General features: G+C 40.3%; 1 protein-coding gene across 5 annotated transcripts; it reads right to left on the bottom strand.

Annotated features, from left to right (window-relative positions):
* Window positions 1-6,439: 6,439 nt before the first annotated feature.
* ccdc68.L (coiled-coil domain containing 68 L homeolog) lies at window positions 6,440-46,659 on the bottom strand. Of its 5 annotated transcripts, none has more exons than XR_005962684.1 (12): window positions 46,360-46,659; window positions 33,348-33,494; window positions 30,533-30,616; window positions 20,981-21,124; window positions 19,069-19,194; window positions 16,191-16,319; window positions 15,268-15,350; window positions 14,395-14,500; window positions 13,264-13,347; window positions 9,388-9,461; window positions 9,047-9,141; window positions 6,440-8,823 (listed from the first exon to the last, which is right to left on the bottom strand). XR_005962684.1 is itself a non-coding variant. In XM_018266870.2 (12 exons), exons 3-12 carry the CDS (start codon window positions 33,477-33,479, stop codon window positions 8,745-8,747), a joined length of 1,041 nt encoding a protein of 346 aa, XP_018122359.1. In that variant the 5' UTR covers window positions 33,480-33,494; window positions 42,931-43,154; window positions 46,360-46,659; the 3' UTR covers window positions 6,440-8,744. The 5 variants fall into 5 exon arrangements, 4 of the variants coding, with proteins under 4 accessions (XP_018122359.1, XP_018122348.1, XP_041426030.1 ...); XM_018266870.2 differs by lacking the exon at window positions 9,047-9,141 and adding an exon at window positions 42,931-43,154; XM_018266859.2 differs by lacking the exon at window positions 9,047-9,141 and having other exon boundaries at window positions 46,360-46,541.
* Window positions 46,660-67,009: the final 20,350 nt, after the last annotated feature.

Below are 67,009 nucleotides of genomic sequence, written 5' to 3'. Positions count from 1 at the left end.
TTATATATGGAATGTACGCTTGTATGAACTTTTCGAATCACTATGTGTAACTTCTAATATTTTGTCATGATAAAAGTGAGATAAAATGTAAATGGATTCAGTGGCTTTTATTTATTACTCCTTGTTGAGCTGAGCTATTAACCTGTATTTATAAAATGCCAAAATATTCAGCAGTGTTGTACAATAAATAAGTCCAGCGCAAAGGTTTTAGTGGGAGCACTTACCGGACATCGACCGGCTTCAGCGTGGTACACGTCCACAGCCATCCCATGCTGAGAGTCCATTTCCTTTGTAGATTCAATTAGTGGAGCACCAAGGAAAATGGTAAAAAAAATGAAAATTTATTTGAAGCACATTAAAATATCCAAAATTACAGCAGTATACCAAAAAACTTAAAAATTAAACATTTTTTACCATTCCGCTAATTGAATCTGCAATAATGAGTGTATACATACATAAACAACCAATAACCAACACAAGAGGGCCCTGCCCAAAAGATAGCGCTGCCTTCAATGTACTTGGTTATGGTGCTGCTCTAGGGCAGGGACACACGCGAAGATTCAGGGAGATTTAGTCGCCCAGCGACAAAACGCTTGTTCTTTAGCCGATTAATCTCTCCAAACTGCCTTCCCACCAGCTAGAATCGAAATTGCGACTTCGGAAAACAAAGCATTCTGAGTGCAATCCTGCTGGCGATTTAGATTGTAGCCAGTGGGAAGGCTTTTCAGTGAGATTAGTCGCTCGAAGGAGAGGCGATTTGTTGCCGGGCGACTAAATCTCTCCGAATCTTCACGTATGTCTCTGCCCTTAGACATTGGACCTCTGACCACCCCCTCTACTCACGATTGGTCAAGGGCCTAGAGCAGCATCTGCCTAAATACAGCACTGCCTCCAATGGAACTGTTACATTGGCTGTTATGCAAAGGAGCAGTCGGGTCCAACATGTTCCAACGTGTGGTGTCCTTGCCTGACCCCTCAGTTATGCCAACTTTATTGACCTATGATCTTGATGAGGGACACATTACCATTCCCAGACTAATTTGCCATTCCAGTAGTATAGCCCCTCTTCTTCTCCTCTGACATCCAACTCTGAGGACCAACTTTGGTAAAGGCCATCCTTAGTTCCCCCATTTTTCCTCCATTATTAGCAACAAGGTTGCAGCCGTTGTTTCGTCCATAAAGAAAAGCTGTACTATCAATTTCACATAAAAGTTTCCACCTGATTAACCATCAAGCTGGATTTCTTTGAGAATTAAGAATCCTTCCCAAAAATCACCTAGTTGACCTTCAATCAAGGTCACCCAGCTTCTATTAACAATGAATTTCTGTATGACGTTTGGGTGCCGCTTGCCCATAGCTTTACTGAAAAGGAATTCTTATGTCAATGTTAGTACAGGTATGGGATCCGCTATCCGGAAACCCGTTATCCAAAAAGTTCTGAATTACGGAATGACCATCTCCCATAGACTCCATTTTATCCAAATAATCCAAATTTTTTAAAATGATTTCCTTTTTCCGTGTAATAATAAAACAGTAGCTTGTACTTGATCCCAACTAAGATATAATTAATCCTTATTGGAAGCAAAACCAGCCTATTGGGTTTGTTTCATGTTTACATGATTTTCTAGTAGACTTAAGGTATGAAGATCCAAATCACAGAAATATGCCTTATCCGGAAAGCCCAAGGTCACAAGCATTCTGGATAATAGGTACCATACCTGTAATAGGAAAGAAAGATAAAAAAGGTTGGAAGCCCAGAAAGGCTTAGTCTGACCATAGCACTCGCCACTGTAAATGGGAAAATTAAGTAAGGAAAAATCAATTGTTTAATTCTATTTAAAGGAAAGTGCTTTAAATTAATGAAAATATAATAGTGTTACACTACACTGGTAAAACTGATCTGTTTGCTTCAGAAACACTACTATAGTTCATATAAACAAGCTGCTGTGCAGCAATGGCGGAAATTGAAAAAAAGTCTACATGGCACAGGTTAAATAGAGGATAACAGATAACACCATTATGTTCTACAGAGCTTATCTGCTGTGTAACCTGAGCCTTTTCTCCTTTGAACGACTGCCCCAATGGCTACACAGCAGCTTGTTTATATAAACTATAGTAGTACTTATCTGTTATCTACTGTGTATCCTGTGCTTGAATGGCTGCCCCCATGGCTACACAGCAGTTTGTTTATATAAACTATAGTAGTACTTATCTGTTATCTACTGTGTATCCTGTGCTTCAATGGCTGCCCCTATGGCTACACAGCAGCTTGTTTATATAAACTATAGTAGTACTTATCTGTTATCTACTGTGTATCCTGTGCTTGAATGGCTGCCCCCATGGCTACACAGCAGTTTGTTTATATAAACTATAGTAGTACTTATCTGTTATCTACTGTGTATCCTGTGCTTGAATGGCTGCCCCTATGGCTACACAGCAGCTTGTTTATATAAACTATAGTAGTACTTATCTGTTATCTACTGTGTATCCTGTGCTTGAATGGCTGCCCCCATGGCTACACAAGAGCTTGTTTATATAAACTATAGTAGTACTTATCTGTTATCTACTGTGTATCATGTGCTTGAATGGCTGCCCCTATGGCTACACAGCAGCTTGTTTATATAAACTATAGTAGTACTTATCTGTTATCTACTGTGTATCATGTGCTTGAATGGCTGTCCCCATGGCTACACAGCAGCTTGTTTATATAAACTATAGTAGTACTTATCTTATCTACTGTGTGTCCTGTGCTTGAATGGCTGCCCCCATGGCTACACAGCAGCTTGTTTATATAAACTATAGTAGTACTTATCTGTTATCTACTGTGTATCCTGTGCTTGAATGGCTGCCCCATGGCTACACAGCAGCTTGTTTATATAAACTATAGTAGTACTTATCTGTTATCTACTGTGTGTCCTGTGCTTGAATGGCTGTCCCCATGGCTACACAGCAGCTTGTTTATATAAACTATAGTAGTACTTATCTGTTATCTACTGTGTATCCTGTGCTTGAATGGCTGCCCCCATGGCTACACAGCAGCTTGTTTATATAAACTATAGTAGTACTTATCTGTTATCTACTGTGTATCCGGTGCTTGAATGGCTGCCCCATGGCTACACAGCAGCTTGTTTATATAAACTATAGTAGTGTTTCTGAAGCAAACAAAGCAGTTTTACGAGTGCAGGGCAACAATGCATTATATTTTTATTACTTTAAAACACTTTTTTTCATGTTATTGTTCCTTTAAATGCCCATTTATTGAGACATAGGCAGCCTTTCTCAGGCCTCCCATAGACAAACATTGCGGTAGTGTTATCAGTTGTGTTTGTAGCTGCTGTACAACAAATAGGCTACACTAAGCAAAGGATTATTATAGAGGAAACATGGGAGGAAATGTATAGAACAAGCTGTTGGAATAAATGAATCTTAACGAGCAGCTTTGTTAAAACTAATCAAAGTAATTTAGACCAATTGTGAAGTGACAATGAAACACACAGGGTTGTGGGCCAAGCTCCTGGACTTGCCTTTTAGTAGAAGAATTTTATTTCTGTTGCAACTTAAACCTGGTGATGATGGTGGTGGCACCAATAAAACTGAAATGAGAACTCGGCTTTAATGCTTAGCGAATACAAACCAATTTGATCTCCATGTACAGAATTCACATGAGTAATAGACTTTGTACATCACACAACAAGAGCAAAACACCTTCCTTTCGATGTAAGCATAAATATAGGTTTTGGATCACGGCCTTGTCTTTCCTCACGAGGAATCTTTGGCAATACCAGGGGGCTTATTGCAGTCGTGTAGCTTTGCATTGAACCTCCGTAGAGCCTTTTTGGACCTTTCTGTTGAAATGCCAAGGGCTATATTTTCAATCTCAATCCAGGTTTGGACACACTCTTGAAAGAAAAACACTGCCCTTGGAAAAGTTTTTAAAGGGCACTTGTTGGGCGAAAATATTTTCACCCAACAGGTTCCCTTTAAAGGATAAGTAAAAATAAGTGAATGTAAAATTAATGAGGGTGCTATTCTAAGCACTTTTGCAATGTACATTCATTATTTATTTTTCTTTAATTCCAAGATATTAAGGGATACATGTACTGTTAATATGAATGAATTTTGTTACAACAGCGCCACCTGCTGGTCATTTTCCCACCAGTCTGACCACCAAGTAGTCAAGGAAGTTGTCAGGAGAAAGAAAGAGGCTGCTCTGATGTTCTTCTGCTTAGGAATAAAATTAGAAACCTTTCTCAAATCTTTCCTAAGCAGAAGAACATCAGAGCAGCCTCTTTCTTTCTCCTGACAACTTCCTTGACTACTTGGTGGTCAGACTGGTGGGAAAATGACCAGCAGGTGGCGCTGTTGTAACAAAAATTCATATTAACGGTACGGGGCAGATTTATCAAGGGTTGAATTTCAAAGTGGTGAATACTTCAAAATTCGACCATCGAATTGAAATACTTCAACTTTGAATATAGAAGTCGAAGGATTTTTCATCGAATTTGGCTATCCTGCGGTTGAAGTAAATTCGAACGATTTAAAGGATTTCAGCGATCGATCCAACGATTTTACTTCGACTTAAAAAAAAAATGCTCTAGAAGGTCCCCATAGGCTAACATAGCAATTCGTCAGGTTTGAAGTCGAAGTTTTTTTTAAAGAGACAGTGCTTAGATTATCGAATGGTCGAATAGTCAAACGATTTTGTCGTAGTAGCCTATTTGATGGTCAAAGTATCCAAAAAATTACTTTGAATTTTGTCCCTTAAAAAAATTCCCTCGAATTCACTTCGACCCTTGATAGATCTGCCCCTACATGTATCCTTTAATATCTTGGAATAAAAACAAAATAAATAATGAATGTACGTGGCAAAAGTGCTTAGAATAGCCCCCTCGTTAATTTAACATTCACTTATTTTTAAGGTTTACTTATCCTTTAAGTGAAGAAAAAATTTCGACATGAGCATTTGCCAACAACCCAGAAAAGCTGGATTTGGGTCAAACTGAATTTAGAAGCAGAGAAACAGTTTGGACATCATTGATGCATATGCCTCTTCTCCGATGGGGCACCAGGAGTTTCTGGGTTCTGAAATAGCCTTTAGCAATCATAAAGGGAAATGTAGATTTGCATGGACCAATTCTGTAGGTATTCGACCAATTTACCCATGAGATGAACAGTCTGATACTATAGAAGGTAAGATTTCCACTTGTTTAAAGGGGTCGTTCACCTTCCAAACACTTTTTTCTGTTCCCCAGAAATAAAGACTTTTTTCAATTATTTCCCATTATTTATTTTTTTACAGTTTTTTCCAAAATCTAAGTTTAAAGTTGAATGTCCCTGTCTCAGGTGTTTGAGTCTGGCAGCTCAGTAATTCAGGTGCAGATTCTGAACTGTTACAATTTTGCTCCATTAGTTCATCCATTTCTCAGCAGCATCTCTGGAGTATTAGCAACTATTGTATCAAGTCTAACAGCTGCCTGTAATGAAACTCAGGGATTCTGCTCACAAAGATAAGGAATGGATCAACTAAATGTATCAATTTAGAACAGTTTACAGGGTCGGCGACCCCCCCTCCCAGAGCTGCTTCAGAAGGTGAAAAATGAAACTTTACACTTCAATATTAGAAAAACACTGACACATAGAAAATAGAAAGTATTTGGAAAAAGTCGTTATTTCTGGTGATCTAGAAACTAGTTGTTTGAAGGTGAACAACCTCTTTAATAGAGCAAACTAAATAAAAAGCAGAAAACATCGGAAAAAAATATATATAAGGAAGCTTACCGCTTACCATATGGGGTCCGGGTGCTCATGCTCCAAACCCTTAGCAGGGGGGGAAAGTACATACAAAACACGAAAAATAGAGCTGGCACTACTCCGGTACCCCAAAAAAATATGATCAAATCAAATAGAATCCAGGAGTCACGAAGTATTAATAAAGTAGTACAAAAATTTTTATTACATCATGTATAAAAAATAAAAGCCTGACGCGTTTCGTGTCCACACAGGACACTTAAGCCTATGATTAAGTGCCCTGTGTGGACACGAAACGCGTCAGGCTTTTATTTTTTAGACATGATGTAATAAAATTTTTTGTACTACTTTATTAATACTTCGTGACTCCTGGATTCTATTTGATTTGATCATATTTTTTTGGGGTACCGGAGTAGTGCCAGCTCTATTTTTCGTGTTTTGTATGAACAACCTCTTTAAGCCAAGAGCCCAAACAAACAGAACAGCTGTGGCTCCTCTTCCTAAACTGCCCCTGAACCTACACTGGTGCATCTGCAAATGATAAATACAAACTTGCCCGACTTATATCCATAGTACATAGATATCGGTTGGGACCACACTTTGTTTCATGTGATTTTATTGGAACCTGTATAGTAAACTTCACTCTGTCATTGATGAAACACCTAATTAAAAAAAAAAAAACCACAGCAGACCCATTGTTAATATTTATTTCCATAATGTAATAAGTTAGGTGCATATTAACAGCTCAATTATTAACACATTTCTGCAATGTGTCTTTTATGCCATTTACATTTTAAATTACAAACAGTTCATGGCATTCACACTTATCAGTCAAACGTTCCCATCTTTTCTGGTTACAGTGTAATGTTCTTATATATAGAGGAAGTGCGTAGCCACGAAACGCGTCAGACCTCAGACGCTATGTTTGTAAATGATATATCGAAATAAAGATTATCTGCTTTTACCGGTGATCTGAAGTAGTTCCGGAGTGCGCTGCTCAACTAATTGATGTAATGTTCTTATACCCATAAGGGCAATGACAGAGAGGGGCCCATTTATTAAACCTTGAAATGATCTGGTCGAGGATTTTAATGGGAAAACTCGAAGTTTCCATGACATTTTTTTTAATTTTTAGAGATATTATTATTCCCCAAAGAAAAAATCCGAAAATACTGCATCTCAAAACCTGTTGAAGTCAATAGCAGATGTTCCTGAAGTTCTTTCTTGACATCGTGATCTGCGCTGGATAATCCGGTAAAGTCGGAGTTTTCATCCGTTAATAAGTTGAGTTTTCGCAGCTAAAATTTCAATAAAACCGAGCTTTCGGATCATTCATCGTACGCTACAAATTGGTTTTGTCGCCTGGACTTTTTCGAGTAAAAATGATTGATAAATGAGTTCAATGCTTGGAATGGAGTTTGCTTGACTTTGTTTAAATGAGATTAATACAAGTTTTAGTATAGAACCCCCACAGTGTTACTTGTAGCCCGAGTTTTAGTGCGTCTAAAAAATTCCAAAAAAATACCCTAGAAAATTGTCTCTGCTAAAACACTAAAATCATGTAATCAATCAAAAATTTGAGACAATTCTTCGTATTGTCTATGGTAGGGCATTTACTGGTAGGGTATTTACTGGTAGGGTATTTACACGGGCGACAGATAGCACCATCTGTCATTGCTCTCATGGGCGGAAACCTCGAGGATTCGATTTTGATTACATTCTATGGATACAAACTCTTGCGGCAAAACGAGACCAATTAAGACATTGGAGTGCACAATGGAAAGCACAAATACAACCCCTTGTAGATACCACAGGCAAGGTACCTCCAGCCCAGTTACAGACCAATCAGATTCTTCCTTTCCAACATCAAGTTAACAGCAGAGGTAAAAAATAAAATCCTTCCTGATTCCAAAATGGTGGTCAGTTCTCATGTCACATAACCACATCACACACAGGGCCATTGAAGCCACTTTATGCCTTAAAATAAAGCAGTAAAAGCAGTTTTGGGCTCTCTAATGCCAGTTTTTTTGGGCAATTTTCTGATTGAAACTTACCATGCATTTCTCACCCTAGGCTTATACTCGAGTCAATAAGCTTTCCCAGTTTTTGGAGGTAAAATTAGGAATCTCGACTTATACTCGGGACGGCTTAGACTCTAGTATATACGGTAAGTAAAAACATGGCCAGAGACAGCCATGTGGCATTAGTCTAAGGTGGTTTAAATAAACTTGCCAGTGAGAATGCGGATATATCTCTTCATTCCAATATTTGTTCTGAAGTTCCTTTTACTGCAACATCCACAAACTGGGACATTTCTTTAGCAATGTATCTGTTTCACCCAAGGCATTTCCCATAACACCCAGCAACATTCATGAGCCAGCCAAAGTAAGCCCCATTTTGGTCAAAAATGTTATTCTATTCTATTCAATGCTTAAGACAAGGACTGTCTGCAAATAATGGGACATTTAGTCTAATAATTAAAGTATTATTTCACCTCTGAATAATGTTTCTTAAACTTTTCATATCTTGGATGTCCATGGTTTGTCCATGTTTGTAAACAATATGCAATCAACTTTTACTGGTCTTGTGTAGGTAGAATAATCCAAGCAGGCTGCTATGGGTTATTGAAACTTTACCCACATTTCCCTCAATAATAAGTGCAATGTTTGTCTGGTGCAGAGCAATGGTCAGTTACAGCTTTGAAGAAGCTTCTTGGCCTCCACACTGATGTTCCTCAGCTCAGTCTCGAACGTCTCGCTGTTCTGGCAAATCTAAAAGATCATTTATTTTCCAGTCATTTGCGCTCATCTCAGAAAAGGAAAGATCCAACTAAGTTTCTAAAAATTCAGATCAGGGCAGGGAAATGAAATAGAAATGGGCACCAACAAATCAAATCCAACACTTGGGTAAGGTGTGATGTCTGATCTCACTTCTTCTTCTTCTGATAACTCCCAAAGGTACTTTTGTTTCTGATGGAAGGTTCTAGTAAGCATTGATCAGCTCTTCTCAGTGACGTATCTGGTTCGTAAATTTAAAAGCCTGGAGTAGGGGGACATAGTGGTGAACATGGACTCCCTGCAAGACAAAAGCATTTGCTAAATTTAACTAGAAATGGTTTTCATTCAAAATCAAAGGTCTATACATCTAGGACAAGGAAAGGTGGATTCACTGGTGGTGGGGAGGGGTCAGTGCTAGGGATATCAGTCAGTGCTAGAGGTGCCCGAAAAGTAAGTAAAATGGCAGCGGATGTGAAATCAAAGCCGAGATGCAAAGGTCAGTGCAACAGGCACAAGTTTACATTTCTCTCCAGATCTGTCCATCTCTGATTTGATGGTGGAAAGTTGTGCAGTTGTTCAATCTTGCTTTATGGGTGGATGGATGGTCTGAACTCCCCTGCAACAGATTTTCCAAGCAATCAGTGGTCTTACCTGCATTTGCCAATAAAAGGCTACGTTTGTAAAGAGATATGACGGCAGATGGTGCTGCACAAATACGACTATGAATATATATATATGAATAGTGTGCAAGCCAATCCATGGTTCTCTGCTTCTTACATAAGCCATTCATCAGCCCAGGACACCGAACTTCCTAACGAGAGCTTAATCAATGCAAATAAATAACATATTATGGGTTCCTTACTTTATAAATGTTCCTTTGGACACCTTTGTCTTATCCTGAGACCAGTGATCTACGTTGCTCTTCAGTTCTTTGTTCTGTAGATAAAACAAGGTTATTAAAGGGGAAGTAAAGTCTAAAATAGAATAAGGCTAGAAATGCTGTATTTTGTATACTAAACATAAAAATGAACTTACTGCACCACAAGCCTAATCAAACAAATGATTTATGCTTTTAAAGTTGGCCACAGGGGGTCACCATCTTGTAACTTTGTTATACATCTTTGTAAGACCAAGACTGTGCACATGCTCAGTGTGGTCTGGGCTGCTTAGGGATCGTCATAAATTATCAAAACATCACAAGTCAAATAATATCTGCCAGAAGCCGATACAACAAGACTGATTAATAATCAGAATATACAGACTGCGCTGGGTCCTGTGTTGTCATGTAATCTAATGTAGATTTTATAGTTTTTGTATTGTTTAATACAAACTTTCTCCAACTCTGCAGAACCAGTGGCTGCAGCAAAATAATCCTCCAAATAGAATCCCAGTTTATCTGTTTTAATCTGGCTCCATGATCTTTGTCCCTGCAGCTGGAGTTGGAAACAGTAAAGGGGATGTAAAGGCAGAAATAAAATCCAATACAAATTTATACACATTCGCCGACTGCTCTACAGGGAAACAAACAAAGCTGCTTGAGTTCTGCATGGCTGGGAAGTAAGGCGGGGGCTCCCCCTGCTGTTCATAAGTATGATTGTTTCCCTGCAGAGCAGTTAGGGACTGTCTGACAATTCCTATCCACAGCAGTAAATGAAGGGAGAACTTCACTGCATACAGTCAGGTTTCTTATAAAAACTGTACACATTTTTTAATTAAAGTGTATTGGAGATAGGTTTCTTTTTTTATTAAAGAAAGTAAAAATGGGATTTTATTTTTGTTGCCTTTACGTGCACTTTAAAGAGGCACGAATTCAGATTGTTGGTGCAAAACCACAACTGAGAAACTCAAACACTTACTCAGCCAATCGCACGTGTGCCATCAAGATAAAGGTTTCATTAACTTGATATACAGTCATTTAGAGCCTGCCTGACTATATTGGACTGGGTATTATTAGGTTTCATTGATTTCAAGCTGAATCCAATGGGTGCCGGAGCCATGATGTGAAGTGGTAAAGCAGATATCTATTTAATACCGTATGATGTAGTGAATGGTATTTGCACCGTGTGCAACTGAGCTGAAAACGTTTCTTTGGACACTGCCCACTTCATACATTCAATGAAAACAAAATCAGCAAAACTGAAATGGAATCCATTATAGCAAATTGTATTATTTTCTCTGAGGGTTTGCAATTTATGGCACCTCTGTGCAGTCCATACTTGCTTTACTCCCTACTACTGCCATCTTACCCTCCTGCCATCATCTTGCCCAGCTTTCCCTATATTTCCTATCTATAGCTGCTCCTGTGTAGGGCCTCCAACAAAACAACTAATTCTTAGCACAATATAGTTTATTATTTATCTGTCTGAATTTGAGCCACTGACACTAAGGGGCAGATTTATCACGGTTCAAATAGTAAATTTGAATTTTAAAAAGTCACACATTCAAATTTGAATCCCCCCTATTCGAATGTAAATTTGAGATATATTACACCTCGACAATGGAAACAGTCCTAATTCGAATATTCGCCACCTAAACCCTGCCGAGTTCATGTACGTCATGTCAATGGCAGTTGAGCCACTTGGAGGTGTTAATAGCCTTCCCGACATTCGAGTTGTTTTTCAGGAGAAAAGTTCAATTCGTATAAATCGAATATGATTCGATCTTTCAGGGCCGGATCGGTTTGATCGAATATTAGGACATTCACATTTTTTCTTTCATAAGCTCCCAGTTGAATTGTGAGTATATTGGAATTAGGGATGCATTTAGAATGGTATTAGGCCGAATCTTTCGTGAAGGATCCAAAATAGTTGATTCGGTTCATCCATAATTGGAATTAAAAAAAATTCACATGAATTTGAAATTCGACCTTTGATAAATGGGCCTTTAACAGGTGTACAATTGGGGGCAAATTTACTTATTTTCGAATATCGAGGGTTAATTAACCCTCGATATTTGACTGGCGAATGGAAATCCTTCGACTTCAAATATCGAAGGATTTCAATAGAAGGATTTTAATCCATCGATCGAACGATTTTTCTTCGACCAAAAAATACTTAGAAAGCCTATGGGGACCTTCCCCATTGGCTAACATTGACTTTGGTAGGTTTTTGGTGGCGAACTAGGGGGTCGAAGTTTTTTTTAAAAGAGACAGTACTTCGACTATTGAATGGTCGAATAGTCGAATGATTTTTAGTTCAAATCGTTCGATTCTAAGTCAAAGGTCGAAGTAGCCAATTCGATGGTCGAAGTAGCCAAAAAAAAATCGAAATTCTACTTTTTTTTGTTCTATTCCTTCACTTAAACTAAGTAAATGGGCCCCCTGGTGTACAATCAATGACATCACTTTAGGCATAAAAATATAAGCCATTATAACCCTGCCATGTAGCTCATTCTAATTGATTTTAGCCATAATTCATACGTACAGGTATAGAGATTAATATTTTACACGGCTATATAAATATTTTTGACTGTACAGTCTGAAATCTATGAGACCTCTCACGCTTTTTTGGTTATTCTTTAGTTGCAATGCTGGTGATATCAGACTATTGATAGGTGGGTTGACCCATTGTCCACAGAGACAGGTTGTTGGTGGCAGATCATCTTTCACTATTATCCAATCCCTCTATCTCTCTTAGCCCCACTAGTGATGTCACAAACTAGGGGGCACTTACTTATATAGTCTCTCCCCATCCAGTGATGTCAGAGATGGATATTTGTAGCTGTATAAATCAGGACGTTACGGCCAGCCAGGCTAGTCTCTGGTTGGGTTAAGGCTGGCGCATATCAAAAAACATCACCATATCAGACATATTTTTTCATCAGAGGAAAAGACTCCCAGTAAGTGGAACGTGGCACAGAACTCTTTTCATTACTTTGTTTTGATCCTTTTCTATTCTCGAGGTCAGTGATCCTCAACCAGTGGCTCGTGAGAAACATATGTTGACCCAATGGCCTCAAAGCAGGAGCTTATGTTTGAATTCCAGGCTTGGAGGCAAGTTTTGGTTTGATAAAAACCATATGTACTGCCAAACAAAACCTCCTTTAGGCTGTCAGTCTACATAGGGGCTACCAATAGCCAATTGAAGCCCTTATTTGGTACCACCAGGGGCTTTTTTCATGCTTGTGTTGCTCCTCAACTCTAAGGGGCAGATTTATCAAGAGTCGAATTTCGAAGTTAAAAAACTTCAAAATTCAACCATCGAATTGGCCAAATGCGATAGTTGAACTTTTCTTTTTGAATTTTTTGGCCGTTTTCGGTCAAAGTAAAATTGATCGTAGCAATCGTTCGAATCGATCGATTTGAATGATTTAATCGATGGATCGAACGATTTTCAAAAAACTTTGACTTTTTGAAACTTTGGCTCTAGGTTCTAGGAGGTCCCCATAGGCTAACATAGCAATTCGGCAGTTTTAAAGTGGCGAAGTGTCGAAGTCGAAGCTTTTTAAAGAGACAGTACTTCGATTTTCGAATGGTCGAATATTCAAAGTATTTTCAATTCGAATCAAAGTCGAATTTGGCCTATTCGATGGTCGAAGTACCCAAAAAATACTTTGAAATTCGAAGTTTTTTCATTCGAAAATTTACTTCGACCTTTGATAAATCTGCCCCTATGTATTTGAATGTGGCTCATGGCTAAAACGGTTGAGGACCCCTGCTCTAGCTATTTAAGTTGATACTTCTATGTATTAATTGACCAACCACATAAATAGCTGGATTTATACTTAGAATATTCATTACCTGATGTTCCAGCAAACTGATTCTCTCCTTCAGATCCCCGATTGTGATGTCTTGCTCCTTAAGTCGGTTTTTCAATTCTTCACTCTGTGATTTACATAGAGACCATTAGCATAAAACCAATAATGAAGAAGGTACATGAACAGCCACACGTTTAAGAATTGAGCGCCGCATGTAGTAAATTGTCTACATATTCGATGTGTGTGATTCTTACACTTACTGGCTCCTCACCATAAATGTACACAAAAAAAAACCTTTGTGCTTTAGGCCAAAATTTACTGATAATGCAGCACTATATATATATATATATATATATATATATATATATATATATATATATATATATATATATATATATATATATATATATATATATATATATATATATATATATATATATATATATATATATATATATATATATATATATATACACTGCTTTAGCCGTCCACCCTTTGGCCCAAGCCACATTTACAGTCACTCACAACAAAGTTACAGATGTAGGAAAGGAGGCCATTCATCCGTAGGTCCTACAATATATACCTCAAATCCCACTCTATTTGATCTTCATGCCAAGCTTCCAAGAGTGCTTATGATTAAGTCTACGTGTTGATATGATATGCAAAAGGCTGTTCTATGGATGCCGAATAAACGTATATTTCATTTACACATCTGTGTGGAGGATTGTTCCATTGAGTGCCTGTCCATTTGATTTATGGTCTGGATCTCTTAGCTGAAGGTTAAGGGCGGTGCACCTGCACCTCATTATATACTGGGTGAGTTTATTACAACCGTTGCTCTCTTTGCCAAGAGTATCTAGAAGAGCTTTTCCCCCCAAATCCCAACCTAACTGGTGTTCAGGATAAGACCACCCCAGTCATGGTTTCAGTTACACCAACCTACAGTTCTGAAACATTATTACTCTGGCTGCTCCTTGCTCCTCTTTACTGTTTCCATCATCCCAACAAAAACCTACAATTCTCACCATAAACCATTATATCCCTGTGTTGTTCATTGTAGTCTTCTTCTGCCACCTCCTTTCTTCTCTCAGGGCATTATCACTGTTGCAACCTACCTCTCAGTTTCTCTTATCTCTTATAAACTTTATATGCCACAAACAAAGTTATATCTCACCTCCTGTATCAAAGAATGAAGGAACTGATGTTGGGACATCATGAGCTGCTGCAAGTGACTGATCTGCTCTTCTACAGTAGATATCTCTGCCCGTGTGTCTCCACAGCTGAACATCCATTGTATGAAAGAAGAAAAAATTATTATTCTACTGTCTATAAAACTGGGGGTTACCCTCCTGATGGGAGGTTTATCACAGATGAAGTGAGTATTTATGAGAGTCTGTTTAAAGACAGGTTTATTCCAGACCTATCAGAATCCATCATAAATAGTCTGTATTTCTTTGTAACCATAAGTATAAAAGAGATCATAGAACCCCTTCAGTGATGTGGTCATCATCAAGTTGGGTGGTTATATATATAGTCCTGGCTCTTTATGGTGAATTTTGATATCCTTATATTTAGAGTGGGGGAGTTACATACTCTTGTACATACAATGTTGTGGGGGGTGCATCGGCATAGGAGAGGTCTGCCAGTGTCACACAGAGGAGGTTCAGCCAATTAAAACTCTAATTAATGTTATTGGGCATGTCATGGAGATAAAGCTTTCAACCAATGAAAAGCAGAGGGAGGTTGGACTAAAGCTCAGACTTTTTAAATACAGAATTAACAGATGATAGAGCATTTCAGAGGAACCTATAAATGGCAAATATGGGGGTCACTTTTGGGTAAATGCATCAGAGCCTTCTGTCTGGAGGGAGAACTTCAGATATGTATCACTCTATGATATCAGTGCCTATTGTAAAGCTTTAAGCAAAATCTCTTTACTCTCCACTAACTGTACATACAATATATCATTAGTAATTTGACATATCCATTCCGTTGTCCTCTAGTAATATAAAAGCTCCCGTTCCATAAAAAGCACTCTCTGACTTACCCATTTATATTTGTCGGCAATGACATTCTTCGAGAAATCTCCTTTTCTAGTAACCGTTTCTTCTCCAGTAATATGGACTTTTCCTTGGTACAAAGAGATAAAATGGGAATTGAATCCAAAAAATATTCATACAATACAGACTGTTTTTAAAACAGATTTGGTCCGATCTGACTAAATCATTCTCTTGTTGTAGGCAATGGCATTTACTTTGGGGAGCGCATGGCTGGTGGCCAAATAGGTTCCTTCAAAAATACATGAGCAATCAAGTACTGTCCATGCTTTTCTATATGTAGCAACTTGGGCAAACTCACTACATGGGCAAAATCTGTGATACCCTTAGAAACCAATCAGAATTTTAGCTTTGATCAGACTTGATAGGGATGAATGTTGACAATTTATTTCTAACCCAAGTCTCCATATTTTACAAAACCTTCTAACAGGCCACTTGTTTGACCTGCAATTGTTGCTTGAAACTTACTAACCTGAACTTCAGCTCCATTCAGCTCCATGCTAATAACTATTGTAAACAAATTGTTTGACCTTTAGGTAAGGAGAATCTTCCCCCGTGTTTTGTTGCCAATAAACTTGAATCAATTCCATTTAGATAGCTAGCAAATGCTCTAAACCTTTAGTTAAAGCGGTGATCCCCAGTAGCTCTCCAACCCCTTGGATGTTGCTCCCAGTGGCCTCAAAGCAGGAGCTTATTTTTGAATTCCAGGCTTGGAGGCAAGTTTTGGTTGTATAAAAACAGAGTCTCCTGTAGGCTGCCAATCCACATAGGGGCTACCAAATAGCCAATCACAGCCCTTATTTGGCTCGCCAGGAGGTTTTTGCATGCTTGTGTTGCTCCCCAACTCTTTTTAATTTTGAATGTGGCTCACGGGTAACAAAAGCTGGGGACCCCTGCCTTAAGTATCACTTACCTCTTCCATCCTTTCCATGAGATTTTTCAGCTCAGTGATTCGCTCGTGCTTGTCCTGGATTTTCTCCGCAATCGTGTGCAATTTCCCGATGCTTTGCTTAAATTCCTTTTCATGGTCGGCAGCTGAGGCCTAGCAATGACAAGAGTAGCCACTTGGGTTTTAGTAGGGATGCACCAAATCCAGGATTCAGATCAGGATCTGGACCTTTTTTGGAATCCTTATAATCATGTGACTTTTCGTCACAAAACAAGGAAGTAAAAAAAGTTTCCCTCCCCCTCACTGATTTGCATATGCAAATTAGGGTTTGGTTCAGTATTCACGGAATCTTTCACGACGGATTCGGGGGTTCGGCTGAAACCAAAATAGTGGATTTGGTGCATCCCTGGTTTTTAGAGAAACCTTCATGGGATCCTTCATAGGTTATATTCTTAATAGAAATACAGTTTCCTCTGTTTATTTCTCCTTTCTCCTCTAGAGGGGTACAGTTATAGGGGACCTAAAATTCATGGTATGTGTAAGTGATAACTATTAGGATGCTGTTGCAGCTTCACAATTTCCCTCAGACAGATCGGGTCTTTTTTTATTTTCTTTGTTGAATTTTTATAATCCAGCAGCAAAGCTTCAAACAAACAATATTTGCCACATGAATCATACAAAGAAATTAATTTAACATTAACTACGTAGGGGCCCATTCACTGAGCTCGAGTGAAGGAATAGAGGAAAATAGAGGAAAAATAGTTAGAATTACGAATGTTTTTTTTGGCTACTTCGACCATCAAATTGGCTACTTCGACCTTCGACTACGACTACTAAAAATCGTTCGAATATTCGAGCATTCGATAATCGAAGTACTGTCTCTTTAAAAAAAACTTCGACCCCCTAGTTTGCCACCTAAAACCTACCGAGGCCAATGTTAGCCTATGCGGAAGGTCCCCATAGGCTTTACAAGGTTTTTTTGATTGAAGGAATTTCGTTCGATCGATGGATTAAAATCCTTCCAATCGAACGATTCGAAGGATTTAATCGTTCGATCGAACGATTATTCCTTTGATCGTTCGATCGAACGAATTGCGCTAAATCCTTCGACTTCGATATTCTAAGTCGAAGGATTTACATTCGGCAGTCGAATATCGAGGGTTAATTAACCCTCGATATTCGACCCTAGGTAAATGTGCCCCCAAGTGTTCATAGATCTACTTCATCTTTTTGCTTGACACATTTAAAAGCACAGCAAACATTTTCTCCAATACAACATGTGAATGGTACAGTCAAGTTCAAAATAGGTAGCAAAGGCTATGGAGATATTTAAGAACATCATTTAAAACTGGAGCACTATCCTTAATCCGTACGTTTGTGCCTAGCGAAAATTGCTAGTGATCTTGTGCTCAGGTCAATTTGCATACGGTGGGTAATTAAAGTTGTATGGACGTCTTTATTATAAACGTTGGTGCAAATGCTTGAAGTTACCACTTTTTATTACACGTGTCCAGGGAACCTTAATAAAGACAAGAGAGTTAATATAATGCCCTACACCTGAGCCCACTGTAAAATGAATGTTCCATATGTTATAAAATGTCTGGAGAAAACCGGTTACCCAAAAAAAGTTTGTCAGGACTTTTGAAGGCAATTCTGTTTCAAAAAAGGAAAAGTCGCCAACGTTTTTGGAACTTGAATGCATTTTCAGCTCACAGAATATAATGTAAGTGACAGAAGATTGAGGAAGATCTCGCTGCTTTATAGCACATGGTCTGAGGTGGCGAAGTCAACTCTGGCGAAAGAGGTAACGTTCAGTAAAATCTGCACTTCGCGGAATTTGTGGAGTAACGATCGTTTGCCAGATAGAAAAGTCGGCTAGCGAATGAGAGTGCGAATGAATGCTATTGATGGTCCTGTTCGCTAGTGAATAGTGAATTGGCGATGTCGCTGTGGGTGGCAATGCTGGTGAAAAGTCGCTAGCGTTAGCCACTTCGCCCTTTAGTAAATCTGCCCCCAGGATTCCGAATAAATTCTTTTTCTGTACTGTCGCATATTCTTTATAAGTTTATTAGGAGTAATTTCCATTTCTAGAAATGAAGACCATTTTCCTCCCCAATTTTCTAAGGGATTAAAGTTCTTACGAGACAAAAGTGCAGATCAGGTCTTAACTCCTGTAGCTTTATCAAGTACCACTGTGTTTAAAACGCTCGATGCTGAATGGCCACCCCATTACAAGGCACCATCCAATCAATGCAAAACATACACCTATACAGGGTCGGACTGGCACAGTCGGGGCCCACCGGGTTGTGAACCTCGGGGGCCCCGTGCGCATGCGCAAAAACGAGTGCCCATGCGCGAACGTCAGCCCCAATGCGCATGCGCGAACGTCAGCCCCAACGCGTGCATGCGCAACAGCGCCAAAAAACTTTTACTGCCGTTCGGGGGCCAATCTAGGACCGGGACTGGGCCGGCGGGGGCCCAAGTGGGCCGGGGCCCACTGGGTTTTTTCCCGGTTTCCCGCCGGCCCAGTCCGACACTGCACCTATATGAGCTGAATAAAATGGAGTTAGTGATGGAAGCTCCTTGAGGAACACAACAGCAGGCAACGCTGTGGCCTATCAGCTTCCAGGCAGACATCCCATGACAGCAAATGGAGCTCTAGGAGTATTTTAAATCAGATCATTTGGTATATACCCCATTAAAGTGTCCCTTTCACCAGTCACTAACTTCTCTTCATCTGCATAACATTTGCTGTCATACTGATTAAATTTGTTTGATGAAAATCAAATAATATATTTTCAAAATAAATAACCAGTCATCTACATTTGCCTGTAATATTTAATGAATCACGCTAGGAATTTCAAGCTGTATATTTCATGTTTATTATTTCTAGTTACGGTACCTGGAGCTTCTGCTTCTCTTCCTCGTGACTTTTCCGGCGTTCCTCAGATTTCTTGCTGTAGTTTTCATACAGTTTCCGTGTTGCGTTCCTTAGGGCGCCGGCTCCTGCCTCCCGGGTGGCTTCTAGCTGGTAAAATATGGAAAAAATTCCATTACCCAACAAGTTGATTAAAGGGATCCTGCCATCGGAAAACATGTTTTTTTCATAACGCACCAGTTAATAGTGCTACTCCAGCAGACTTCTGCACTGAAATCCATTTCTCAAAAGAGCAAACAGATTTTTTTATATTCAATTTTGAAATCTGACATGGGGCTAGACATATTGTCAATTTCCCAGCTGCCCCCAGTCATGTGACTTGTGCCTGCACTTTAGGAGAGAAATGCTTTCTGGCAGGCTGTTGTTTTTCCTTCTTAATGTAACTGAATGTGTCTCAGTGAGACATGGGTTTTTACTATTGAGTGTTGTTCTTAGATCTACCAGGCAGCTGTTATCTTGTGTTAGGGAGCTGTTATCTGGTTACCTTCCCATTGTTCTTTTGTTTGGCTGCTGGGGGGGGGAAAGGGAGGGGTGATATCACTCCAACTTGCAGTACAGCAGTAAAGAGTGATTGAAGTTTATCAGAGCACAAGTCACATGACTTGGGGCAGCTGGGAAACTGACAATATGTCTAGCCCCATGTCAAATTTCAAAATTGAATATAAAAAATCCTGTTTGCTCTTTTGAGAAATGGATTACAGTGCAGAATTCTGCTGGAGCAGCACTATTAACTGATTCATTTTGAAAAAATTTTTTTTTCCCATGACAGTATCCCTTTAACAACGAGGTGGAAAGACGTAAATAAAGAATCTATAAATCTATATATATATAAATATATATATATGGCTGCTGAGATTTTACTTATATATTGCAGAATATACTGTATATTGTAGCGAAGACGGAGGCCTGTGATTTCGGTGTAAAAAAATGATGGAGCGAATTAATTCGGCAGGCATGGATTTGCGTCAAATTTCCGTGTTTCTAAGGCCCGCAAATGTTTTCGCGAAACTGCAGAAAAATTTCGCTGGCAAAAATTTGCTGCGACAGAAAAAATTGCCATGCGTCAAAATTGTCTGGCATCAGAATTATTCGAACGATCATTGACTTTAATGCATTTGGACACAATAGTCCAAAATATAACATGGTCGCTCGCGTCAAAATTGTTGCACGTCAAAATTATTTTGAAGCCCATTGACTTTGTGTTTCGCAAATGTTTTGCGAATTTTGCAGCGAAGCGAAACGGGACACTCATTTTATGCACTTTGCTGGCTGTTTTAATGACCCCTATCTCGTTACATTTGGTCTTACCCTATAGAGTTCCAATATCTGCTTGGTTGGATTATAACATTGAAGCAGGGGGGGCACGATGTTATAAAAGCAGGGGGTATGTTACAGAATGGCTAATTTTAAGGAACTTTTCAATGGGCCTTCATTTTTTCTTTTTTATAGTTTTTGAATTATTTGCCTTCTTCTTTTGACTCTTTTCAGCTTTCAGATAAAGGTCACTGACCCCATCTAAAAACAAATGCTCTGTAAGGCTACACATTTATTGTTATTGCTACTTATTTCTCCTCTTTCTATTCAGGCCTCTCCTATTCATATTCCAGTCTCTTATTCAAATCAATGCATGGTTGCTAGGGTAATTTGGACCCTAGCAACCAGATTGATGAAATTGCAAACTGGAGAGCTTCTGAATAAAAAGCTAAATAACTCAAAAACTACACATAATAAAAAATAAAAACACAGGGTCCAATGTTTCTGCCAGAAAAATAACTGTAGGCCTCCTGAGCCCCCATCCATCCTGCAGGCTTTGAGCACAGTAATACAGCACAGAGGAGAGGGGAGAGGTAGAAGAATAAAATAGGAGGTCTGGTACCTTTATCTGAAGATCTCCGTTTTCTTTATGAGCCTCAACCAACTGTAGTTCTTTTTCTTCCAGATTGTCAATGATCTGGATGTATTTTCTCTCAGATGAGTTTCCGTAACTCCCGGTGCCATTCTGCTGCAGATTTGCTTCATTCTAACGGTATAAAGAAAAAATGGCAAATTAAAAAGGGCCAAAATGGGAAATGTATTGAGAGAACACCGAGCTATTGGCCAACGTGATATTGGCCTTGGGCCACATACTGTATGGCAACCCTTATTCTCACTAGTACAGTTACAATACATGGAGCACGGGTAATGCACCAATCATATTCCAGTGATGTCACAGGGGGTCACCATCTTGGAAAGTGTCTGTGACACTCACATGCTCAGTGGGCTCTGATTGGCTGTTGAGAAGCTAAGCTTAGGGCTCGTCACTAATTATCCAGCAGAAAATGAGCTTCCCCTGTAATATAAGCTGATGCTACAGGTTTGCTGATTATTAAATTCTGATGCTAATTGCACTGGTTTCTGTGCTGCCATGTAGTAATTATCTGTATTAATTACTAATCAGCCTTATATTGTGACATTTCTATTCTATGTGTACTGTATATTGTGAGTGGGTCCCTAAGCTCAGTAAGTGACAGCAGCACAGAGCATGTGCAGTGAATCAGCAGAAAAGAAGATGGGGAGCTACTGGGGCATCTTTGGAGACACAGATCTTTACTGCTAAAGGGCTGAGGTTGCCTTGGGCTGGTACAGAAGCACAAAAAATCATGTACAACATGTCTAGCTACTTATTTTAAGCTTTATCTCTCCTTTAGGGTGCACTTAGGTCCCAGTATAAAGTGAGTTCTTGATGAGCAGCACATTGAGGACAGGACAGTTACACACGATGTCACAGAATGGCAACACTAGAACAAGATGGAAGGACAATGTGGAATCAGTACAACAAGATCGAGAAAGAAGAACAAAAGGGAGGCAGTAGGTTCAAGATGGAGAAACTAAGGCAATGTGGAGACAGCAGAGTAGAATTAGGGCAAGATTGTAATTGCAGGGAATATGGCAACAGACGGACTTGATTTATGTTGTATGAAGTTGTGTTTTAGTAGTGCAAACGTACACAAAAATTACCCCAATCTAGATTTAATTTAACTATGTATTCTAATTGTGTATAAAATAGGGAGAGAACATTGTGCCAGAAATATATCATTGCATTAAAGAATGATAAAGAAATAGCTTTGACTCTATCCCAGCAGGGAGGCAGCAAGTTCTGCTTTACCGAGTAAAAATGGCAAACTGGTTAGTCTTTACTGAGAAAGAATGAGCACAGTATGCAAATTGGAGGAAGGATATGCAAATGTATGCAAATTAGCTAGCAGTAGCAGCATTGCTTTTCACAGCTAAGAGACAAGTGCTCCAGTTACACTTCAGTAGGACTGTGCTTGTGTTTTATTCACAAAAGTCTTTCATTTCCGAGGCAAAAACAAATGAAAGTCTGGTCCTACGAACCCAAAACAGACAACTAGGGGCAGAATTATCAAGGGTCAAATTTCGAAGTGTTAAAACTTCGAAATTCGACCATTGAAATTGAAAAATTCTATAGTAAAAGTTTTTTTTTGTTTAAAGGGATCCTATCGTTTTTTCAAAACGCATCAGTTAATAGTGCTACTCCAGCAGAATTCTTCACTGAAATCCATTTCTCAAAAGAGCAAACAGATTTTTTTATATTCAATTTTGAAATCTGACATGGGGCTAGACATTTTGTCAATTTCCCAGCTGCCCCCAGTCATGTGACTTGTGCCTGCACATTAGGAGAGATATGCTTTCTGGCAGGCTGCTGTTTTTCCTTCTCAATGTAACTGAATGTGTCTCAGTGGGACATGGGTTTTTACTATTGAGTGTTGTTCTTAGATCTACCAGGCAGCTGTTATCTTGTGTTAGGGAGCTGCTATCTGGTTACCTTCCCATTGTTCTGTTGTTTGGCTGCTGGGGGGGAAAGGGAGGGGGGTGATATCACTCCAACTTGCAGTACAGCATTAAAGAGTGATTGAAGTTTATCAGAGCACACGTCACATGACTTGGGGCAGCTGGGAAATTGACAAAATGTCTAGCCCCATGTCAGATTTCAAAATTGAATATAAAAAAATCTGTTTGCTCTTTTGAGAAATGGATTTCAGCGCAAAATTCTGCTGGAGCAGCACTATTAACTGATTCATTTTGAAAAAAATGTTTTTTTTCCATGACAGTATCCCGTTAAATTTAGCTGTTTGTGATCAAATTACAATCGTTCAATCTATCGTAGAAATCGTTTGAATCGAACAATTTTCAAAAAAAGCCCTCTGACTTCTAAAAACTTAGCCAAATGTTGCCTTTAGGTTCTAGGAGGTCCCCATAGGATAACATAGCATTTCGGCAGGTTTAAGGTGCCAAAGTGTAGAAGTCAAGGTTTTTTAAAGTGACAGTACATCAATTTTCGAATGGTCGAAGTATTTTCAATTCAATTCGAAGTCGAAGTCGTATTTGGCCTATTTGATGGTCGAAGTACCCAAAAATTACTTTGAAATTCAAAGTTTTTTAATTCGAAAATTCACTTCGACCTTTGATAAATCTGCTCCCTAGCATTCTACTCACATTTCTGTGAAAGAGCTCACTCTCAGATCATACCACTATCAATTACAGGTAAGGCTAAAGAGCCCAAACAACTGGCTGAGCCTGAATTGTTTACTGACCTCTGCTCTGGCTCATAGAGGGTTCTGGGAGCGATAAATGTGCCATCCATCATACCTCCCAACATTTTGAAAATAGAAAGTGGGACAAAAAGATTTGACGCATGGAGTGCGGTGAAAATTTTTGACCACAGCCCAATTTTTTTGGTCACATACCCCCTACATTACCATGCTCATTTTACAAAATTATGCAGGTTATAAAAGTTGTAACACATTTCTTTTTTATTATTATGTTATTACAGTTTTGCTAATGAAGGTGAATTGCCCTTTAAGCTGCAAGTTACAGGTTTCCCAAGAGACCTGCTTATCTTAAATAGTTGCAATTGATTCTTTGTTTATCTCAAAGTGTTACAATTGCTTCTTTGCTTATCTTAAATTGTTACAAATGTATCCACATATTCTGGTCTCTCTTCCAAAAGCCAATTAAGTTTTGAATCTTTTTCTGGCTGTACAGTGCAGGAGATCAAAAAGAGAAAGTCGGGATATTTCAGTAACAATCCGGGACTGCAGGTTGAGCTGTCAAAATCGGGACTGTTCAGCGAAAAACAGGACAGTTGGGAGGTATGATCCATCATGTAGTATGATATATACTGTGTAATATATAGATATACACACTGAAATGTAAACTACTTGACAAAATACAAATACAGTGTATATTGACTTAAAGTGAACTTTGTGAATATCAGCTGAAGAATGAAAGGTGGGAAGTTTAAATAAATACACCCAGTGAGTAAACACACACACACAAACACACACAAACCAACAACCCACCGAACCATCAAACTGCAACTATACCAGCACCTGAAAGTCCTACCCACAACCTGCAGGTTACCCTCCTTTTAGCAGGTAACCCGCATCTACCCGACCCACTGCAGGACTCTACTCAAGGGGGATCCTCTGCTCAGCCTAATGCAATGGGAAACACCAAGGGGGTTATTTATCAAAGTCAGAATTTATCTCAATATTTTCTGCTACAAACTCCAATCAAATCCGCTCGGGTTTTTTACGCTTATTTATTATTACATTTTCCCGAGAATTTGCTTTGCGGGAAAAAAGTCAGATTTTCACCATTTTTTCAGATTTTTTTATCGGATTTTCAAGATTTTTTCAGATTTTTCAAGGGAAAACTCAGCTTTTTGCCAGAAAACTCTGAAAACTTCAGGGTATTGCACAAAACCCAGGGCACATCAAAAAACCTTTTTGATTTGGACTTTTTCATCCTCAGGGTTTAATAAATTCTGAAAAATTTGTGATTTTTTAAAAGTCTGATTTTATAAAAAAATAAATAAAAATAGAGAATTTTACTTACCTACTTGACGTAAATTCCTTTTCTTCTAGTCCCGACATGTCAGTACAAATGGGGGGCATTGCCCCTCCCAGACCTGGAGGTAGGACCTATAACATAGCCAATCAAAATGAATCATGACCTATAAGACCACATGACTTCCTCCTCACCACAGTTATACTTTTGCCATAGCAGTACAGTAACCAAAATAAATAATTGGGATGGGAAACCCTGTACTGACATGTCGGGACTAGAAGAAAAGGAATTTACGTCAAGTAGGTAAGTAAAATTCTCTATTTCTTCTACGTCCCTCCATGTCAGTACAAATGGGATCTACCAAGCCATGCACCGAAAAAAAAAGGGGTGGGAATAACCAACATAATGCAAAAACCAAACTGATGCTAAGGAGGCCTTGAGAAAAGGCCAGCATCACATCCATCCAACAGGGGAGCTGATAAAATGTATATCTCCTGAAAAGGGTAGATAAAAGGCACAAGAACAACATGTCCTAGGACATGGTAAATGATTAACAAGAGCTACAAAATCAACCACAAAATTACAGAGACCGGTACTTGAGGATCAAGAAACTAAACACAACTTGAATGCATCTATCACCAGTGCTGGAGAAATACACGATCCTCAGCAATAGCAAGTAGCCCTAAAAAGACTTGGCCCACATTAGCCTGGTCCTGCATCTTAATGGAAGCAGCTCAAACCAGTGCTGACCGGAGTCACCTCTACACCAGAGATCAGTCCAAGATCCACTAACTCCATGCTAATAATACCTAATGAAGACTTAACTAAATGAACACCAACTCTGGGTTATCATAAATCAGCATATCATTGTAACCATTGTAGAGCCATGCTGGTACAGCCCAGTAGCTCCACCAACCACCAATCTAAACTGGGTATACAACAGCACAAGGATAAGCTGCTGAACCAACCAATGTGACTTAAAGCCATCTACCAGTAAACTATGCTGTTGCCCCAGCCAACTGCTACACAAGCAAGCAATGGGACCCAAGCCAATTACAGTTCTAGAAAAACACCCACAAAAGCCGAGGCCACTACAGCTCAAGCTGCACAATGCTACAGTTTATGCAAAAACTGAACCAAACCTGTGACCATACATAGAAGCTACTGAACCAGCCAACAGCTGGGATCACAATCCAAAATCAGGCATGTCAGAAGCTTATAGCCTACAAAAACTGGTACCAACCAGCAATGATGCACAATCCACTGGCAGAGAGCCAGCCACCATACATGCAACCAGTGGTGGACCAGCCAGCTATTATGTATTCCAACATAGATGTGCAAGGCCATTGTCACACTAGCAGGCCAAGATGCCCGTCAGCTGAAGTGTATGCAAAAAACCAGAGTGGAATTCGAATACACAAGCAATAGTAAATAAGCCAACTATTGTGAATGCCACCCTTAGGGATAAGGTAACCAACCGCACTGGCACCTGACACAAAAGTCAATTTCCATACATGCAACAACGGAGCACGTCAGTTGTTGAACTTGCAACTTGGTCCACAAGCCAGCCTTATTGATAATAAGCAGTTGCATACAAGACCAAAAACAATGCATGTAAGGCAGAAGAAAAGGTTAGCTGTAAGCCAACATATGACCAACATCAGCTGCTGAATACCAATCAGCAACAAAATTAGCTATGGGCTGTGAAACTCAGAGCAAACACCAGCTGATGGTACAACCCATGCTAGATCCAACCAAATAGTCAATCATGCCTACTGCTGGTGTAACCAGAACCATACCTGCAAGGATTGCAGACAAGACAAAACCAATGGCTGTTGTCCTGCCAAGGATTGCCGCAAGGCAAACAGACATGCCCACCAAGGGCCACAGCAAGAATAGTAACCATGCCGCCACAGCCTGGCTGGTGACCTATGCACCATAGGTCACAGCCAAGACTGGCAGCCGCAAGCCCACAAGGACTATAATAAAAACTAGCGGCCACCTTAGCCAGGGGCCACAGAAAAGGCAAACAGCCCAAGAACCCTGGTAAAAGGCAAGCAAGTAGCTAAGTTAAGGGCCATGAAAACAGGCCCGCAGCCATAATAACCCAGGTAAAAGGACAACCAAACAAATGTGCCAAGGGTAAAAGACCACATGAGCCAAAGGCTCATGCAACAGGCCAGCAGAACAAGGGCCCTTGTAAAAGGCCAGCAGACCCAGGAGCCGAGGACCATGGTAAAAAGCCATGGACCAAAACAAGGGCTCTAACCTAAGCCAAGGGCCATAATGAAAGCCAGAGGCCACACAAACCCAGCTCCCTGGCAAGATGCCCGAGGCCACACAAAGGGCCATAGACTACAAGCTGGCTTCAAGCATGTTAAGGTGCCAATAGACATAACAGTAAGTGCCCTTTAATCTACCAACAATTAAAGAAGGGAAACCTACAGTCACAAATGTAGGTCCCAACAAAAGCCACCAGATGGGAATAGAATATCTAAGAGAAGGCCTACATCACACAAAAAGACACCATATAACTCGGAACACTGCCTGTTAAGTGTGGAAACATCATAGGAAAAAATGGGGCACAATGCTGCTACAGCAGAACAAACCCCTAGCCGGTCCTGGAAATACCAGGTGTAATAAGAGCACACTTGCCTACTGTGTCTGCGCAGAGAACTCGGGCTCACAAACCTAAAACCTCAGATGACAACTATACAAGAAGTCAGAGGAATACAGGCACCTAACCAGATAATATGCGCTAGACAGTAGGAATAATCCAGACAGATCCTTGGTGGCAGACTAAGGAGCAGACTCAGGGGCATAACTAAAGAGGAAGCAGACCCTGCGGCTGCAGGTGGGCCCAAAAGGTATAGGGACCCATGAGGCCCAAATAAAGAGCAATTTCAATACGTATTGATAAAAAAGCACAACCTCTGGATATGTTAGGGGCCCTAAAATGAATTTGCTGTGGGGCCCAATGACATCAGGTTACAGCACTGAGCAGACTCAATGTAAGGAAGGAAGGGGCTACCATACTGCTTCAGCAGTGCAAGCCTCCAGCCAACCCTGCAAGCACCCAGTGTAATAAAAGGCAAATATAACCTCTGTGTCTGCACAGAGGACAATAGAAACAACAGTAGCAAACTGAGGAGTATCTGCACATTACCTGATAACAATGAAAAGTCCGCAGGTTGGAAACTTCAGCTAGAACTCGGATAGGTTTCAGCGGAGGGACATAATTAGCTTATTAACATGCAGACTTAGTACCTTGTGTAACTGCATTTTGCACAGAGGACTCCAGCTCACAACGTCATATAATATAAGGAGGAACACAGGCAGCTTACCAGATAGCTCAGACTTGTCAGCAGGAATATCCAGTCCAGTGGAACACTGCTTGTTAAGAGCAGACTCATAAGAAAGGAAGGAGGAGCCATACTGCCTGAGCACATGAGCCAATATAACCACTGTGTCAGCCAAGAGGATGCAGGTTCACCCATACAAAACTTAAAATATTAAACAGCAATAGCAAAGGGGCCAAAGGAACACCTGCACCTTACCAGATAGTGACTAGTTAGCTTGATGGAAACTCCAGCCAAAACCCTGATAGCTTTCAGCTGAGGGACATATTAAGCATATTAACATGCAGACTTCCCAGTGAAATTAATGTTTCAAATACACAATGGATACTGAGAAATCAAAATCTCTGGATTCAGGTACCACACTGCTTAGGCAGAGGGATTCACCAGCCAGTACTTAAAGTGTAGCAAGAGCCAATACTGTATTTTGCACAGAGGACGCCCGCTCACAACATAAGACTTCAGATAATACAAGAAGTCAGGGGGAACACAGGCACCTTACCAGATAGCTCAGGCTTGTCAGCAGGAATATCCAGGTGGAACACTGCTTGTTAAGAGCAGACTCATAAGAAGGAAGGAGGTGCCATATTGCTTGATCAGTGCAACCTCTAGCCCTTCCTGGAGGTGCCTTAGTAACATGAGCCAATATAACTTCTGTGTCTGCACAGAGGATGCAGGTTCACTCATATAAGGCTTAAAATATTAAACAGCAATAGCAACAGGGCTGAAGGCACACCTGCACCTTATCAGAGTGGCTAATTAGCTGGATGGAAACTCCAGCCAAAGCCCCAATAGCTCTCAGCTGAGGGACATAATTAGCTAATTAGCATGCAGACTTCCCAGTGCACTACACACAGTAGATAATGAAGAATCATACTCACCAGCTTCAGGCTGTTATAACTAGCCCATATGCATACCCATGGCCCTTTTGCAGAAGTTCTGTAGAGTTCTGTAAAGTCTCACATAACTCAAAAGAAAAGGGGAGTCCAAAAAGCTCACAGGTAACAATGTGGGAAGCCCACACCTGTGTCTGTTCCCAAAAAAGCACTAGATTGAATCTTGTGCCTCGCTGGGCATATAGCAGGGGGGCTGTTTTAGCACAGGGCTAGGACCATGGGTATGCCCACACCTGCACTTCTTCCCAATAAGCAATAATTTACAGATTATGCGTTTTGAGGCATCAGGTAAATTCTTCTCCATTACCTGGGAATCATCCCTCTGTGTCCACACAGAGGTAAAAAATAAGCAAAAATAAAAATACAGAAGAAAAAACAAAAGGCTCACAGGTAATAATGTGGGAAGCCCACAACTGTGTCTCTTCCCAAAAAGCACTAGATTGAATCTTGTGCCTCGCTGGGCATATAGCAGGGGGGCTATTTTAGCACCGGGCTAGGACCATGGATATGCCCACACCTGCATTTCTTCCCAATAAGCGATAATTTACAGATTATGCGTCTTGAGGCATCAGGTAAAATCTTCTCCATTACCTGGGAATCATCGCTCTGTGTCTACACAGAGGTAAAAAATAAATAAATAAACAAAAAGAAAATACAAAAGAAAAACAAAAAACAAAAACTGTGTTTGATTTCTCTCAAAATTCAACAAAAAATAAAAAGTGAGGAGGGAGATCCTACCTCCCTGTCCAGTAGGACAAAAAATAACTGTGGTGAGGAGGAAGTCATGTGGTCTTATAGGTCATGATTCATTTTGATTGGCTATGTTATAGGTCCTACCTCCAGGTCTGGGAGGGGCAATGCCCCCCATTTGTACTGACATGGAGGGACGTAGAAGAAAAACACAATTGTTTTTGTTATTTTTGCATTTGGAGTTTAGTAAATAACCCCCCAGGTCTGGGAACTCAGCTCCGGGATGCAAAGTTATGAGGATGCAATGGAGGATGAACAAACTGGATATTTTTCAATGTAAATTGTATATGAATCGATGCACTTTAAACATAAACATAATGGATACACATTTCTGCTGAAAGATAAAATGTTTTCAAAATAAAAATGCACAAATCCAACAAAGGAGTTCCTGATACAACACCTTAATATTTCAATGAGCTGGAAAAATAAAAACCTTTATGGGAAGACAATGTATAAACAAATTGCATTGGGTCACATGATTGCATTTTTGGAAACATTGCCAGTGTCAGGCTGATCTTGTACAGAAACAATTCCACTTTTGGGTTTCATTGGCCTTTGCATTGATTCTATTACCTGATCTTCATTGGAACTGACATAATCAGTGTTTTTTTCATTCTTAAATAACTGCCCATGAATCTTTTCCAAAGTTCCACGTATCTACAAATAAAGGGGAAACAGTTATGGAAATATGCTCAAAATCATCATGTTTTCCACAAAATAACGTTAGAGGCTTAAAGGGGGTGGTTCACCTTTGTGTTAACTTTTAGTATGTCATAGAATGGCTAATTCTAAGCAACTTTTTCATTCAGTTTTTTTAAACATTTGCCTTCTTTTTCTGGCTTTCAAATGTGGGTCACTGACCCACATTTAAAAAACAAATGCTCTGTAAAGGTGGCCAGACACGGGCCGATAAAAGCTGCCGACAGACCTAGTCGGCAGCTTATTGGCCCATGTATGGGGCCCCCGACGGGCTTCCCCGATCGAGATCTGGCCAAAAGTCGGCCAGTTCTCGATCGGATGGGACTAAAAATCCCATCGGATCGCGGCCGCATCTGTTCGTTGATGCGGTCCCGCAATCCGACCGCCCGTTCCCATTCGTTAGGATCCGATCGTTGGGCCCTAGGGATCAGCCCGATATTGCCCACCTCAAGGTGGGCATATCAGAGAGAGATCCGCTCGTTTGGCGACATCGCCAAACGAGCAGATCTCTCCGTGTATGGCCACCTTAAGGCTACAAATGTATTGTTATTGCCACTTTTTATTACTCATCTTTCTATTCAGGCCTCTCCTATTCATATTCCAGTCTCTTATTCAAATCAATGCATGGTTTCTAAGGTAATTTGGACCCTAGCAACCAGATGGCTGAAATTGCAAACTGGAGAGCTGCTGAATAAAAATCTAAATAACTCAAAAATCACAGATAATAAAAAAATTAAAACCAATTGCAAATTGTCAGAATATTACTCTCTATTTAAAGGTGAACATCCCATTTAAGGTGCACTCAGGTCCCTGTATAAAGTGAGTCCTTGATGAGCAGCACATAGAGGACAGGGCAGTTGGCCAAGATGTCACAGAATGGCAACATAGAGCAAGATGGAGAGCGTATGGCATGACAGAGACAGCAGGGCAATATAGCAACAGTAGAGCAAGATGGCAATGGTTGGCTAAGATGACAGCAGAAGGACTAGATGAAAACAGAAAGACAATTTGAAATCAATAAGATAAAATGAAGAAAGAAGAGCAAAGGAGAACCTGTAGGTTAAAGATGGAGAAATTAAGGCAAGAAACTGATTCCATATTGTCTTTCTGTTGCCATCTAACCCTGCAATTACCATCTTGCCCTACCATTGCTCTGCTGTCTCCAGCTTGCCTCTCCATCAAAACTACTTTCTCCCTTTTGTTATTCTTTCTCCATATTGCCTTACTGATTCCATTTGGTTCTTCTGTCTTCATCTAGTTCTTCTGTTGCCATCTTAACCTGCAGTTACCATCTTGCCCTACTGCTGTCTCCACCTTGCCTTAGATTCTCCATCTCGAACCTACTGTCTCCCTTTTGTTCTTCTTTCTCCATCTTGTCTTACTGATTCCATATTGTATTTCTGTTGCCAAGATGTAGAAAGAAAAGGAAAAGCCAGACAGTAGGTTCAAAATGGAGACACCGAGGAATGATGGAGACATCATGGTAATATGGAGACAGTATGGCAGTATAGATATAGAAGGGCAAGATGGCATCAGAAGGTTTAGATGAAGACAGGAGGACACTATGGAGACAGTATGAGATGATGGTGATGAGACAACAGTGGAAGATGGGACAGCAGGACAAGGTGCCATCAGTACAACAAGATGGATGCAGGAGGACATTATGATGAAATAACACAGAGACAGTAGAAGACAGTAGGGCAGGCTAGTGGTGGTAACACTTTATATCATTTTGCACAGCCTGTAGTTCTTCAGTTATTGTATTGTAATTTAAATAAATACACTGGGTGTATTTATTGAGGTAAATCTGTCAGTACTTTACTAGGGGGAGAATGACTGATGTCTGACTTATAAACTTATAATGGACTCCACAAAACCTTCGCCTAATCACTTTCACGATGGTACAGTATTTTGTTTTCCCCAGAGCATGTCAAATGTTTTATGCTCAACGTAGACTAGAGTAGTACTAGTAGAGGTTTTTTGAGTCTAGATGCAGTGCCATCTCTCAATTAATTCCCTACACTACTCCCTCCTACATACACAGTGTAGGCCAGTGATCCCCAACCAGTAACTCGTGAGTAACATGTTGCTTTCCAACCCCTTGGATGTTGCTCCCAGTGGCCTCAAAGCAGGTGCTTATTTTTGAATTCCAGGCTTGGAGGCAAGTTTTGGTTGTATAAAAACCAGGTGTACTGCCAAACAGAGACTCAATGTAGTCTAATAATAGGGGCTACCAAATGGCCAATCACAGCCCTTATTTGGCACCCCAGGAACATTTTTCATGCTAGTGTTGCTCCCCAACTCTTTTTACTTCTGAACGTTGCTCATGGGTTCTAAAGGTTGGGGATCCCTGGTGTAGGCCAACATGGCTATGTAGATAAATTCAGACAGGACTGTAATATGAGCCCCACACTTGTAACTAAAATTCTGATTTCAGGTCACAATAAGGTGCAAAGGGACTATGTATATGAAACATAGTAAATCACTGAATTAAAAGGCTTAAATATCATCACCCAATGATTCAAAGCAACCAATCAGACGTCTGCTTCATTCTACCAATGGTATTACCACCAATTTAAAAGAACTGCTAAGCTGATTGGCTGTTACAGGAGTTAAGGGCAATATTCACCTGCATGGTAATAGCCTTCTAATAATGAATTGATTTGTCTATAAAGATTGTGCCACTTACCTTTCTAACATACTCTGTCTCTTCACTGATGTGGCCAAACGTAGAGCCGTACAAATAAAAAATATCATCTCCCCTTTTGCTCTCATTGTCTTTCCTGGGAAATGTATGTTCTACCACCGTCAGCGATGTCATCCTGCTCCCCAAAACCTGCACCGAAGAGAGGGTTAATGTAATGACTTACAGATGGAGCCAGTGGGATCTCACCCCCATATGTCATAAAAGGCAGTAAGTTTGCCCAGGAGCGTAACCCATAGCAACCAATAAAATGCCTTCTGCTAAGTGGTTGCTATGGGTTACTGCTCCTTGGGCAAATTTAGTGTCTTTTATTACATAACTCCATTAATGTGGTATCTTGTGTTATCCCAAAAGTAGGGTCTCATTATCTTGCAGACATGTGTAATTAAGATGCCTTTGGGCCAATAGAGGGCCTGTTCATGGGGAGGTGTATCCAGTTAGGTGGTATAGGCTCCAGAAAGCCCCAGATTTGGCCAGGGGATCCAATCCAATGAGGGTATTAGCCAAAATATCACTGGAGGTGCTCTAGAAATATCCATGATCTACAAAGGAGCAGTCACAAGAAGCATTTTTCTTATATGGGACCGGCCACATTGTTCAGGCAACACCCAGAGGTTCAAAAGAAGCCGTTCCCATAGTGTCCGAATAACCATGAAAGTAACATAGAGGACCATTTATTAAAGGTGAAATTTTATTGGCATTAGAGCTTTTTGAAAGCACCATAAAGCATAACTCCTAACGTTTTGGAAATAAAAAGCTGGACAAAAATTGTTCAGTTATTACAGTTTTGCTAATGAATTACCCTTTAAGCTGTGAGCCTAACTTTTCCCAAGGGGCCTGTTATATTATATTGTTACAATTACTTATTTGCTAATCTCAAAATTGTTTCAAAAGTATCTTATCTGAACCTCATGGCTATTCTGGGCCAAAAGCCAATTAAGTCAGAAACATTGTTTCTTTTTTTTAGCTGTTCAGTGCAGAGGAAATCGGGACTTTCCAGTACAAACACGGGTCTGCGGGTTGAGCAGTCAAAAGCGGGACTGTCCCTCTGAAAACGGGACAGTTGGGAGGTATGATTAAAGTCTATTTCTCTGAAACCACGAATGGCAATAAAGTTATTAAAAGATCAGAATATAAAAAGTGTGAATGTAAAAAAACACTGAGCAAAACACAAAAAAATACGAATATCTCTAAAACTTCTAAAAATTAAATTTTTTCAGACAATTAGCAGCAAAAAAAATAAATCTAAAAACCTCTAAAAGTCTCAATGGTTTTATAAAAACAGCCCAATGGGATCAGCGCAGCTCCCATTGACTTCTATGGGACCTCGACTGCTTTAAATTGAGGACGTTTTTTTAGAGTTTTAAGTGGATTTTACATTTAATAAATACACTTAATACATTTTTGAGAAACTGAAAAAAAACAAAATTTTTAGACGTAAAAATATGGTTCGTGGAAAAAATGGAAATGTGAATGTTAGTAAATCAGCCCCATGGTGTAATAATTGGCTGTATTTACTAAGCAATATCATTTGTTCTCAGTAAAACCCTGAGGCATGGGTGTCCCCAATGTAATCAGTTTACACAATGCCGGTACCTAAAAACCATAATTGGGCAATTAACTGATCCTTCCCTGATGACGTGACTCCACTCATACAGTGAATCCCATGAACTGGAAACCCTCTCACGAAGCCTATAGGGATTTAAAGGGAAAAACCTGTATTTTTGCATAGATTTGGTAGCAAACCTGTACAGACATTGAATCTATTATCTAAAAACCCATTATCAAGAAATATCTAAATTATGGGAAAGTCATCTCCAATGGACTCCATTTTAATCAAATAATTCAAACTTTTAAAAATGATTTGCTTTTCTCTGTAATAATAAAACAGGAGCTTGTACTTGATCCCAACTAAGATATAATTAATCCTAATTGAAGCAAAACCAGACTATTGAGTTTATTTAATGTTTAAATCATTTTTAAGTAGACAGGGTCGGAGTGGGCTGGTGGGACAAGAGGTAAAAACCCGGTGGGCCCTGGCCCTCGCCGATCCAGACCTGCACCCGTCTTCTACTGAACAGACCCTCACTGACCCCTGATCTCCCTTCCCCTGGTCACTATCAGGGGGCAGCTAGAGGACAGGTATGTGCAGGGTCCCAGGGGGGTTTCAGAGAGGGGTTATGGCTGGGGCCTGAAGGGGTGTGGGGGCCCCTGTCGCTGAAGCCCCAATGGGCTGCTGTCCCTCAAGTCTGACGCTGGACATAAGGTATGGAGATCTAAATTATGGAAAGATCCTGAAGGTCCCAAGCATTCTGGAGAACAGGTCCCATACTTGTACAAGGCTAAAAGATATTGGCACAAACACATGCTAATAAATACAAACTGACAGCTACTCATAATTGCCCAGGCGACACCGTGGTCTTATTTCAAAACAAAACAGCAACATGCACAGAATTCCTCTGAAATGTGCATAGAACACATATCAACCTCCAGCTGCCCTTCCTTATCTTGCGCCAATAATGCCATTATTTCTCTTGGAACAATGGTTGCCAAATGGAGGCCCCCAAACAGGTCCGGATTGAGAATTAAAATAGGCCCTGGTATTTCAGGTACACAGAGGCCCAATCAGCCCACTCAGAGGCCCAAACAGCCCCACCAGCCCACTAAATACTGACTTTCTATGGGACCTTATAGCAGCCTCTCTGGCATTTGCCAGAACCCAGAGATTGCCAGTCCGGGCCTGCCTCCAAAGCAGTTGAAGGGGGAGCTGGAGGCCAGTTAAGAGTGAAATATAAAACTGAATGTATATTTACTATCTTGGAATTCTTGGAACAGTGGCAAGCGTGGTTGTATATGTCTGTTAACATGTTGCATGGTAAGGGGGGCTGATAGAATGATTATGAGGGGCTCGGTCAACAAGTTTTACCTTTGCCTTAAATGTGGCTGATGGGGTCATGGTTTAAGAAGCAAGAGGACATGCTGCGCTGTTCCTGGGGACATATCCAGATATATAGGCCCCACAAATCAACAGTAAAACCCCCAAAATATGATTAAAAATGGACATCTTCCTATTAGTGGAAATATATTTCACATACACCTGGGTTCAGGCAGGGGCACTTTTCCATGAGGCCAGGTGAGAACATTGTTTCAGGTGACACTTAACTGAGGGTCGACAAAAAGTCAGTTTGTTTTGTATTTTAACTGGTAATTCCTGTTCTTTTCCTATAAACTCCCCCCCCCAACCCCATAAAAGTGCAGAAGAGGTAAACATGGGGGGTTGCTGCCTTCTACTTTTTTGCAGGCACAATTGTTCCTTGAAAACAGTAGTTTTCCAGATTTTCCTATTATTATTTCATTTTTTCCCCAAAACATTCTCCTGACGTGGCATAAACCATTATATCCCGTGGCATTTAAGCAATTCCTTTAGTACAGGTGTGGGACCTGTTATTCAGAATGCCCGGGACCTAGAGTTTTCCAGATAACGGATCTTTCTTTAATTTGGATCTTCATACCTTAAGTCTAGTAGAAAATAATTTAAACATTAAATAAACCCAATAGGCTGGTTTTGCTTCCAATGATGAATAATTTGATTTTAGTTTGGAACAAGTACCAGGTACTGTTTTATTATTACAGAGAAAAAGGAAATCATTTTTAAAAATTTGGATTATTTGGATAAAATGAAGTCTGTGGGAGACTTCCCGTAATTTGGAGCTTTCTGGATAACGGGTTTTCGGGTAACGGATCCCATACCTGTACTGTAACATCAGAATTCTATTGGAAAGTGCCTTCTCCTTGTGATGAGGGAATACTCAGTCATTAAATGACACAAAAATCAGATTTTGGCAGCTACACATAAGGAATTAAGTAAACGTGGCCATACACTATTAGGGTTTTAACCCAATATGCCCACTAACGGCAGGGTGATATTGGGTGAATCCAAACGTTCAGCCCTGTGGCCGAACAATCAGATTACAAGGCTGCAAATGGGCTGCAGGACTGTATCAATTAGCCAATGTGGTCCTGGATAGCAGAAAAAAATCAAACTTCACTGATCGATTTCTGGTGCCCAACCAGTGGCCTCAAAGCAGGAGCTTATTTTTGAATCCCAGGCTTGGAGGCAAGTTTTGGTTGTATAAAAAACAGGTGCACTGTCAAACAGAACCTCTTGTAGGTTGCCAGTCCACATAGGGGCTACCGAATAGCCAATCACAGCCCTTATTTGTTACCCTAGGGACTTATTTCATAATTGTGTTGCTCCTCAACTCTTTTTACATTTGAATATAACTCATGGGTAAAAAAAAATCCACTGTGTTGTTTTTGGTGTATGTATGTGATGCGTTTTTATATGACAACAGAATAGAGTGTTGTATTTCACAAAAATCCAATTCCAGTGGGGGGGGAAGTACCCCTTGGACACCTATGATTGGGGCATTGCCAGACTTAATTTATTAAAATAAGCCATAATCCCTTTTATCATATCCCTATGAGTCCACCACACCAGGGGTCAAATAATCTAGGCCTCCTTGGGAGATTTCTGATGACTACTTGAGTCCTACTTATGCACCGAGTGGGAGTAGTACGATCCTTGATGCACAAGTACCTAGCATCATTGGCATAAATTGGTCTTATGCCCTAAAACTCTCTGGAACTTGTGCCATATATATCTAAGTATCGGTGCAGACCACTGACCAGCACCCAAGTGCTTTGTACATGAGTAATAAGGAGCGAACTTTTGCACCACTAAAGGTGGCCATAGACGCAAAAATCCGCTCGTTTGGCAACATCGCCATACGAGCGGATCTTTCCCCCGATATCCCATTAATGAGCATGGCTATATCGGGGGTAATCTGATTGTTCGGCCGTACGATCCGATTACGATGCGCAATGGGCTCCGGCGGGATCGGTCGGGTCAAAATCAACCCTGACCGATTGACCAAACGACCGTTCTCCGCCGGACGAAAGATGTCGGCACACGCCACACACGATCCGAAAATTGTACGATAGGATCTGTGTGTCTATGGCCACCTTTAGTTCTCTAGCACTTGCACTTGAACCAGAGTAAATGAACCATCTGTTGGTTTCTGCAACTGCCAAACACTATCCTCCCTTATTAGGCAAATGGGATTATTCCATGTGAGAGGATTTTGGCATTTTTTGATCAGTTGAGTGTCGACATTGGCTACACTAAAAGCATTGCCCAATACACAGCCGGAAGCACAAATGTCGCAACTTTCCCTCTGTTCTCTCATCAGTGCTATTGTTTTCCCATTAACCACATTGTACCAGGGAAACACATCTGGACCAGTACAGCAGCCACTCAAACCCTCTAAAATAACTAATTATCTATTATATTTTCAGTTGTGATTAGGTAAGATCTTGGCTGAGAATGTTGGGAGCTGTGGGCTATAACTGCAGGAAAACAGTAGGCTTATAATTTATATATATATAATTATAATATATCATGTTGTATATAAAGAAAGATTGCTTGTTTGGGTGTGTGTTCTTTATGCGTTCAGACACGAAAAGGCCAAATACAACAAAACTTCTCAGGGACATTCTGTTATCCATGAAGATGTCAACAGGTGCCTTTGGATCAAAAAACATGGGCCCTGACATTTGCAATGGTCCTTCATATCTTGGGGTCTGGTCTCATCTTTCTGCATTTTGACATGGAACGACCACAACTCTCAGGGCCCTTTTTCTCATCCACAAGGAAGCCAATGGGGACTTTTGGTTCAAAAACAACAACTTGAAAAATGTAGATTGAAAGGTGTTATTTTATTTATTATCATCTGAATGTGGCCCTCGCCTTCCAAGCTGTGGCTAGGGTTGTAACCTGGCCGGTATTTTACTGGCATGGCCGGTAGAGATGATGGCTGATCCAAATGTTATTAATAGTGAAAAAAGATAAATATATAGGAAGGCCGGTATTTTTTTCCAGAAAAGGTGGCCACCCTAGCTATGGCCCTGGTTGATACTGCTGCAATTATTCTGTGAAAGCCAATAGAAATGCTTGTTTTGAGGATTTTGTATAGTTACCCAAAGTTTAGAGGACATATACATCAACGGGATACTGTCATGGGAAAACATATTTTTTTCAAAACGCATCAGTTAATAGTGCTGCTCCAGCAGAATTCTGCACTGAAATCCATTTCTCAAAAGAGAAAACAGATTTTTTTATATTCAATTTTGAAATCTGATATGGGGCTAGACATATTGTCAATTTCCCTGCTGCCCCAAGTCATGTGACTTGTGCTCTGATAAACTTCAATCACTCTTTACTGCTGTACTGCAAGCGGGAGTGATATCACCCCCCCTCCCTCCCCCCCCCAGTAGCCTAACAACAGAACAATGGAAAGGTAACCAGATAGCAGCTCCCTAACACAAGATAACAGCTCCCTGGTAGATCTAAAAACAATAATAAAAGCCAAGTCCCACTGAGACTGATTCAGTTACATTGAGTAGGAGAAATAACAGCCTGCCAGAAAGTAGTTCCATCCTAAAGTCACATTACTGGGGCAGTTGGGAAACTGACAAAATGTCTAGGCCAATGTCAGATTTCAAAATTGAATATAAAAAAAAACTGTTTGCTCTTTTGAGAATTTGATTTCAGTGCAGAATTCTGCTGGAGCAGCACTATTAACTGATGTGTTTTAGAAAAAACATGTTTTCCCATGACAGTATCCCTTTTAATGTAACTGAATGCGACACATTCAGTTACATTGAGTAGGAGAAACAACAGCCTGCCAGAAAGCAGTTCCATCCTAAAGTGCTGGCTCTTTCTGAAAGCACATGACCAGGCAAAATGACCTGAGATGCACCTACACACCAATATTACAACTAAATACACTTACTGGTTCAGGAATGAAATTTTATATTGTAGAGTGAATTATTTGCAGTGTAAACAGTGTCATTTAGACATAAAAACTACACCATAAAAGTCATGACAGAATCCCTTTAAATATTAGAATGATACACTTCTTGGCCTGGAGTAAAATATCCCAGTGCACAGAATATCCTGGAACAAAACCAGGTCCATTGGCTGATATATGTTATCTATAAGCTGGTGGGCTACAGATGAGGCTCTTCACACTATATGTAAGTGTGTCTTTTGCACCCTTTCTAGCATTACTGAACCTGAGCTTAAGGGGCAAATTCAGTAAGATTCAGGCGTAACTTCACTGCACTTCGCCACACTTTGCCAGGTGTAGTTTCGCCAGCGCTCCGCAAATTCACTTAAATCCGAAGTTGCGCTCAGGGGTAGCGTAAGGTTGCGAAGTTGCACTAGCGTTGATTCGCTAAGCGAAGCGAAGTTACGCTGCATACGGCGCCAAATTTCAATGGAGGAATACATATCAGCACTACAAATGCCTGGGAAACCTTCAAAACATCAAATAAAAATATTTATTTTGCCCTACACATGTGCCCACTGTATAGTTAAGTTGCCATGAGTTAGGAAATGTAGGGGGGAAGGAGGGGAGCCCCAAAAATTTTTTCGATCTTTTTCAGCCTATCACCCATAATATAGTAAAAACGCCAGCGTTTTTTGGGACTTAGAAAAAATTTGAACTTTTTTTGAAGCAATCCCTATCTACTCTATTGCGATTCGCCTGGTCTGAGGTGGCGAAGGAAGTCTAGCGTAAAAGGTAGCGTTCAGTACACTGCGCGCGTTAGTGAATTTGCGTAGTTACGTCCGTTGTGCAAATTCGCCAGGCGTAAGGGTGCGAAGTAACACTAGCAAATTTACGCCAGCGTTCGTTAGTGAATTTGCGAAGTAACGAAAATGACCAACGCTAGCGAATTGACGCTAGCGTTAGGCGCTTCGGCGCATAGTGAATTTGCCCCTAAGTGTTTGGGATCCAAGAAACTACACCACACTATAAAATGAACTTAAAAATCTCTGACCAGCGAATACAAAAGAAGTGTTTTCGTAGAAAAAAAAAATCCCCACTTGTTTCCTCCTCTCGTTCAAGCTCAAACTGGAAAAAATCAGATGCAAAGGTGCTTGTGCGGTTTCCCACATCACCTTCTTGCTGGAGCTGAGCTTCGTTAGTCTCTGCTTATTCACGTCGCATAGTTATCCCTGCACTAATTCAACAATGTGTCATTTCAATGGTGGTGTCAACGGCCACAAACCCTTCCTAGATGTCTCCTAAAACAGCGTCCAGGCTCTTGTATCTCTCGGATAAATGTCTCAATTCTGTAAAGTCTCTAAAAAGAGCATTTAATGGGGATGTGAGATGAGCCAAGCTGTCCCTAAGCAAGACTGTTGGTGAATCTAGTGGGAATGGGTCCCCAATGAAATCTCTATCTATATTACTGGCTATGGACATTGGAGACAGAGCTATGGGGCAGAAGAGATGTCACAGCTCCCCCATAACCATCTAAACACCATGTAGCTCAGCAGATCAATCTATATTCATTCTACAGTTACCAACCGTGTTGTGTTGGCCTAAAGCCAAAGCCAAATAAGTGACATATTTCAACGGGGCTCTTGTAAAGAAAAACCTCAAGGCCCTTTAAGCAAATCCAGTTACAAAAATCTTTAGCATGAGAAATCTTCGTCAGCACGAAAAAGCAAGCCTGCCGAAACAGACACAATCACACACGTTGGAATAAGGGTTCCTGGAGTTTCTCTAGCGGAATGAATGGCAGCTTTTGTGACATTGCTGGGTAAACAGGTGCAGCCTGATGAAAAGATAAACAGGCAGTTTGATGGCTCATTGTTCCCCCGCTCGTGTCCTTACGCCGGTCACAATCAGCTGCAGAAGTGAGATTTGTACAGAAGTGTAAACTAGAGGCAGGTCCGGACTGAGAATTAAAATAGGCCCTGCCAGTTCAGGTACACAGAGACCCAATCAGCCCACACAGAGGCCCAAACAGCCCCCACCAGCCCACTAAATACTGACTTTCTATGGCACCTTATAGCAGCCCCTCTGGCATTTGCCAAAACCCACATATGGCCAGTCCGGGCCTGACTAGAGGCACAATAGTGACAATGTAGTAACCGCTGTTAGTGGGGATGTAAAAAACTGCATTAGATCGGTGCTTTACTGCAAAATTGGTATTTCTGTATTAACAGAACTTCCCAGACCAGGGTGCTGGGAGTTGCAAATGGTGGTCGTCAGAGTTGCCCTACTAACAACTATCTTGCCTTACTGTTACCATTTTTCCCTACTTGCAGCGCCGATCCGTGCATTTATGCCGCCTGAGGCAGCCTTCCATTGCTCCTCACGGCGCTCACATTTTCTGCGCAGGAGGGGGTCGGGGCGCTGCACGACGCTAGTGCAGAGAGCGCAATTGTGCTCTCTGCACTAGAAGAGCCGAATTTCCGGGTTGAAAACCGGAAATTCGGCTCTTAGTTACCAGGAGCGGCATTTTTTTTTGTCTCAACTCGCCTCATTGGTGGAGCGCCCCTGCCTACTTGGGACTATTTTGCCAGACCAGTGCCATCAGGTCCTACCTTCCCCATCTTGGTTTGCTATAATTATTAATATTATTTTTAACAGGTATTTATAGAGCGCCGACATATTGCTATATACATGCTATGCCCATTCACCCAACCTACCTCAGCAGCTCAGCTGTGTCCCTCTAAGTGGAAACCCCGGGGTATTTTCTTATAGACAACGCTGTGCAGACTGTAAGAACAACGGGCTTGCAGTTGGTGAACGTGGGTGGTGCTTCTCATCCCTAGAGCAGTGGTTCCCCCACTTGGGATAATATGCTGAGCTACAGGTTGGGTCCTGCCTGTGATTGGATGCTATACAATGCCTCTTTATGCAGGCGCCAGTGCTAATAAAAGGCAGAACAACAAATAAAGGTAATTACAGAATGCCACGGATCTGCATGCCAGGATCTGAACAGAACTCAGCCTGGTGAGAACATTCCCAAAGTAAATCAGTCCAGCAGAGGATGATACAAGTTATCACTAGTCTGCTTTTATAGGCAGTATATTCATTAGGGCCATCAGTTCCCAGCATCCTCTGCAACCCCAGCTGATTTAAAAACCACACATTGGAGTTAATCATTCTTCTGGAGACCTAGATATCGTTTCCCTATGGGATTTTAATAGGCTTGTTCATCTTTGAGTTAATTTTAGTATGATGTAGAGACAATTTGCAATTGGTTTTCATTTTTTATTATTTGTGGTTTTGAAGTTATTTAGCTTCTTATTCAGCAGCTCTCCAGTTTGCAATTTCAGGTATCTGGTTGCTAGGGTCCAGGGTACCCTAGCAACCATGCATTGGTTTGAATAAGAGACTGGAATACGAATAGGAGAGGGGCGGAATAGAAAGATGAGGAATAAAAAGTAGCAATAATAATATATTTGTAGCCTTACAGAGCATTTGTTTTTTAGATGGGGTCAGTGACCCCTTTTTGGAAGGCTGGAAAGAGTCATAAGTAAATGGCAAGTAATTAAAAAACTATAAAAAAATAAAATAATGAAGACCAATTGAAAAGTTGCTTAGAATATGCCATTCTATAACACACTTAAAGTGAACCACCCGCTAGTGAGGATCTTAACCCTAATCCTAATTCAATGGGAGATCCCTATTCTCTATAATATGTGGTTTTACCGTATCATGGGGGCAAATTTACTTATGGTCGAATATCGAGGGTTAATTAACCCTCGATATTTGACTGCCGAATTGAAATCCTTCGACTTCAAAGTCGAAGGATTTACCGCAAATAGTTCGATCGAACGATCAAACTAAAAATCCTTCCACCGAAAGATAAAATCCTTCGAATGGAACGATTTTTCTTCGACCTAAAAATTGTTCCAAAGCCTATGGGGACCTTCCCCATAAGCTAACATTGACTTCGGTAGGTTTTAGGTGGCGAACTAGGGGGTCGAAGTTTTTTTCAAAGAGACAGTACTTCGACTATCGAATGGTCGAATATTCGAACGATTTTTAGTTCGAATCGTTCGATTCTAATTCGAAGTTGTAGTCGAAGGTCGAAGTAGCCAATTCGATGGTCGAAGTAGCCAAAAAAAACATTCAAATTCTGAGTTTTTTTTATTCTATTCCTTCACTCGAACAAAGTAAATGGGTCCCATGGTGTTTTTAAACTAAAACCTCAATGCAATGCATACCCTGATTGTAAGTTTTCCTTCATTTTACACAGTTTCGGGGTATCCCACCAATATATAATACATGATGTATTTGCCTGTTTTTGCATTCTCCTGGATTATACACCATCTTGTTCTGATCCCCCAGTTGAACTGCAGCTTGAGGACCAATGGTTGGAAAATCCAGTATAGGGGTTATTAAAATACAAGAAAAATCTGAAATAAATTCAGTCTTTCTTGGGCCCTATAAAAAAAAACAACAGGCACTGCCAAGAAACGATTAATTCTAGTATTGGAATTGGGCCCCACTATGAAATTATTTTGGTTTGACCCTTCATTTTTCATGTACATATATTAAAGGAGTGTTTCATCTTTAAGTTAACTTTTAGTATGTTATAGAATGGCCTTTATCGTTTTTTTAATAATTCTTCTTCTTCAGACTCTTTCCAGCTTTCAAATGGGGGTCACCGACCCCATCTAATAACAAATGCTCAAATAAGGCTACAAATGTATTGTCATTGCTACTTTTTATTACTCATCTTTCTATTCAGGCCTCTCCTATTCGTATTCCAGTCTCTTATTCTAATCATTGCATGGTTGCTAGGGGAATTTGGACCCTAGCAATCAGATTGCAGAAACTTGGAGGGCTTATGAATAAGAAGCTAAATAACTCAAAAACCACAAATATTAAAAAATGAAAACCAATTGCAAATTGTCTCAGAATATCACTCTCTACATCATACTCAAAAGTGAACAACCCCTTTAACATTGCTTCTCAGTCAGTGCCCAATTGAGCCCCCTATACTTCCTGGGCCCCTCAGCAACAGCAGTGTCTTTCTCTATAGTTATACCCCTAAGTCTTCTGGGAGGTACATTAGCCCCCCTTAGGGCAGAGACACACGTGAAGATTTTGCCTCACAAGGAAACATCGGGTGACTTCGGAAAACGAAACGCTCCGGCAGGAGATTTCGATTCTAGCCAGCTGGAAGGCAGTTCAGGGAGATTAGTCACCCGAAGAAGAGGTGATTTGTCGCTGGGCGACTAAATCTCCCCCCGAATCTCCACGTTTGTATCTGCCCTTATAGCTATGGGATTCATAATGCAAAACATACATCATTACCAGCATAATAACCCGGCAACAAGTTCCTTTTTCCAATACTACAACAAATTGTCCCTTTTCAGTTCTCTTTCCCCCTTTCAGATAATTTCTCAGCACTTCTTCTTGTACAGAGATCTGTGAGTCAGTGATCGGCAGAGATAACAGTGGTTTCACCCACGAGAAGGAGGGGGTAGCTGGGTATCTCTCTGTCCTGCCCCCAGGGTAAATAGATATACACAGAGAGCGAAAGTGACCTCAGACCTTTTAACCTATGACCCAACCCTTTTATTAAACTAGAACTGTATGGGATATACATTTAATCAGATGAGAATACACAGGGTGGAATATTGACTCCTACATTTTATTATAAGGGTCTGTGCTGAGAACATGGCATTTTATTATAAGGGTCTGTGCTGAGAACATGGCATTTTATTATAAGGGTCTGTGCTCAGAACATGGCATTTTATTATAAGGGTCCTGTGCTGAGAACATTTAATTTTATTATAAGGGTCTGTGCTGAGAACATGGCATTTTATTATAAGGGTCCTGTGCTGAGAACATTTAATTTTATTATAAGGGTCCTGTGCTGAGAACATGGCATTTTATTATAAGGGTCTGTGCTGAGAACATGTCATTTTATTATAAGGGTCCTGTGCTGAGAACATTTAATTCTACAGCCGCTGAAGGCTTTCAGGGAGTGATGGGAGTTGTAGAATTCTAAAACACCACTGTCTGCAATTCTTGAACATAGAAACAGCCATTAAACGATTCTACAATCAATGTATTTAAAAAAGGGAAACTTTTGTCTCCACCCCAGAGAGATTTACCTTAGTTGCATCTGTCGGAGGGGACTTGTATTGCCTTGAGCTGAGTAATCCTTATCCCAGTCCTGAATCTCACACTCCTGGAGCACAGATACGGGGAGCAGCCATGAGCCCTGCCCTCCTGTGTATGTGTGAGTTACAGTGCTGCACAGTTGGTTCTGCATAAAGAGCCTGGCTCCACCTACCTGTGAGTCAGACACCTCTCCTGTGTGTGACAGTACCAGGCAGCACACACTCACATACACAAATTAACCTTTGCCGCACACCCTTCCTCCTGCTTCATTGGTTCAAAGCTTTGCCGGCTATTTCAAGTAAAGGGTTAATTAGCAAGTCTCTATGTAAACATAGGGAAGCAGGTGAGTTTAACCCTGTCTCTACTGGATTCCAAATGCCCTAAGGTAAGAAGGTGCTGAGCAGCCTCCTACATTGCGGCCGTTACACAATAAGTACAAAATAGTGACATTAAGGGAGTTATTTATCAAAGGTCGAGTTGTGGTTTTCCAAATCTTAAAAAAAACCCTCAAACCTTGAATTATGCGAGATTTATTATACCCCCGAAGTTGGAAATAGCTTGATTACATACCTCCCAACATTTTGGAAGTAAAAAGAGGGACAACATTTTTTTTTCCGCACGTAGCACAGCAATTTTTTGACTACACCCCTTTCTGTGGCCACACCCCCTAATTACCATGTTTGTTTTACAAAATTTGGCAGGTTATGAAAGTTTGAAAATATTTCTCCTTATCTAAACTGTGTTTTTGTGTCTCAAAATTGTTACAAAGTATCTTATTTGCACCTTTTAGCTGTTCTGGGCTCTCTGCTAAAAGCCAATTAAGTGAGAAACTTTGTTTCTTTTTCTGGCTGTTCAGTGCAGAGAAAAGAGGGACTTTCCAGTACAAATGAGGGACTGCGGGTTGAGCTGTCAAAAGAGGGACTGTCCCTCCGAAAAAGGGACAGTTGGGAGGTATGGCTTGAAACCAAAAATACTTCTGCTCAAACCTGTCGAAGTCATGTAGAAGTCAATGGAACAGGTTCCTTCAACCATTTGAAGATGTTTAAGGTTTTTTTTCTGTAGGTTTCGTTAGAAAAGTTGATTCGTTCCAGCAATTTGAGTTTTTTCCTGCAGAATTAATTTGAGTTCACGGAATCGAGTTTGTGAGTTCATTCGAGATATAAAGACCTCACATAACTCAAAGATTCGACCTTTGATAAATAACCCCCTAAATCAGAGCTGGAAGGCAGAATAGGAGTCAGCTCACTTGCAAATCCCGTGAAAAGCAAAAGTGGGATTTGTGCAGGTAAATCCTTGCTAAGCAGCCATGCAATAGGCATAATATAAAGGTTTCTTGGGGATTATATTGTTGCCTATTCTGGGAGAAGTAGGGGAATATAAACAGGCAGTGTCTGAGATCTGCTAGTTTAGCAGGTACAAACAGGCTTCCCTCCTCCCCATGCATCTCTGCACTGCACCCTTTCTTTTCGCAGGGGTAAAGTTCAGCTCTGCATTGGGCACAGCAGGGAATCTCTAGGGCCAGTGATACTGTGTCTCTAATGGCTGCTGATATTATATTATGGGCAGGAGGTTTCTGTCTCAGGGGAATAAAGAACAGTTTCCATCCAGAAACCATAAACAGCTAATTACTGGCTTGGGCGGATAAAAGGTCACTTGAAAGGAGTGGTTCACCTTTAAGTTGACTTTTAGAATGTTATTTACATCCTACTAAAAGTGAATTAAAATGTGAACAACATCTTTAACAGGATTATTATATTACATATATTATTATTATTATTATTGTATATTCCACAGCCTTCTCAGGGCCAGTCTAAGGGCAGCGACACACGGTCAGATTCGGGGAGATTAGTCGCCCATTGACAAATCTCGTCTTCATTGGGGCGACTAATCTCCCTGAACTGCCTTCCCGCCAGCTAGAATGTAAATCGCCGGCGCTATGGCACTTGGAGCACTTCATTTTCCGAAGTCGCCCGAAGTTTCCTCGTGGAGGCAAAATGAAGCGCTGCGAGTGCCATCCCTACGTGACGAGGAGGAGGCTAAGCTCCTGATGCAAATAGAAAAGGCTGCTAGTTTGGGGAATGTAATGATAATGGGGGATTTTCATTACCCAGATATTGACTGAAGCAACAGTACTGCCAGATCATTTAATGGTAACAAGTTTATATAGTGAATAAAGTCCCCCTGATTATAAGGATATTTTAATTTACTGAGGAGTTCCATGACCATATAAAAGCACGAGGCTGAAAGCTGAATGTTTTTATACAGGTCATGGAACTACTCCGAGGTTACTTCTAATATCCTCATAATTTCCAACTAGGGGTACTTTATTTATTAATAAAACAATTAATCCACAACATGTTTTCAGTGAGTCATGTGACAGAAATGACATCACTAAGCTCAGTTTATAACTGATAACATCACAAATAAATTATAAGGATGTCATTTACAGGATATTTATGGCTTTTGTGTATTATAAACTGTTACATGACAATTTTATGGCACAGGTTGTGGAGGAGCCAAGCCAAGCAAAGCAAATGTGCAGGTCATTGAACCCCTGGGTAATAGTGACCATAATGTTATATCTTTTAATGTCTGGTGCAAAAAACAAAAATATACTGGGGCAACAAAAACCATAAATTTTAGAAAAGCTAATTTTAGTGCCTTGAGGGCTGCCCTACAGAGCATTGATTGGGGCATTAGGTTTTCAGCTAAAAACACAGAACAGAAATGGTTGTCCTTTAAAATGATATTAAATCATTACTGTTCTCAATTTATTCCCTTAAGGACTAAACGTAGAAGCTCTAAGAATCATCCTGTGTGGCTTAATACAGAGGTAAAGATGTTAATGGGAAAGAAGAGAAAGGCATTTAAAAACTACAAATCTGTAGGGACAGAAGCTGCATTTAATGAATATAAACACTGTAATAAATGTTGTAAATCAGCAATCCGGAAGGCTAAGAAACGAAATGAGTTAATTGCGGTGGAGGTGAAAACTAACCCAAAACATTTTTTAAGTATATTAATAGTAAAAAGATGCAGGTTGAGAGTGTTGCTCCATTAAATAATGGTACCAGTATGGTTGTAACAGATACAGATAAATTGTGCCCCTTGGGGTTTCTGCTACCTGACCCTAGCTCCGGCCCTATAATGTCAGTCCAGTACACAACAAAACAGGGCAATGTAAATAACAAGAACAACGTTTGTTCAGGTCAAGTAACCCATAATAACCAATCAGCAGGCAGCATTTGTTGGTGGATCAGTGGAGCAAACTGCACAGAAGTCTAAGGGTAAGGCCAATACTGGGTGTTTTGGGGAGATTTGGTCGCCTGGCAACTAATCGCCTCGTCTTTGCGGCGACCAATCTCCCCAAACGCCTTCCCTGACTCTTCGCCGGCTTAAAATGAAAAAAACGCCGGCGCTAATCATACGCGGCAATTCGTTTTCCGAAGTCGCCTGAAGTTTACTCTGTGTTTTTTCATTTAAGCCGGCGTAGACTGAGGGAAGGCGTTTGGGGAGATTGGCGATTAGTCGGCAGGGGACCAAATCTCCCCAAAACGCCCAGTGTGGCTTTACCCTAAATAAGCAAGTGCTTAGTATGAAGAATTTGTCATAGACAAGCACAAGTAGCTCACAGATATACATTTTCCCACGTTTCAGGGGAGGCGTGATGATAAGCAACCCAATACCTTAATTCACTTCAATTCACTTAATTCACTTCACTATCACTCATCATTTCTGTCATATTTGTTTGTCTGTTTGCCCTCGGGATTGGCCCAAGTACAAGTTCATAGAATCTCTAGATACGAAACGCGTTAGGACAGTTGTTTTTACCTATGGAATAAAGATCTAGATTTTATCCAAGCTGGTGTGTCACAGGAGTGCGTGCTCATTCTATGATTTTCCTGCATTTTCACCCTAAACTACGGGTTGGGGTGCTGCACCCAGGTCACCAAACTTCACCGGTGAGTGTGAATTATGTCTACATTATTTGATTCAATTTGCTGAGAATGCTGAGCCCGTAAATGACAGACCTGGGCCACACGCACCCAGTCAGGTCTTGCATCAGTTTTTTCACTGTTTGGATAGAGCCGCGGGTCTCCTTGTTCGTGTTCTACATAGAATAATAAACCCTCCAATAAAATGGGGATAAACCTAAACTCAACTTTCTATTTGGTGAATGTCTCTTTTTTTGCTAAGTTTACAGACATATTTTCATTATAGACATTGATGTTTCCACTGTTCACTTAAAGTTGTTGTTCACCTTTAAATTAACTTTTAGTATGATATAAAGAGGTATATTCTGAGATAAATTTGCAGTTGGTTTTAATTTTAAATTTTTTTTGGTTTTTGAGTTATTTAGCTTTTTATTCAGCAGTTTGTAATTTCAGCCATCTGGTTGCTAGGGTCCAAATTACCATGGTTTGACAAGAGACTGGAATGTGAATAGAAGAGGCCTGAATATAAAGATGAGTAATAAAAAAAAGAATAACAAGTAGCCTGACAGAGCATTTGTTTTTAGATGGGGTCAGTGACCCCCATTTGAAAGTTGGAAAGAGTCTGAAGAAGAAGGATAAATAATTCAAAAACTATAAAAAAAAAAAAAAAAGATAGAAAAATGAAGACCAGCCTAAGTGTTACCCCGGGCAAAGACCCCTAATGTTTTACTTACCCCTCGGTGCAGATTCAGGCATCAGAGTTCACGGGCGCCATCTTTTTCTCTTCGGAAATCTTTGGAATGAGAACGGCGGAGCGGCACATTTGCAGTTGGATCCATTTTCTGTTTAGCGACAACTGCGCATGCGCCGAAACTCACGGAAATTGCAGAAGTGCTGGTCTCATTCCTAAGATTTCCGAAGAGAAGAAGATGGCGTCCGTGAACTCGTGATGTCTGAATCTGCACCGAGGGGTAAGTAAAACATTAGGGGCATTTGCCTGGGGTCACACGTAGGCTGGGAGGAGGGGGGTCTATTTAAGGTAGGGGGAGGGTTTTTTTAATATCAGGGTCTCCTTTAAAGGGGAAGTTCACCTTCCAAACACTTTTTTTAGTTCATTTGTTTTCAGATTGTTCCCCAGAAATAAAGACTTTTTTGCATTCCTTTTGCATTTTTTTTCATAATTAATTTGCATTTTGTTTTTATTGTTCATATTTCGTTATTTTTCATATTTAATATTTTTAATTTATTTTATTATTTATTTTTATTTTCCAAGATCGAAGTGTAACGTTTAACGTTCATGTCTCTGGTGTTTGAGTGGCAGCCCAGTGAACCGGGTGCACATTCTGTTACAATTTGCTCCATTGGTCGATACATTTCTCAGGAATATTTTAAACTATTGTATCAAGTCTAACAGCTGCATTTAATGGAATTCTGGGATTCTGCTCAGCAGGGACAACAATAAGAAATGGATCAACTAAATGTATCAATTTAGATCAGTTACAGAGTCGGAGACCCCCTCCGTCCTGAGCTGCTTCAGAAAGGTGTAAGAAAGTGAAAAATGAAACTTTTAAGAGGTTGTTCCCCTTTAAATAAACTTTTAGTGTGATGTAGAGAATGATATTGTGAGACAATTATGTGTAGGTGAGAGCAAGATGGTGGCAGGTGTTCTCTTGGGTGTAACAGTGTGTGACGGGGGGATATTGTATTTCTTTCACTGTATTTATGGGTGACACACTTTGGGTTGAATATGTGATATAAAATCATGGGCATATGCTAAATAATTATTCTCCCCCCAGTCATTGCATAAATCAGCTCCAGTCAATAGGGGTACCTTTGTGTAAGGGCTCTTACTGACGAGCGGTTGTAGCTGCGCTCCCCTGCGTTCCGTTTTTCAGCGTTCAGCCGCAGGGGAGCGCAGGAATAGACGCATTACGTTTTTTCCAATGGGGCTGTACTCACAGAGGCGTGTGTCGGTGCCGAACGCAGGTTGAGACCCAACATGCTGCATTTTTCCTGCGTTCTGCGCCTACATGCGCCTGTGTGAGTACAGCCCCATTGGAAAAAACGTAATGCGTCTATTCCTGCGCTGAAAAACGGAACGCAGGGGAGCGCAGCTACAACCGCTCGTCAGTAAGAGCCCTAAAGCCGCTCCGTTTTGTTTAGATTAGGGATGCACCAAATCCATCATTTTGGCATTCGGCCGAATCCCAAACTGAATCTGAACACTATTTTGCATATTCAAATGAGGGCCAGGAAGGGCAAAAGAGAACCGCATGCTGCTCATATTGTTAAACAATGTTTTATTCCTTGTTTGTGTGACCAAACATCACATCATTGTAAAGCGGTGATTAACCGATAGGGTAGACGCACGCGTTTAGATTCAGGGAGATTAGCTCCCCAAACTGCCTCCTGCCAGCTAGAGACTAAATCGCCGGCGGGATGGCTCTCAGATCTCTTCATTTTCCGAAGTCGCTTGAAGTGTCCTCGTGGGGCAACTTCGGTAATTTTCGAAGTTGCCCCATGAAGACAAAAAAACAAAGTGCTTTGATTGCCTCCAATTTACATTCTAGCCAGCGGGAAGGCAGTTCGTGGAGATTTTTTTCGCTGGGCGACTAATTTCCCCGATTCTGAGCGTGTGTCTCTACCCGTAGTATGTAATAGAATGGCACATTCTAAGCAACTTTTAAACTGGTCTTCATTATTTTCAATAGCTTTTGAATTATTTAAAACTTCTTCTGACTCTTTCCAGATTTCAAATGGGGGTCACTGACCCCATCTAAAAATCAAATGGTTACACAGTTATCATTATTGCTGCTTTTTATTACTCATCTTTCTATTCAGGCCTCTCCTATTCATATTCCAGTCTCTTATTCAAATCAATGCATGGTTGCTAGGGAAATTTGGACCATGACAACCAGATGTCTGAAATTGCAAACTGGAGAGCCGCTGAATATTAACCTAAATAACTCAAAAAATACAAGTAATAAAAAATTTAAAAAAACTGTCTCAGAATATCACTTTCTACATCATCCTTAAATCTGATTTAAAGGTGAACAACCCCTTAAAAAAATTGCATTTCATCCTAGGATTTGAGAAAAGCAGATAGCATGAGATACTGAAATATAAATCACTAAAGAATGTCACTCTGCTAATCCCGTATGAAATGCAATTGTAAATAGGAAAGCCGATAAGGGTGAGTGTGTTGCACAATTTCACATGGCAGAGAGTTTATAAGTAGCTGAGCAACAGGCTGTTGTATTGTGCAAATGTGCAGAACATTCATGGACTAGACACTAGTGATACTAACAATGGGCAGGAGTACCAAGGGGATTACACATTGTTTTACAAAAATATGTGACCATATAAAGGCACAAGGCTGCAGACTGAGTTATACAGGGAACTCTGAGTATCACTCATGTATTATAAGGGATAATGTACCCCCTACTGTAAATGATAAGGATATTAGAAGTCACTGAGTTGTTCTGTGACCATATAAAGGCACAAGGCTGCAGGCTGAGTTATACAGGGAACTCTGAGTATCACTCATGTATTATAAGGGATAATGTACCCCCTACTGTAAATGATAAGGATATTAGAAGTCACTGAGGGGTTGTTCTGTGACCATATAAAGGCACAAGGCTGCAGGCTGAGTTATACAGGGAACTCTGAGTATCACTTATGTATTATAAGGGATAATGTACCCCCTACTGTAAATGATAAGGATATTAGAAGTCACTGAGGGGTTGTTCTGTGACCATATGAAGGCACAAGGCTGCAGGCTGAGTTATACAGGGAACTCTGAGTATCACTCATGTATTATAAGGGATAATGTACCCCCTACTGTAAATGATAAGGATATTAGAAGTCACTGAGGGGTTGTTCTGTGACCATATAAAGGCACAAGGCTGCAGGCTGAGTTATACAGGGAACTCTGAGTATCACTCATGTATTATAAGGGATAATGTACCTCCTACTGTAAATGATAAGGATATCAGAAGTCATATACGAGTCAAGAAAGTCGACCAAGAGCACAAGTTCAAATGCAGGGGGGGGGGGGGTGTTGTACAATGAGACTTTTGCTGGAGAAACCTACATTAATTCTGTTCTCTGTAACACAAAATGCTTTTGCAGCCCATGTATCTGGTCTAGTGAATAAATGAAAGTCAGCTACAAACAGAGCATCCCCACATTTGCCACATCAAAAGCCACTCAGCTCTGATTAAGAGCACACAAAATTAAATGCTGTGGCCTCTGGAAAGAGTCTGTTCTGTTTCTATAGAAACAACTGTTTTTCTTTGCCGTGAAGAAGCGTAACTTCTGCGTTATACATTGATTAACAGATAGAAGGTGGGTATGTGGGTAGGTTAGATACTAAACGGGTTGTGAACCTTTCAGTTAACTTTTACTACAGGTATGGGACCTGTTATCCAGAATGTTGGGATTTGGGGTTTTCTGGACAAGGGATCTTTCTATAATTTGGATCTTCATACCTTAAAGGGCTTGTTCACCTTCATATTAACTGTTAGTATGATGTAGAGAGTGAGACAATTTGCAATTGGTTTTCATTCTTATTATTTTTTTGTTTTTAAATTATTTAGCATGTTATTCAGCAGCTCTCCAGTTTACAATTTCAGCAATCTGGCTGCTAGGGTCCAAGTTACCCTAGCAACATACACTGATTCGAATAAGACACTGGATTAATAACAGGAGAGGGTCTGAATAGAAAGATGAGCAATAAAAAGAAGCAATAACAATACATTTGCAAACCTTACAGAGCATTTGTTTTTTAGATGGGGTCAGTGACCCCTATTGGAAAGCTGGAAAGAGTCAGAAGAAGAAGGCAAGTCATTAAAAACTATAAAAAAATAAATTATGAAAACCAACTGAAAAGTTGCGTAAAATTAACCATTCCACAACATAATAAAGCCAGAAATTTTGAATCCAGTGACAATTCCGGAATTGTCAAAAAAAACTTTGACACCAGCGAATTTACAAGGTAATTTCACAAGTTTATTCGTCAACGGTGAAACGCGGACATTTGCCTCAAATTCATGCCTTTCTAATAAATTCGCCCATCACTAGTCATTTACTCAGCCACCCTTGTGTATAGTGAGACACACTCCAGGCTTACACTCTATACTGACAGCAGCTAAACTGAACTGCTGGCTATTGAGCGCCATCCAGTGGTGATAATGTAGAAAGACAATGAACAGACTCCAGTTTGCTGTTGGCGACTGTATAGCTGCATCCAGGGCCGCCATCAGGGGGCACAGGGGGTACAAGTGTCCCAAAACAGCGCCGAAACCGTGCGGCCATTTCCGAAATCCCGAACAGCTGAAATGTGGAAGTGCCAAGAAGCCAAAGTCCCGAAGCATGAAAAGACCTGAAGCCACGAAAATAACCGAAGCCAAACTCCCGCATAGGCGAAAAGACCCAAAGTCATGAAAACAGCTGAAATTGAAGTCCTGAAGCCTAGAAAAAACCCAAAGTCATGAAAGGAGGTGAAGTTGAAGTCCTGAAGCCACGAGTTCAATTTAACTGAACACCAATTTGTGTGTTTTTTAATTTTTTTTTAATCCTGTGGCCACCAGTTTATTATTTAAATATTCTATAGGCCACTGCCACCATAGAGTTTTTTTAAATAAATTCTTTGGGGCCCAATTTTTTTTAACTTGTACGGGGGGCCCTGGCACCAATGCTTTTCCTTCTTTTTTAAAACTTATAGCAGGTCTCGAAAGTTTTGTTGTACGGGGCCCGTGATTTATAATGGCGGCCCTGGCTACATCAGAAGGTGAATAGACTGATTCACTAAAGGCCGATATTCCTTAATGCACTGTTTTGTGCGTTATTTAAGACGCTTTATTTAAGGATCAAAGTATTTTCGCATGCGCTAATAGACATATCGCTAGAGTCAATTCTACATTTCTGCACAGCGGTATTCTAATCGCATTGAAATATTTATAGAATAGAATTAATCCTAAATTAATTCTACATTTTTTAAGTGATAAAAGAATAAAATAGTGTGATAATTACTGTGCAATTTAACACCTCCTAGGAGTAGGCGTTACTAAACAACATCAGATGGATTAATAAAGGAAGATGTAGTGAGGAGCTGTAGGGCAGCAATTAAAGACCTTTATGAGAAACTGGAGATTTACCTACAGCCACTAATACATTTTCATGATCCCTTGGGCAGATCCAGAATGTACTATGTTCTGTGTCATTGAATTATATTAAGTTTCCCAGGTAAAGGAATGACTAGAACACAGTAAAAAGAGACTTCTACTCTGCCAGTGGCATCGCGAATGTTTTAGGTACTATAGATTGTACTAATAACGTGTGGCAATTTCAAATGCCCTAAAATAAGACACAAAATAACGCATGCTATAAAATAGCAGAAGGCATTTTGCATATTAGCAATGCCCCTTAAAGGGGTTGTTCGCCTTTAAATTAACTGTTAGTATGATGTAGAGAGTGATATTCTGAGAGAATTTGCAATTGGTTTTCATTTTTTATTATTTGTGGTTTTTGAGTTATATAGCTTTTTATTCAGCAGCTCTACAGTTTTCTATTGCAGCAATCTGGTTGCTATGGTCTAAATGACCCTAGCAACCACGCATTGATTTGGATAAGAGACTGCATTATGAATAGGAGAGGCCTGAATAGAAAGATGAGTAATAAAAAGTAACAATAACAATACATTTGTAGCCTTAAAGAGCATTTGTTTTTTAGATGGTGTCAGTGACCCCCATTTGAAAGCTGGAAAGAGTCAGAAGAAGTAATATTAATATTATTCTTAAATAATTTAAATAAAAACTATAAAAAATACAAAATTAAGACCAATTGAAAAGTTTTTTAGAACTGACCATTCTATAACATACTAAAAGGATAACCACCCCTTTAAAGGAAAACTATACCCCCAAAATGAACACTTGAGCAACAGATAGTTGACATCAAATTAAGTGGCACATAAAAGAATCTTACCAAACTGGAATATTTAAGTAAATCTTGCCCTTTTACATCTCTTGCCTTGAACCCCCATTATGGGATGGTCTGTGTGCTGCCTCAGAGATCACCTGACCAGAAATACTGCAGCTCTAACTGTAACAGGAAGAGATCACCTGACCAGAAATACTGCAGCTTTAACTGTAATAGGAAGAGATCACCTGACCAGAAATACTGCAGCTCTAACTGTAACAGGAAGAGATCACCTGACCAGAAATACTGCAGCTCTAACTGTAACAGGAAGAGATCACCTGACCAGAAATACTGCAGCTCTAACTGTAACAGGAAGAGATCACCTGACCAGAAATACTGCAGCTCTAACTGTAACAGGAAGAGATCACCTGACCAGAAATACTGCAGCTCTAACTGTAACAGGAAGAGATCACCTGACCAGAAATACTGCAGCTCTAACTGTAACAGGAAGAAGTGAGGAAGCAAAAGACACAACTCTGTCTGTTAATTGGCTCATGTGACCTAACTTGTATGGTTTATTTGGTATGTTTGTGTACACCGTGAATCATGCGATCCCAGGGGGCGGCCCTTATTTTTTAGAATCGAAAATTTTCTATTTATGATTACCCAACGGCACATACTACTAAAAAAGTATATTATTATGAAAATGGTTTATTTACATGAAGCAGGGTTTTACATATGAGCTGTTTTATGCCATATCTTTTTATAGAGGGGGTATAGTTTTCCTTTAAGCCATTAACACTTTCATAGAAGTTTGGGAATTTAAAGCAAAAGGAAAAGAAATGCACACACAGCTCATTTCCTTATGGTAAATTAATATAGAAAATAAAATATTGTTATATATATAATATATGTATAGTCTAGGACAGAATGGCTAGAGAAGGGGGCATTGTGCCTATTAGCAATGTTCCCTTTAATACTAAATAGTTCAATTGTCTGCAACTTGGCCTATGGCAGCAAAAAGGAGCCTCTCTGCACTAGTGATGCAGCCTTCTTCTGCTCCATTATAAACCAGAAAAGTAAACCCAGTATAGCACATAAATATATATATATATATAGCAACCCTATATACACACACATACAGTATATACAAAACAAAAGTCACCAGCGCTCCTTGAATGTGCAGCAGTTCATTTGTATTGAAAGGGGATGTAAAGGCAAAAATAAAATCCAATATAAATCTCTACACAGTCGCCAACTGCTCTACAGGGAAACAAACAAAGCTGCTTGACTTCTGCATGGCTGGGAAGTAAGACGGGGGCTCCCCCTGCTGTTCATAAGTATGATTGTTTCCCTGCAGAGCAGTTAGGGACCGTCTGACAATTCCTATCCACAGCAGTAAATGAGGGAGAATTTCACTGCATACAGTCAGGTTTCTTATAAAAACGTTACACATTTTTTAATTAAAGAATATCAGAGATAGGTTTCTTTTTCATTAAAGAAAATAAAAATAGTATTTTATTTTTTTGCCTTTACACACCCTTTAATCACTGATTTGGCAGTCACCACTGAGATTAAAGTCCAAAAAATTCCACTATATGGTTATAGGGATGCATCAACCCTGTAGTCAGGGGTTCAACCAAATCCTTGTGAATGGATTTGGTTGAATACTGAATCTGAAGCCTTTCGGATGCCGGCAATTGCTGTTGCACAGCCTGAAACAGTCGTATTTTACTCTAGTTTGTAGGATTCACATTCGTTTTGGCCAGGCTCTTGGATTCTGCCAAATCTTTGTGGCTGCTGCACCGTAGGACTGGCCAGATATGGGATGACTTTGAAGTAGTTGTTCAGCTTAAATATATTGCAATATATGGACAAACAATCCCTGTTTTGTTTAAAGGGTAAGGCATTTTTTAATAGCTGAAGGCACAAAATGTTTCATCGTCCTAAATATATTGATAATGGGTTGAGTGCAGAGGACTCTTGTATTTGTCTATAAGTTTTTGTGCAGGACTGAGAATCAGTGGACAGAGGTGCCAATCAATACGGAGTCTGGGGCAGACCATAGAGACTTTATGGGGGGAGATACACAATAACAGCTAACTTCTCCTCAGAGAATAAATACAGAGACTGGTAATTAGGGGGTTCCCTTGGTGCAGCAGCCACAAAGTTTAAGGTGGTGGCAAATTGAAAGTGCCAGGGTCTGTTGTACGGTAGTTACACCATTTCAGCTCTAAAGGATTGAGAAACGGAGTAGGTAAGATGGATATCTGAATAAGGATACAAACTATAAAGCTAATGTAACATGTAGCCTTTTATTGGCGGGTATAAAAAACTCAGTAATGTCTGTGCCTTATGTCCCCGACTTTAACGGCTTCTCTTGTCACTACACACACAGAGGGACATTTTTTGTCTGAAAGTGCCCAATGTGCCCAGTGACTGGAAGATGCAATTGAAATGAATGGCAGGTTTCAGCATTCCGTCACATTTCTCCACTGGCAGAAGAACATCCACGCCTGCCTTACTATGTATAATTGTTTATTGAACTATAAAAAACAGAAACCAATTCATAATCAGTTCCAAAGCAATATACAAGACATGGCACATCTTTCACAGTAAAATGTTTTAAGCATATGTGCCGCCCCAACTCCGCTGCCCCCATGCCACCACCCCTCACACCCTGGGCTTCTTGTTAAGCTGCAGAGCAGGTCAAAGGGGAGACAGGGTTGCACTGGGCTGGCAGGACACTGGAAAAATACCCAATGTACCTGGTCCTTGTGGGCCCTGCTGACCCAGAACTGCTCCTTGTCTGAGACTAATGGCGCTCCCCAATCATGGCTGCAAAGCAAGAAGTAAAGGTACACATGGGGGGGGCAGGGGGTTTGCAGCATCAGCAGGTGGAAGACCTCAATGAATGGGGGGCCTGGTGGGTGTGTGGGGGGGCTCGTTGGGCCAGAGGAAAGATTCTCAACCTGCTTCATGGCAGCAGTACTCCTGCTGGCAGCATCAGACTGGGCCGGTGGGACACCGGGTAAAAATACGGTGGGCCCTGCCAACCTAGACTTGCACCCATCTGCTCCCCGCACAGGCCAGCGCTGCCCCCTGATTTGCCTCCCCAGCCCTCAATTAAGAGAATAGGTACTCGTAGGGGGCCCAGAGGGGGGTTGCAATTGGGGCAGGGGCCTGGAGAAGGGTTGTGGTTGGGGCAGGGGGGCCTGGAGGGGGGTGGGGCCCCCTATGAGTACCTTTTCTCTTACCTTTCCCCTGTGTCATAAGCCCTGGTGGGGCTTATGACCACGCTGCCTGGTCATACATTGCCAGAACTGCTTGTTTGGTAACCTTGCCAAATAAACAGGGTCTAGTCTTGATTTGGCCTTCCACATGCAGGGCTGAGCTGATCATTGGCCCTGGGGTCAAATATTGGAATATATACTGGGACCAATGGAGGCCCGCCATATGTGGACCACATCAATGCACCAATGCGGCCTTTGCCTGATGGAATTTTCGAAGCTGCACAATTGACATCTAACCTATTTCACCACCATCAGTTTGGCAGGCCTGTCTGTGGGTCCCATACATGGCCATGAAACTGTCAGCTTGGTCCCTCAGGCTTTTAATGGCCTGTGTATGGCCACGGTATGATGATCTAAAGTCAGTGTCGGACTGGGACAACAGGGGCCCACCCAAAAACCTTAGACCAGGGCCCCACTCTCAGTACTATTATTCTTCCTCTCCTCGCTCAACCTCTATTCTCCTAGTCTCTTTTCTTTACATACTATAATTTATTATTCCATCTATTTAGCCTCTTTGTTCACATAGAAATAGGGAATGGCCATGAAATAGGCCAAATGTTTAGCAGCATGAGGGGCCACTGACACCTGGACCCACCGGGAGTTTTCCTGGTTCCCAGTGGGATAGTCCGACACTGTCTAGAGTTCCTTATCTTGCTTAAAACAATGGGACAGGAATAAATAAGTAGTTGGATGGATTTATGAACTGGGTAGAATGGAGGTGTAACAAATGTGTCCCCAGTTTTTTTATTTATAACGAAGGATATACTTGGCCAGATGATTTATTAAGTATGCTCCATCTGTACACAGACTTATTTATTAAACCTCAAATTTTCTGGTTGCGTTTTTAAAGGGGAAAACTCTTTTTAAAGGGAACCTAAAATTTTTGGCTATTTATTATACCCCAAAGCTGCTAAAAAACTGAATCCGAATGAAACACCATCTCAAATCTGTCAAGGTCATGTAGACGTCAATGGCAGAAGTCCCTGCGCTGGTTTTCGTACAATAATCCGATAAATTCGAGTTGGCGACAATTCAATAAAGTTGAGAGATTCGGACTGACGCACAACTTTGTCGTGATGTTTTTTCGCACAGACTTTATTGAGAAGAACTATTGGTGAAATAGGGGGATTCGGGTTTGAAGTTAGAAAAAGTCGAGTCTTAGTAAAGTGGCAACTTAAAATCTTCACTGAAACTGTCACCTCTGTGGGTTGAAAATCCTACTGCCGGATTTTAAGAAAATATGTTTTTTTTCAAATGTGAGACTTTTTTTAATGCCATTACAGTGACACATGAGTTTTGTTAAGAATGATTGCACTCCAGTACGAATGAAGCTCACAATAAAATATACATTCCCCTAATTAACAGCTTTAATCCAGTCACCGGAGATTTCCGATATACATCGCGGCCGGAGCTTTTCCGTGGGAATAAATGACGACTTTGCCTTCTCCGTAATTGGTTACATTTTATTCCATCAGCTGATTGATGTAATCACTTAGATTTGACAATTTTTATTCCGAGGGGAGCGAAAGTCGGCGTTCTTTGAATACATTTCGGCTTTCCTGTCCATTACACACGCGATGGAACAGCTTTCTCTCGCCAGTGGAAGTTTTGTGTATCATTTCATAATGCAATTAGCGCAATTAGTCTTTTAATTCGACTTTAGGAGTGTTTCCACTTCCGATCTTTTTTTAAACATCTAAATGAATTCCTGGGGAAAGAATTGATCGTTTTTTAAAATGGAATAGAAATATGTATGCGCGGCGGATCGAGAGATAAGGGAAAAGGCCGCGTTTATGAAGTCATTATCCTCCAAAAAAAAAAAAAAAAAAGTTTGCGGCCGACGAAAGCAGCCAACCGTTATGAGCCTCTCGACTTCAGGAAAGGTTTATGTTTTCGTTCGAGCAAAAACATTAATAAAGAAATAAACTAGCCTGGCCTTTAGGGAAACGTCGGCGTTGAATACTCGGAGACTTGAGCAGGTGACGAAAAGTTGCGTCGGAATATTTGTTTTGGGTTTTTTTTTTCATCCCCCTAAATGAAGGTAATTTTCATTAGCTGATAATTAAAAGGAAATTATACTGACATTACGATTACTTCCAGTGGCATAAATTATGAAGCCGCGTAGAGAAACAATTACAATTGTCAGTTTCGTTACCATGGCGACCAAGTATAAATAATATACCCGGCAACGATGCAAATGGGGCCTTGATGCGCCGCTCGGCTCCAAAAGCTAAAACCATTGTACTGAACAATCATCTTTAACTGTATTAGTTTTTTTTTAATTATGTCAGTTAATTAGAATTGCTGCTGTTAATTGACCACGATTCATCTCCAGATGAAGAGTTTGGATTTGGAAGCCTCCCCCAGCGCTACGTCACCAATAACGCTTGAAATGTTAATGGAAACCTTTCTCCGCAGTGATGCTCACATTTAAAACTCGTGAATTTATCTTGACGATCGAGCGAGTGTTTTAAAGGAATTGTTCAGTATAAAAATAAAACTGGAAAAATAAATTAGCTGTGCAAAATAAAAAATGTTTCTAATATAGTTAGTTAGGCAAAAATGTAATGTATAAAGGCTGGAGTGACTGGATGTGTAACATAATAGCCAGAACACTACTTCCTGCTTTTCAGCTCTCTTGGTTTACACTGACTGGTTACCAGGCAGTAACCAATCAGTGACTTAAGGGTTGGCACATGGGTCATAACTGTTGCTTTTGAATCTGAGCTGAATGCTGAGGATTAATTGCAAACTCACTGAACAGTTATGTCCCATGTGGCCTCCCTTATAGTCACTGACTAACTCAGAGTTAGAGAGCTGAAAAGCAGGAAGTAGTGTTCTGGCTATTATGTTACACATCCAGTCACTCCAGCCTTTATACATTACATTTTTGGTTAACTAACTATATTAGAAACTTTTTAATTTTGCACAGCCTATTTATTTACCCAGTTTTTATTTTTACACTGAACTGTTCCTTTAAGGGGTTGGAACGTCAAATCAGATAAACATAAGTCAATAACTTGCAACTTTAAGAACTATGGGGATAATATGAGACAATAAAAGAGAAAAAGGAAAAAATAAAGGTATGAGATCCGTCATCCGGAAAAACCATTATCCAGAAAGCTATGGTTTATGGGAAGGGTTTATCCCTTAGACTTCATTTTAATTAAAAAAAATCAACATTTTAAAAATGATTTCCTTTTTCTGTGTAATAATAAAACAGTAGCTTGTACTTGATCCCAACTAAGATATAATTAATCCTTATTGGAAGCAAAACCAGCCTATTGGGTTTATTTAATGTTTACATGATTTTCTAGTAGACTTAAAGGGGTGGTTCACCTTTGTGTTAACTTTTAGTATGTTATAACATGGCTAATTCTAAGCAAATTTTCAACAGGCCTTTTTCTTTTTTTTTTTTAATAGTTTTTGAATTATTTGCCTTCTTCTTTTGACTCTTTCCAGCTTTCAAATGGGGGTCACTGACCCCATCTAAAAAACAAATGCTCTGTAAGGCTACAAATGTATTGTTATTGTTACTTTTTATTACTCATCTTTCTATTCAGGCCACTCCTATTCATATTCCAGTCTCGTATTCAAATCAATGCATGGTTGCTAGGGGAATTTGGACCTTAGCAACTAGATTGCTGAAAATGTAAACTGGAGAGCTGCTGAAACTAAAGCCAAATCACCCAAAAACCACAAATAATAAAAAATGAAAACCAAATTGTCTCAGAATATCACTCTCTACATCATACTAAAAGTTAACTCAAAATAATTCTTTAAAAATTTTTGTTATTGTTACGTTTGTGTTTTATTTCTTATCTTTTTAAGCAGGCCCTCTCCTATTGCCATCTTTCGTTTAAACCATTGCCTGGTTGCTAGGGTGAATAAGACCCTAGCAGCCAGATAGTTACTGAAATACCAAGCATTGGAGAACTGCTGAACAAAATGCTAAATAGCTGAATAATCATAAAAAATAAAGACCAGTTGCAAACTGTCTTGCAAAATCAATGTCTACATCATACTAAAAGTTATTTTAAAGGAGAACTGAAACCTAAAAATAAATATGGCTAAAAATGCCATATTTTATATAGTGAACTTATTGCACGAGGCTAAAGTTTGAGCTTGTCAATAGCAGCAATGATCCAGGACTTCAAACTTGTCACAGGGGGTCACCATCTTGGAAAGTGTCTTTGACACTCACATGCTCAGTGGGCTCTGATTGGCTGTTGAGAAGCTAAGCTTAGGGCTCGTCACTAATTATCCAGCAGAAAATGAGCTTCCCTGGCTGTAATATAAGCTGATGCTACAGGTTTGCTGATTATTAAATTCTGATGCTAATTGCACTGGTTTCTGTGCTGCCATGTAGTAATTATCTGTATTAATTACTAATCAGCCTTATATTGTGACATTTCTATTCTATGTGTACTGTATATTGTGAGTGGGTCCCTAAGCTCAGTAAGTGACAGCAGCACAGAGAATGTGCAGTGAATCAGCAGAAAAGAAGATGGGGAGCTACTGGGGCATCTTTGGAGACACAGATCTTTACTGCTAAAGGGCTGTGGTTGCCTTGGGCTGGTACAGAAGCACAAAACATCATGTACAACATTTCTAGCTACTTCTTTAGTTAAGCTTTATTTAAACTACCCCTTTAAAGCAAAATAGAAAAACATTTACAAAACTGGAGCACAGCCTTGGTATCATCATCAATTTAATTCTAATTGCATTCATAGAAAGTTATTTGCGATACAAAGTAAACACAACAACAACAACATCAAATAGAAATCTTAAAACAAAGTACAAAGGAACTAAAAATGTTTTTCTTTTTTTCCCGGCACAAATATCCATTTCAAAACAATTCAAAAAAAAAACCAACTTTGTGAAAAGCAAGTTAAAGCAAGTCTGTGGGCAATACCAATGTGTTTTTTTTTTATTATATTAATTACTCCCACCCCCAAAAAAAAACAAAAAAACAGAGGACTGACTGCGATTTGCATAGCTGTGAAGATGGAGTAGGAACACGGTAGGTGGCGACTTTGTAGTGGAACAGCAGGAATTTGCGATTGTAGCTATTGTCAAACCAAAGTTGAAATCAAGAGAGAAATAATATAGCGGCTCAATAAAATAATTTGCCGTTCCCTTTGTGGGAGAAAAGTGTTGCCCAAGGCAGGGAATTAAAAGTAATAGAGCGGTTATGGTTCTTGTAAACCAATTATTTGACATATAAATTGCTTTATTCTGTAAATAAGGGTGTTTGGAATGCGCTATCACAGAAATGCAGCCAATCCCCAGAGTCATTTTAACGTGACAACACCAAGTCAACAAGAAAAAGAAATGCAAATTTCCCACAATATGAGACGACAGCGGAATGGTAGAACGATAACACAGGCTCCTATATAGGGGGGTGAGGATAACGTTTATTTTCCCATGTTGCCGGTATTGACGTATTTGTTTATGTAAATGCTTAAAGTCCGTTTATAAACCAGAAGAAAAATGTTGAATTGAGATATATGGGAACTAGAATTCAGTGGAAAGCCAACAGAAATATATATTTACACAAAGAGCATCCAATGGTTCTGATCTCCTAGGTTTTCATTCTTTTATTTCAATATATTTGTTGCTCTTATAATTGGATATTCCAATATCCAGCCTTCGCATGTGCCTTGGGGTGAATCAGAGGCAATTGATCTGAAAGTATTCAGTGCTTCTTTTCCCCACCCCTCGGTGCCAAAATGTCATCTGTGTGATGCCTGGATCAACTGCCACTCGAGTTTTTTTTTGCTTAATAAATACCAAATATTGGAGTTTTTGAAAATATAATTCAAATTTGCAATGTTTTTTGTGCAAAAAAACTCAAATTGTGGTAAAAATTCAAATTTGGACATTGATAAATCACCCCCTAAGTGTGCTCGTCCTTGTGATTACATGCCTTTCTGCTTCTGTTTCAGCACTCTTCATGCCCAGCTCTAGATCCCTCTCCAGCCTCATTCCTGGTAGACTCCTGCGTGGAACCAATTTGTTAAAACCGAACCTGACCCGCAACCCGCATCCAGACCCACTACCCGACCCGCAAGTACCTTATCTGCGAACCGATCCACGACCCACTGATCATCAAAAAACAGGAAGTGCTGTCATTGTAAACTGGAAGTGACATCATTGGAAGTAGGCGTGATCAGTAAAAAAGGAGTAAAACAGGAAGTGCTGTGGTTGTAAACTGGAAGTGACATCATTGGAAGTAGGCGTGATCAGTAAAAAAGGAGTAAAACTCGCTATTGAGAAGACCCACGACCCAAACCGCGACCCACAAACCTGGAGAATCGCCAATCCACGTCTATACCAGCTCCTGAAACTTTTATCTGCAACCTGCAGGGTTCCGCAGGTTTTTGCAGGTAACTCGTGGGTACCCGACTCGCTGCAGGACTCTAATTCCTGGGTCCTACTCCCACCCTACTCCTTTCCCTACGATCTCAGGGTATTTACCAAACTCAGCCAAC

Source organism: Xenopus laevis, chromosome 1L (assembly GCF_017654675.1).
Source record: "Xenopus laevis strain J_2021 chromosome 1L, Xenopus_laevis_v10.1, whole genome shotgun sequence".
Classification (NCBI taxonomy): Eukaryota; Metazoa; Chordata; class Amphibia; order Anura; family Pipidae; genus Xenopus; species Xenopus laevis.
This window is presented reverse-complemented; position numbering and strand designations above follow the sequence as displayed.

Bases quoted from the DNA above. Each gene is read 5' to 3' on its own strand.
- ccdc68.L (XM_018266870.2), bottom strand. From the start codon at position 33,479: ATGACATCGCTGACGGTGGTAGAACATACATTTCCCAGGAAAGACAAT. The intron at 30,617-33,347 runs GTAAGTGGCACA...CTTTATTTGTAG, and splicing joins AGACAGAGTATGTTAGAAAG to ATACGTGGAACTTTGGAAAA. The intron at 9,462-13,263 runs GTAATGAATATT...TTTTATCTACAG, and splicing joins TCAGTTTGCTGGAACATCAG to AACAAAGAACTGAAGAGCAA.